This window comes from Chenopodium quinoa, unplaced genomic scaffold (genome assembly GCF_001683475.1).
Source record: "Chenopodium quinoa cultivar QQ74 unplaced genomic scaffold, ASM168347v1, whole genome shotgun sequence".
In the NCBI taxonomy this organism is placed as follows: domain Eukaryota; kingdom Viridiplantae; phylum Streptophyta; class Magnoliopsida; order Caryophyllales; family Amaranthaceae; genus Chenopodium; species Chenopodium quinoa.
The window spans coordinates 2,196,503-2,268,591 of NW_018743047.1; the positions used below are offsets into that span (position 1 = coordinate 2,196,503).

Below are 72,089 nucleotides of genomic sequence, written 5' to 3' on the forward strand. Positions count from 1 at the left end.
GCTGGTTGTTTGGATTTTTTTAATTTTTTTTTCTTTTTTTTAATTTTTTTATTTATAAACTAATCACATGTTGACACGTGTGGGTAACCTAGAATAATGGATTGTTGATTTTTGTTGACCGGTTTGGGATTGAAGAAAAGAAAATGCATATAAAAGTTGGGATCATTACAGAATAATCGAAAGTTGGAATTATTTAAAGTAAATTGGCCAAAGTTGGGATTATTAAAGTGTATTCTTCTTATAATATATATATATAAAGGGGAGTTTTTTCCCGAGTTTTTATAGAGAGTCACGTAAGATTTAATTTTTTTAGCGCGCCACGTAAGATAAACAATTTTAGTGGTAGCCAATTAAATACGAGATTATTAACTTCTTTTAAAATTAAATAATTTAAATGTCACGTAAACATAATTGGCTAATGAGGTTTCCCAGTTTAAATTAATTAAATATAAAATATTATCTTTTGATATCAGGAATTTTATTCAAATATATAAGAAATTTTAGCACATAAATATATTTATAAATTTTTTTAAAAAAAAATTAAACAAATCGTGCATCGCACGGGCTACATCTAGTTATCCCAAAATCCAAATACCCTCTAGGAAAAGTATTGTGTAGAACGGTCTCACGTGAGTCCAGTCACATACATTGAAAAAAAAATAAAATTATTAATTATCAGAAATAGATAATAATGGTCAGATATTAAGTTATAAGTATTATAAATTAGATTAAAAGTGTCGGGAATTAAATACTAATGGTCAAATATTAAATTAATATAGTCAGATATTATATTATGATTATTAGAAATTAGATTATAATTATCACATACTTGTTTTAGATTAAAAGTGTAAGAAATTAGATTACTATAGTCAAATGTTGGATTATAAGTTTATAACTATCAGATATTAGACAAAATTTCAATACAATTACGTCAGTACCTTCTGAGCCTTTACTAGGCAATAAAGGTACACCTTAAATGGAAATATTACCCTCGTAATCTCCTTCAATCTCTGGCTCTCCTTCCTCTTCTTTGCTCAATTGCTCGGCTGGGTAATTATCGACTTTCTTCTCTTCTATATTTAAATAAGGAATTTGCTGAAATGGCTTCTTCGAATCCCGATTTGAGGTCGGATAAGGCCTTTCTTTCGCTGTCTTCGCCACAATTCTCAACACTGGTAGAGACTTGAAGAGAAGTAGGATCGTCATTTGTAGCAAAAATTAATGGAGTATCTAGCGAAAGCTCGATGGGTCCTTCTTCCACGGCGGCGAAGAGCGACCATGATTGAGAATTAGGGCGAAGATTGGAGGAGAGAGAGTGGGCTAAAGAGGGTTTGTGGAGCTGATTTTTTCAGTATCAGTTGATGATATAAACAAATCTACTGCCAATAGTCCCTGTAGACACCTAAAAATGTCTCCCCAAAACCAAACCCGATGATAAATAACCTTTCACCGCCTCTATTGGTCGGGTTTAGTATTTAATCCCGAGAGTGCTTAAAAAATCGTATTTTATTAAATTCATACCTTTGAAAGGTCCATGGATTAGTCTTGATGTTTGGTAAAAGCATAGTTTTAATTTTAGCCCGAACTTATTAATTAATTTTAAGCCCAAATCTTTTTATTTTATTATTTATTTTTATTTTCTTATTTTAGCCCGAATAATAAAAGTCAGAAAAAATCCCGAAATTATCAATCGGCACTTAAAAAGCCGAAAGAAATTAGGGTTAAAAATGAATTTAGATGGAAAATTGGACTGGAAGTGACCGTGTCACGGGCACCCTTCCCGTTTGACGGTGGGACTTCCCGTGACACGGGAGGTCTGCCGTGACACGGGACGTTCCGTGTCCTTTCCGCGTAAACCCTTAACGCGTTTTTTATTTCGTTTTCTGAAAATTTCCCGCGTCACACCAAAAATGTACCGTGTCACGGGGAAGTGTACCGTCTGACGGTACAGTCTAACCGTGTCACGGTACAGTCTGACCGTGTCACGGTACAGTCTGACCGTGTCACGGAATACTTTTTTAGGGTTTTTATCATTTTAGGGTTCCGTGTGCTCCCTTAGCACATTTTCCCTATAAATACCCCCTCATTTCTGATGTACGGGGCAACCAGAATTTTATGATTCTTATTTTCTCTCTTCTATGCTATTAACCTAAACACTAGCCTACCCTTTTCACTTCAAAATTCCTTCTTCAAGCACTCAAAGGAGTCCATATTTTACTCGAGGTTTTGTCCTTAAGCCAAGGCGTGAAAGGTAGAATCGTTTGAGGGTTTGGCCCCAAAATCAACCTTATTTTATTTTAATTTAATTTAGTTATTGTTTTATTATTTCCTTGAAGTTACTAACTCGTTTATTATTTTGTAGTTGCAAGCAAACAGATTCAAAGTAAGGATCATGCTCTTGTTATTATTATTATTTTTTCTAACTATTTTTATGTTGTTGGAATTATGATTAAATTGGTTTTTATATTAATATTGATTCTATTATTATTTTTTTATTGATCACCATATTGCATGTTTAAAGGGAATATGTAATTGAAAATCACGCCTAATAAGATAATTTGGACAACCGGTTTAGGATCCTTTTAATCTTGTTATTAATTGAAGTGATCACCAAATTTTTAGAATTATGTATGCATTAATTTTAAACCAATTTAGTTAAATAATAGTTTGGAGTGAATTGAATTATTGTTTGTATGCCTTTGAGATCACAGGAATGTTTTTCAATATAAGAATCGAGTAGAGCCCAATACGGGCGAATGTGACTCCATGACTCACTTCGTACCATCATCCCCGATCCTCCTTTCGTGGTTCCAAACCATATGGAGTTAGTAATCTCATGGATTATGAATGGGGTGTAACCTTCACGGGTCAATCGTTGTTGCCTTCGTTGTCCCTTATCGTGGTTGCCTTTTTATGATCCGTGAACGGTTTACAAGTTCCTTAAAAACTTGTTGGCGGCTCCCTACTTTCCTTGTCCCTAATCGTATATGTCAATTTCCATTTCCTATGAGTGCCAAGCATATTCACACATGCTTTAACGTAGGCGCACTTCGAGCGACGCCTACAATTTGGCGACTCCACTGGGGAGGATTCTTAATTATTTATCGATTTATTTAATTAAGATGAGTGGATGAGACTTGAAAGATTCTTGAAAAAATATTCCTGTGATTAATTTGGCATTTTTGCATCTGCATAGACGTTTTAACGTCGCATTCAGGTCTGTCCCGTAGGAAAAATTGGATAACTTGGTTGCGCGCAAAAGTAAACAGGGACCCAGTCAGATTTGTGACTGTCGTGTCACGGTACAATGTACCGTCTGACGGTGCACTGTACCGTGACACGGGAATTTCTGCCGTGTCACGGCAGACCTAAAATCAGTCCGGTGGCTTATTTTCTTTTCTCACAGTCGACTTCCTTCGATTTTTCTGAAAAAAAACGTATGTGTTCTACATGCGTCTTAGCCCCGGGGGATTTAAGCTCTATCGACCCAAAAACGCTCATGGCAATAAGGGTTCATCCGAGTTATTAAATCCACCCAAATCATGGAGTCGAGTTCAATTTCATCACGAACTCGCGGAGCCGCCTGTTGGCATACACCCTCAAGGGAGGCTGCCTTGCTAACGCGTCCAAACTCTTAACCATGGTACCCTTTTGACACCCAAAGCTTGACCAATAGTTGAACATAGATCTCGACCCTAGGTTGCGAACTTTTTTTACATCATCGTGCCTAAATGCTATGTGATTTTTTGGTGCTAACCCTCATGTGTTTGCTCTTTTTGTTTAACCCATGACCGAGGGTTTTTATTCCCACATAGTAATTAGTACGGACTTAAAATCGATTAAAATCTAAAAAAATCACAAAACTGACCTGGAACTGCGCACCGTGTCATGGCATGTTCTGCCGTGTCACGGTGAACAGTGCCGTGACACGGGAAATTCTACCGTTTGACGGTAGACTGCACCGTGTCACGACAGTCTGCACCGTGACACGGTGCCCAAGAAAGTGTCCTGTCAGTCTTTTTCTCGATTTTTGTGCGAATGTTGTGTCCAGTTTTGAGTCGTGTCTAGCTATACGGTCAAAACACGCGTCTATAACCTCACTTAGTCACTCACATATCGTGTTCACACATTTTTTTTTAGTCGTGCACCATTTTTTGACCGTATTTTAGGGAAGTCTAGTTTTTGTGTCGTTTTTTTTTTCGGAGTAAGTCGGATGGTATCCTCCCATGATCTTTTTTTTTTAAAAAAATAAGTAGAGTTTCAAAATTATTTTTTTTAAAAAAAAAAAAAAAAAAAAATTTATCCGGATAGGTTAAGGTTAAGTTTGGTCATTGAAGGTGTGTTTGTTTCGGTGTCACAGCGCTTGGACAAGGAGCAGGGGTAGATTGTTACGGTTCGAGTCCATACCTCAACAACCTCTTATACCAAAGAGGCGTACGAGGAAACCACCTCAATCATCTCCACAAGATCCATCTCCAGTCTACTTTCAACCAATGGCCACTAAGGAAGACATCGAGAACCTTAATAGGACAATTGAAAGATTGTCTGACATGATGCAGACACTCACCACTAGAGTCAGTACTATAGAACAGGACAATCAAAACAATGTCACTACTGCTGCAATGGACAAGATTAAGGAACAGATGAGCAAGATCTCTGAAGAGTTTACTTATGTGGAACAACCTGTCACCTCTTCGTCCATAAGAGAGAAGCTTCCTGAGAAGTTTTCCACTGCTGACATTCCCAAATTCAAGCCTACTGATAATCCGCTTTTCCATTTAAAGGCTTTTTCTGCAACTATGGCTCTTAAGGGAGTAGATGTGACACTCTTCCCTACGGTGTTCCCTCTTTCCTTAGAGCATGCCTGTCAACAGTGGTTCTATTCTTTGGAATCCAAGCATGTCGCGACTTGGGAAGATGTTGCTGAAAGCTTCATGAATCGTTACAAGTGTAACATCTAGGCCAAGACTTCTGAACGTTAACTCTCCATTCTCAAACAAAAAGAGAATGAAGGCTTCACCACTTATTTAAGCAGGTGGAGGGAAACAGCTGCGCTCCTGGTGGATCCCCCCAAAGAGAAAGAAATGGTTCGCTTGTTCATTGCCAATTTGACTCATAAGTACAAGCAACACTTGAAGTTTCTCCCTCTGAGTACCTTTGACGCTGTATACGATATTGGAATCAATATCGAAGATGAACTGATGAAGTCTGTTGGTAGCAACAATAACAACAACACTTGGAAAAACAAGAAGAACGACACTCCTTCTTCTTCGTCTTCTAAGCCCAATAATGCTACCAACAATATCAATATCAATGATGTGCTGGCCCTTAATGCTCCTCCTCAAAGATTCCAAAGGCAAAGGAGGGTTTATACGCCTTTAGGAATGAATTACGATGCTGCTTATGACCGTTTGCATGGTCAGGGACTGATTATTCCAATCGGACCATTTCCAGAACCTCGACCTAAGAATAGGACCGCTAGCTATGACCCCAATGCTTATTGCAAGTATCATCAAGGCAAGGGTCATAACACTGAGAAGTGTTGGAGGCTGAAAGATGCAATCCAAGATCTGATTGATGCTAACCAACTTCCTATCCCTCCAGGGGGCAAGAAGCCTAATATCCAAACAGGTCCTCTTTCTGATGCTTTGGCTATCATGGGAGATGAAGTCTCCTTTGATCCGTCAATACTCATTCAACCTATGAATGAACCTCTGCCGGAAGTTGTATTTATCTCAAGCACTGAAGAAGTGAACGGGATCTAGGATAGTGATGATGAAGACGTCTATCTCAAAGACATAGCCTGTTCATCTCTCGGCACCAGTGAAGATGTTTGGGGGGACCTTGAGGTCAAGGTTCTCACCAGTAGTGGACGGGTGCAACAACCTAACCCACCTCCACCTCCACCACAATCACATCCGATAGTTGATCCCATCGACCCTGTGAATAGCGATGTGGTCATTCAACTGCAAAAGACTAAGGTGGAAATGAACGTATGGAAGCTTTTGGCCACTTCCCACGAGCATCGAAAGGCTGTGATGAATGCTCTGGTAAAAATAGGAGTTGATGATGATATGACTCCTCAAGGATTGGTCAACTTTCTCACTACTGAGCTGTCGAGTACCAGCAATCTGATTTCTTTTTCTGATAAGGACCTACCCCCGGAAGGGGACCAACATAATAAGGCCTTACACCTCACTGTAGTGTGTAGGCAGATGAATGTTCCTATGAGCCTGGTTGATAATGGCTCTGCAATCAATGTGTGCCCACTCCGTACTGCAAAGAAGTTGGGCATAAAGAATGAAGAATTGACTTCCTCAACTCAAGGGATTCGAGCTTACGATAATACTCGCCGTCAAGCCGTGGGTACTATCATATTGAATATAACTACTGGGGCCATTGAACGTCGCACCAAGTTTCAGATGGTGGACATTAAGGCCTCTTTCAATCTGTTGTTAGGACGCCCTTGGCTTCATGAGTTAAAGGAGATTCCGTCATCGCTCTACCAAAAAGTGAAAGCCATAGTTGGAGGGGTTCCGATTACTATCGATGCTTCTCCTATGCGCATTCAAGTTATTGATACCCCTATCGTCCATGTTGAGCACGACGAAGAAGATGAAGATCTTTGGGGATTTTCACTAGATGATGTTCTTGTGATCGAAGAAGAGGAAAAGTGCCATCTCGACTTCGATCCCTATTCAAACACCAGTATCAACGCCATTCTGAAGAAGCAAGGTCACTTCCCTGGAATGACCCTTGGGCTCAAGAAGAAAATGGCTAAATCTTGGGGCCATCCTGGTGCGCTCAAGAAGGATACTTTCGGCTTGGGATTCGAGCCAACAAAAGAAGATCTCAAACAAGCTGCATTGAAAATGAAAGCTCGCAACAACGCTCGAATCACGAAGACGGAAATGGCCATGGATCCATATCCGTTCACCCTCAATGCCCAGTACATCAAAGAAGGGGAAGACTTCCCATGCTATGAATTCCCCGAACCATTTGTCCATAATGGGATCCGTGAACCGGGATTCGAGGTGTTCCTCGATTGTGGCTTCATCGATGAAGAGCTCTCCACAGCCGAGAAGTCAGCTAGCCTGAACTCTGATGATCTGGGAATCAACCTTCTTTTTGGAATGGAGAAAAATGAATCCAAGCCGGTCTGCAATAATAACTCCGAGCTCGTTCTAGCTGTCATAGTAAACAAGGATTTTGACCCCTCCGAATTAATCGTCCAAGCTGACAACATTTCAAGGGCATGGCGCAAGACATTGAGAATCACTACGCCGAGTGGAGAGAAGTTGGAAATAACCGCTGGCGAGGGTCCTATGTTTGATGAATCTGAATCGTCTGGGTCCGAGTCCGAGTCTGAGTCTGAGTCTAAGTCTGTAGATGAGTCCTTAGAGTTTGAGGCCGACCCTCTTTCTGCTATAGAGTTCAACCCTGAGTCTCTTGTTGAGTCGTCTCCTCCTAGTCCTAATAATTCTGGTGAGGTCGCAGCCGACCTTGCCTCTCTTGATGTATTAGCCAATGAATTCAATGAAATGGGTACCTTTGCTTACGATGCGTGCCATTCCCCTAGACCTGATCAATATTGCTTTGCTAATGATAAAAATGACAAAGAAATAATAAAAGCAATGGAAGAATACGAAAATAAAACAACAGTTATTGAAGATACAGAAACAGTTAACATTTCCAATGATACGACTGTTAAAGAAGTAAAAATTGGATTAACACTAAGTCAAGATGAACGCAAAGAGCTAATTAACTTGCTTAGTGAATTCGTTGATGTATTTGCTTGGTCATACCAAGATATGCCAGGAATTGACAGGGATATAGCTCAGCATACGATACCACTCATTCCAGGTATGAAGCCTGTCAAACAAAAGTTGCGCCGAATGAAACCAGATGTGGCTCTCAAAATCAAGGAAGAAATCAGGAAGCAATTGGCCGCAGGTTTCATCAGAGTATCCAAGTATCCGGAATGGATAGCAAATGTGGTTCCAGTTCCAAAGAAGGATGGAAGGGTCAGAATGTGTGTTGATTACAGGGATCTCAATAAAGCAAGCCCAAAAGATGGGTTCCCTCTACCTCACATTGACATTCTGGTCGATAATACAGCAAACCATGCACTCCTGTCATTCATGGATGGTTACGCCGGATATAATCAGGTATTGATGGCCGAAGAAGACATGGAGAAAACCACATTCATCACACAATGGGGAATATATTGCTATACGGTAATGCCATTCGGTTTGAAAAACGCGGGTGCCACCTACCAAAGAGCAGCTACAACATTGTTACATGACATGATGCACAAAGAGGTGGAGGTCTATGACGATGATATGATTGTCAAGTCTAAGGATCGCCCAGGCCATATCGTCACACTTCGCAAATTTTTTGAAAGACTCCGTAAGTACAACATGAGATTAAATCCAGCAAAATGTGCATTCGGAGTCACGTCAGGCAAATTACTTGGATATGTGATCAGTTCTCGAGGGATTGAAATAGATCCTTCAAAAGTAAAAGCAATCACGGCCATGCCACCACCTTAAAATGAGAAGGAGATTTGAGGCTTCATTGGAAGATTGCAGTATATAAGTAGGTTCATATCAAAGCTCACAGCGATATGTGAACCTATATTCAAGAAGCTTAAGAAGAATGTCCCAGTCACATGGGATGATGATTGCCAAAAGGCTTTCGACAAAATCAAAGAGTATTTGGCAAACCCACCCGTGCTAGCGCCAACAATACCTGACTTTCCTCTTCGACTCTACCTTACGGTCACAAGAGAAACGATGGGGGCAATGCTAGCACAAGAGATCGAAAGCAAGGAGAATGCAATCTATTACCTGAGCAAGAAACTCCAAGGATATGAGACGCGATACACGCCACTCGAGAAGTTGTGTCTCGCACTTGTATGGGCCGCACAAAAACTAAGACATTACATGTTCACTCATACAGTGCATGTCGTGTCCAAGATGGATCCTCTCAAATACTTGTTCGAGAAAGCAACACTCAACGGCAGATTATCAAGGTGGATAGTCAATCTGGCTCAGTTTGACTTGAGATTTGTGCCACAAAAAGCCATCAAAGGTTCTGAGATTTCTGACTTCTTAGCAGACTTTCCGCTAGAAGAAGCTGAAAAAGTAGAAGATGAGTACGATTTCCCTGGTGAAGATTTACTCATGACCGAAGACGATAGTTGGACGCTTTATTTCGATGGAGCTTCAAACAAAAAAGGATGTGGTGTAGGAGTCTTACTCGTATCACCCAATGAAGAACACATCCCAATTTCCATGAAGCTCGACTTTGATGTCACCAACAATGCCGCAGAATATGAAGCATGCATTTTGGGGTTAGAAATAGCTGTCGCCTTGGGAATTAAGAAACTCAGAATCTATGGTGATTCTTCACTAATCATTAACCAAATCTCTAAGAGATGGAAAGTAAGAAGTGAAAGTCTCGCTACGTATCAAGCTCATCTAGAAACTCTCACGGAGCAACTAGATGAAGTGGAATATACTTACTTGCCAAGAGAAGAAAACCAGTTCGCTGACGCGCTAGCTAAGTTAGCATCAATGGTGCGAATTCCAGCTGACACAATCATAATGCCACTGGCCATAGAGAGAAGATATGAACCAGCTTATGTTCACACACTTGACGATGAACAAGAACCACAGGAAGAAGATGAAGAGCCATGGTATACAAACATCCTTAATTATGTGACAAGAGCAGAATATCCTCCTGTTAATTGAGATGAACACTACAAGAGGGGGGTGAATTGTAATTGAGTTCCTAAATAATAATTTTGCAAATATAAAACAGAACAAAATAGGAACTTGCGATGCACACAGATTTTACGAGGAAACCTTCTAGTGCCCATCTAGAAGTAAAACCTCGACCCTACCTTAGGGATTTCAAACACAAATAATTCCACTATAATAGGGCAAACACCAAGTTACAACCTATTATAATTCAGCCACTACTCTCAAGTTCCAGAATGAACTTGCTACAGAACAACACCTTGTTCTACCCAGTTTGAGTCCCACACTCAAACTCACTCGTACTCCCTAAGTACAGATCTTCCCCCTTCTCACCAGAAGCTCTCTCTGTATGCAATGATAAAAATACTCTCACCCTAATAAACCCGAAACCAAATACAAGAATTAACACCTAGTATATGATCGGCAAGCTATGCATGAAACTCGAAACTAATATGACAGTATGATAAGCTTGGCAAACTTACGCAACTATAGCTCTGTAAATTCTTCACGCATTAAACTCACAAAAACCTAGGCTCATGTTATTCTCTATTATTTATACGAGTATTACCTGTATAAACAGTAGGTTTACATAAAGATAAATAAGTAAAACTTAACTTATCTTAAAACACGGTTTTTTTAATTAAATCCTTTGAAGAAAATCTTTTCAGAAAATAAGATAGAAATATTGATTTAAAAAGCATAATATCTTTTTAACAAACTGATTTTAAAAGATTAATACTTAAAGAAAATCTTTTTTCAATTTCTATCTTTTATCTTTTCCGATTTTAATTTATTTGCCAAGCTAACTGTCACGCTTCTAATAAGTTTCATGTATATCCTACTTAACATATTTAACAACGAATCTAGAAGATAAAATCTTAACTAAAACATTGTTGCGCTGTACTCTTGTTCTGGTAGGTTTACTTGGACTCCAAGCTTACTAAGTTCCTCCAAAGATCTTAGTCAGCAATCTTCAAGTTCCTGTGAAGGAACGTTCCTGTGAGGGAACTCAGTTCCTATTAGGGAACTCTTCTTTTATATTGAACAACTTTCTCGATAAAGAACTCGTTCAAGTCTTCTCAGCTTTAGTTACTTCTTCCATCTCCAAGATCAATTTCACCTAGGCTGCACAAACACTTGAAAAGTCTTTATGAGATGAGTTTGCTGTAACTTAAGTTCCCCATCATCAAAACCTTTAAACATCAACACCTCCTAATACTAATAAAAGGGCACGTCGTGCTTTGAGGCTCCTGGCCTCACAGTATGTGCTCATCAGGGGAGAACTCCACAAGAGAACTGCAATAGGAAGGAATCTCTTATGTATACCCAAGAAAGAAGCACATAAAACCATGGAAAACCTTCATGCTGGTATATGTGGAACTCACATGAATGCAAAGATGTTAGTCCAAAAGATTCAACGTCAGGGTTACTATTGGACTACTATGGAGAGAGATTGTCACGAGTACGTCAAGAAATGTATGAAGTGTCAAATCTACGCAAACTCACAACATGTTCCACCTTCGCTCCTCTACACGTATACTTTTCCATGGCCTTTCTCCACTTGGGGCATTGACATCATTGGAAAAATAACACCACCAGGACAAGGGGGGCATGAATTCATCCTCGTAGCAATCGACTACTTCACCAAATGGGTCGAAGCTGCCTCATATGCCAAGCTGACGGCAAAACACGTAGCTCAATTCATTGAGAAAAATATCATATGCCGCTATGGGGTACCACATGAGATGATCAGTGATAATGGAACACATTTCCAAGCCGAATGCGCGGAATTATTACAGAAATATCACATCAAACATCACCGATCATCACCCTACAGACCACAAACAAACGGAGCAGTCGAATCGGCCAACAAAAATGTGAAAACCATCATCGAAAAGATGACGGAAAATTATAAGGATTGGCCAAGTAAGCTACATTTCGCCCTTTGGGGTTATCGAACCTCTGTTCGTACATCGACAGGGGCTACCCCTTTCTCTTTGGTCTATGGCGTTGAAGTTGTACAACCAATCGAGCTCGAGATACCTTCTCTTCGAATCGCATTGGAAAGCCAACTAGATGAAGTCGACTGGATTAGAGCAAGATACGACGAACTGGTCTTGCTTGATGAAAAACGCTTGGCAGCTTTGCATCATGTCCAAACCTACCAACAGCGTATGGCACGACATTTTAATAAAAAAGTCAAGACCAAGAATATCAAAGAGGGTGACCTAGTGCTTAAGGCACTTCGTAAAAATGTGTTAGATCCAAGGGGAAAATTTAGACCGAACTGGTCAGGCCCGTACATTGTTAAAGCCATCCTGTCTGGCGAAGCGGCACAATTGGTAGACATGGACGGTAACGGCTTCCATAATTTGACCAACTTGGATCAACTCAAGAAATTCTATGCCTAATCGCATGGGTTCATGACCCAATAGAGCTACGTCTGGCCTGATTCCTTTTTAGGATACGTAGGCAACCCCTCAAGGGGGCCCGACCACTTTAAAATAAAAAAATCCTCCCTCTGTTGATCAAATATCCGCGTCAGTTCAGCATTGTGTCACGGTAAAAAAAAAAAAAAAGAAAAAAAAAGAGAAAATGCCGTGACACGGGAATTTATCCCGCCTGACGGGAACAGTGTCCCGTGCCACGTCAGCCCCTGAAAGGAAAAAAGGGAAAGGGAACTTCCCGTGACAAGGGAATTTATCCCGTCTGACGGGAACATTGTCCCGTGCCACGTCACCCCACGTCACCCCCCTTTTTATTTTTATCTTTATTTTATTTCTTTATATTTGTTTTGTTTTTGTTTTGGGGAAGATAATTTTTATCTCTTTATCATTTTGTTTTTATTTTTATTTTTTATTTCTTTTCTTTTTGGGGAAAGTAATTTTTATTTTTTTTATTTTGGGGAAGGTCGGTACCCTCCATTACTCCACTTATGTCTTTTCGTCGTGTCGTTAATACACCATCACACACAAGGAGTCTCAAATACACACTAACACACACAATAATAAATATATAAGCTGTAAATAATGTACAAAGAGTCATAATACATAAATATGTCAAGTGTCATCATAGTATGTACAAATAAAAACCCTCGGTCAAAAGTCCCTAAAGCCAGAATCAGTCTCATCTCCACCCTGTGCATGTGGTCCATCCTGTGCGTATGGGAACGGCGAACCGAAGAGTCCCTCGACCATCCGAGTACGGGGAGTAGTGTCCCTACTAGTCCCCGCAGTAGCCAAGCTCAAGGCAGGACCCGTCCAACCGGAAAACGGAGTAGACTGGCCCAGAGACACTGGAATCGTCGGTGAAGGCATCGTCCCATATAGCGGAACTGAGAATAAGCCCGACACCGTTGGAGGAATCCCGGACAATGGAGCTGCAAACGAACCAGGATCCAAGGGAGTCAAAACAGACCCAAACTCAGGCTGCGGAGGCTGCGAAAATGACTGTCGCACCCCCTGACTCTGGTCCGGAAAGCGCTGGGAAGACTGAGGCTGCTGCCACTGAGCCTCCTGGTAGTCTGAGGCTCTCGCTGAGAATGAGAACGCCGGCGAATCTCAGGCGATCGTCTACCACGACCAAGCTCCTCCTCGTCCGAGCCTCTAGGCCTCGAGCGCGAGCGGGACCTCCGTCGTTCCTAAAAGATACAAAATCAAAAGGTGTCAACAATGCAAAATAAGACAAATGGTAGAAATGAAAAAAAAATAAGTGATACCTCAAGAACGTCACTAGAGCTCCGACAACTTGCACTACGCCGAAGCTTGATGATGCAATACTTCAGCGCGTCCACCAGCTTCATGATTCCCATCATCTCCGGGCGGTTAGGCTCAGGATAAAACAAAGAAAAATGAGTAATAAGCAGCAGTAAAAGGGCGGATAATGCGTCGAAGAAAACTCACCGGCTCAAAAACCTCGGGCAGAGACTCTTGCGCCTGTCTGTAACCCTTTGGCGCGTCAGCAATATGGTCCTCTGTGATACCAATCGGCCCTGGATAGCGAACAAACTGAGGAGGAATCTCGATCCTCCCCACAGGGCGAATAGTCGTATGAAAATATGATCGAATAATCAAGTTATTCGACTATTTAAAACAAAGACTAATAAAGAAGATCCTCAAAAGAAATCATACCTCAGGTTGACGGGGTGGAGGAGCCAGAGAGGGAAGCAAATCCCGCGCATAGTCACTCTCCATGTGTACAAGCTCCTGCCATGGAAAAGTATAGCGCTCTCCCCTGTTGATCAACTCTCTGATCAAGCGTGAGTCCAGCATCGACTCTGGTGGAGATGAGGGCACCACAAAACGATCGCCGCTATGCTGACGAACGACTCGCTCCCCCAAATACCGGACAAAGCGTCCGGTACCAACCAAAATGGTGCGGTGCGCAGAAAGACGCAAGGCCTCAGGTAGATCAGCCATCCCGACCCAAGGACGATATTGGACATCAATGGCAACCTGAAAACCATAAAAAGTTGGCGTGAAACAACAGAAACAACGTCAGAGGGAAAATAACAGCAACAAAACTGATTCTTATGCCGATAGAAGAGGTGCCTCGGCGTAGCAGCCCACGCAGTGCAGGGACAGACTCCACCCGCGACTCCCCTCGATCACGCCAGTTGGCCCCGACAGGGAAGTCATGGACCGCTCCCCGACGCCGACGTAGCGATAAGAGGAGATCAGCGTATGAAAAGTAATCTTTAGCACATGAGTCGAACAAGTTAAAGTGAAACAATAAGGGAAAAGATCATCACCTCTACGACTCTCCACAGACCATAGATGGTGATAGGAGACTCGTCATTCAGCTGCCGACAGCCATGACGTAGCGATAAGAGGAGATCGGCGTATCCAAGGCTGGCCCAGCTATAGGATCATATCTCATGGATCTTGACCAGAGCGGGGAGGTGGCAAAGGAGTACACGTGAACTCCTATCGGGAGAAAGGGTCATAGAAATCAGGATCAGGATGAAAATCCGCACTCGCTGCTCAGCCGTTGTATCCTCCATGTCGAAGCCACGAGCTAAAATTGAAGCCAGCTCCGATCGTCCGCTCCTAGGACCACCTCGAGACACTGGTCGGGACCTGATGTACTGAACAATCAGACCCAACAAATTAGCTATCTCAGCCGATCCCCAAGACAGATCAGACATCTGAGCTACAGCCCGGTCGGTGAAGCGCAACCCGCTGATCATACTAAAGTGTTGGTAGTATCCCAAAAATACTCCAACAATGCGCAAACGACCGTCGCACCACAACCCCGGGGGCTGCGAAACCCTACAACCGCCGTATAGAAAATCTACTAAACTAGCCGATTCCCATAGGGCGCTCGTAGCATGATCCCTCGTAATGATCTGGTGAAGTCGAGGGATCAAATCGCCGGCTCCAGAACCGTGGTGGCGAAGCGTGCCATCGACTATGCCAGAGAGTGAGCGATGAGAGACATGGTTTTCACGGCAGAAAACCAACTGGTCTGGAGTCCACGGAGGTGGAACCCACCTACCTCTACTCGCGGATGCCCGAGGCTCAGACTCTACAACATCATCTTCCATACCCTCAGGAATGGTGGGAGTGTCCTCCCGAAAAGCCCGACGCCGGCCGCGGGAAGAAAGGTCGCAATCTCGTCGTCTAGGCATGCTATTATAAAAATCTAAATGTTTAGCATCATTTCCTAAAAATTTTAAGTGCGTATTTATAAAAATAAAAATAAATATACTTAGCATCATTTCCTAAGTTATTTAATTTTTGAATTATATGCTAAATTTTTACCTCCAGGCTAAAAATTAGCAAAATTATGGTATTTAGTTTCTCCATGACAAACTAATACTACAGTTCTCCTAGCCGCATGATACTATGTTCTCCATGACAATATAGTACATATGCAAAGTATGAATTAACACATCATTTCACAAGATTCACCACCATTTTTTCACCATTTCAAGAGCAAGACATGAACATTATTTCACAAAGTAGCACCCAAAAATGGTGATTTGCTCAATTCTCCATCAAATCATGCAATTTTTGTTTCAAATCTCTCACAAACACACATGTATACATATACAAGTAAAATCATGGCAAGAATTTCAACATAAAGCTTCAAAATCAAAAACGCCCAAATTGATTTTTTAGGGTTTGTCATGAAATTGTTTATGTGAAGCAAATTCAAAGCAAAAATCAAAGGAAACTTACATGAATGTTTGTAGAGGGTCGAAAATGAGGAGAATATCGAGAAATTACAGCAAATTGGTGAGATCGAACTCCAAAATTCGAAAAAAAAAATTCCGGCCACCAGCACCACTGCCGCGACACGGTCAACAACAACCGTGACACGGCGAATCAGTCCCGTGTCACGGCGAGCTTCAAGGATGACGGAGCTCCGACGACTTAGGCGGCAGCTCCGGCGGACACAACAACAGCAGCAGCAAACAACAGCAGCAAGGCAGCAGCAACACGCGACAAAAAAAAAAAAGAAAACAAAAATCAGAACAACCATGTCACGATTGCCAATTACCGTGTCACGGTGAGCTTTGACGGCCGACGGTTCACCTTTAACGTGGCTCGACGATTTTGGTAAGCAAGGAGCAAAAATGGAGAAATGAAGAGGAGGTGTGAAATGGTGGAGTGTGAAAGCAAGCATGCGAATTTAAAGACAGAAAAGGACAAAAAGAAAAAAAGTGACCGTTGCTTTGACTGGTTCAAACAGCGAAAAGGAAAAAAAAGAAAAAAAAGAGAAAAAAGGGAGTCCCGTGACACGGGATATTGGTCCCGTCTGACGGGAAGTCTTTCCCGTGTCACGGCAAAAGGCTGACGTGGCATGGCGAATCTTCGCTTGGTCAGGGAATATTCTCGGCTTTTTGACTTTTTTGACTGGTTTTCCGAGCTTATTGGGCGATTATTTTTCGCTACAGTTACGCGGAAAATCCCAACTGATATTTAAGGGGGGGACTAAAATTACCATTTTACCCCTGACAAGCGTCAGAACCTATTTTTCGGCATTTTAAGCATTTAATATGGTCGGATAATCAGCTTAAAATTGTGAATCATATGTGGCCCACGTTCGGGGATAATCTAACCACTATGTACCTACTAATTTCAGCAATCATCGGCTTTCCTCAGGCTTGAAAAGCGTTATCGGTGGATTTTTCTTCAAGTATAGAAAACCGCCAAGTCGGCTTTCCTCAGGCTGGGAAAGCGTTATCGGTGGATTTTTCTTCAAGTATAGAAAACCGCCAAGTCGGCTTTCCTCAGGTTTGGAAAGCGTTATCGGTGGATTTTTCTTCAAGTATAGAAAACCGCCAAGTCGGCTTTCCTCAGGCATGGAAAGCATCATCAGTGGATTTTTTTTCTTCAAGTATAGAAAAACAAAAAATTCCTTTGTCGGCTTTCCTCAAGTATGGAAGGCATTATCGGTGGAATTCTTCAAGCATAGAATGACACCAAATTCGTTCGTCGACTTTCCTTGGGCATGGAAGGTATTATCCGGTAGCTTTCTTCAGGCTTAGAAAACTGCCAAACTCTTCAGTCGACTTTCCTCAAGCATGGAAAGCGTTTCAACTAATGTCACTCGGTAGATTCCTTCAAGCTTAGGAAGTTGCCAAATTCGTCTGTCACTGACACACTGGTGCCAGATACGTATTCTATCCCGTTACTCTTTTATCTGTGGAATTAACATTTTTCTGCAGGTATCAGCGTATACAGAATGATTTAGGATCGCAGAACGTCTTAAATCATTCTCCGTCCCTATCGACTACTATGACTATCATTTTCGAAACTAACATTTCTACAAACTCAGTCAAAGTGGGGGCTTCTGTAGACACCTAAAAATGTCTCCCCAAAACCAAACCCGATGATAAATAACCTTTCACCGCCTCTATTGGTCGGGTTTAGTATTTAATCCCGAGAGTGCTTAAAAAATCGTATTTTATTAAATTCATACCTTTGAAAGGTCCATGGATTAGTCTTGATGTTTGGTAAAAGCATAGTTTTAATTTTAGCCCGAGCTTATTAATTAATTTTAAGCCCAAACCTTTTTATTTTATTATTTTATTATTTATTTTTATTTTATTATTTTCTTATTTTAGCCCGAATAATAAAAGTCAGAAAAAAGACCGAAATTATCAATCGGCACTTAAAAAGCCGAAAGAAATTAGGGTTAAAAATGAATTTAGACGGAAAAATGGACTGGAAGTGACCGTGTCACGGTACAGTCTGACCGTGTCACGGGAACCCTTCCCGTCTGACGGTGGGACTTCCCGTGACACGGGAGGTTTGCCGTGACACGGGACGTTCCGTGTCCTTTCTGCGTAAACCCTTAACGCGTTTTTTGTTCCGTTTTCTGAAAATTTCCCGTGTCACACCAAAACTGTACTGTGTCACGGGGAAGTGTACCGTCTGACGGTACAGTCTGACCGTGTCACGGTACAGTCTGACCGTGTCACGGAATACGTTTTTAGGGTTTTTATCATTTTAGGGTTCCGTGTGCTCCCTGAGCACATTTTCCCTATAAATACCCCCTCATTTCTGATGTACGGGGCAACCAGAATTTTATGATTCTTATTTTCTCTCTTCTATGCTATTAACCTAAACACTAGCCTACCCTTTTCACTTCAAAATTCCAAGCACTCAAAGGAGTCCATATTTTACTCGAGGTTCTGTCCTTAAGCCTAGGCGTGAAAGGTAGAATCGTTTGAGGGTTTGGCCCCAAAATCAACCTTATTTTATTTTAATTTAATTTAGTTATTGTTTTATTATTTCCTTGAAGTTACTAATTCGTTTATTATTTTGTAGTTGCAAGCAAACAGATTCAAAGTAAGGATCATGCTCTTGTTATTATTATTATTTTTTCTAACGATTTTTATGTTGTTGGAATTATGATTAAATTGGTTTTTATATTAATATTGATTCTATTATTTTTTTTTATTGATCACCACATTTCATGTTTAAAGGGAATATGTAATTGAAAATCACGCCTAATAAGATAATTTGGACAACCGGTTTAGGATCCTTTTAATCTTGTTATTAATTGAAGTGATCACCAACTTTTTAGAATTATGTGTGCATTAATTTTAAACCAATTTAGTTAAATAATAGTTTGGAGCGAATTGAATTATTGTATGTATGCCTTTGAGATCACAAGAATGTTTTTCAATATAAGAATCGAGTAGAGGCCAATACGGGCGAATGTGACTCCATGACTCACTTCGTACCATCATCCCCGATCCTCCTTTCGTGGTTCCGAACCATATGGAGTTAGTAATCTCATGGATTATGAATGGGGTGTAACCTTCACGGGTCAATCGTTGTTGCCTTCGTTGTCCCTTATCGTGGTTGCCTTTTTATGATCCGTGAACGGTTTACAAGTTCCTTAAAAACTTGTTGGCGGCTCCCTAATTTCCTTGTCCCTAATCGTATATGTCAATTTCCACTTCCTATGAGTGCCAAGCATATTCACACATGCTTTAACGTAGGCGCACTTCGAGCGACGCCTATAGTCCCACATTTCTTATTGATAAAGCTAGCTAATACAATTCAACCCAAAAATTGCCAACAAAACACAAAATATAAACGTAATAAATTGAGAAAAATTAGTGTATAATAGTGGGTGGGGGATAAATGTGTGCATTATAAATCGAACCTATGTGAGTCAGTTCTACGCAAAACCTTCTCTTAATTAATGACATAATTAATTTAATTACACCAATTAAATTTATCATCAACAAATAAATTATCTTCAATTTCCGTTGACCCAAGTTTCGTTCCTAATGGACCTAAATTAATTACACCAATTACATTATAGCATACATACCATATTAATTGAACTAAAATGTAGACTATTTCACTGAGAAATGGTCATCAATTTGAGCAACAAACACCCACAAATACCAAAGAATTTTTTTTCCAGTAAATATGGTTTAAGATTAACTCAAAAAACACAGTTAAACATTAACTCAAAAACACGGAAACTCGTGTATTCAAATGATGGATGCGACCTTAAACACAAATACAATTGAAAAGAATAGTTTGAGTTCCTTGTAATGGATGGAGCCCCAGTTAATTTCAGAGATTAATAATTTCAATTTATTTCCTCTCACAACTTTATGCATTGATTTATGTGCCACTTTATTATTTCAGTTTTATCATTTTAAAAATAAAAGAAAATGATTAGGTTGCAAGAGGAGATATATTTACAAATTTATCTCATAGATAAACTAGAATTTACCCCTTCTAATGTTTCACTATCATCGCACTTAGGAATCGGGATGTTCAGATCTAACAAGGGTGCCATTAACAATTGCTTTCGATAGTATTTATTGAAATCAATTTGGTATGTATTATGTTGTGTTTTTTTTTTAAATACCCATGACACTTATGCATTTCCTCCATTGTTCATTCGCAATTTCAACTAAATTTAATTTGCAAAAATATGCAGCTAGGTTTCTGGTGAGAAAACAATGGAGGGAAAAGAGAGCAAAAGATAGAACAAGAGGAACAATTCTAATATGTAATCGCCATTTATTTTGACACCAACAATAGTCAACTGTTGAGGTTGAGGACTCCATTTGAGGAAATGATGAAGGGAAAAGAGAGCAAAAGATATAATAAAAAGAACAATTCTAGTGTGTTATCTCCATTTTATTGGCACCGATAATCGTCAAATGTTGAGGTTGAGGACTCCATTTGAGGAATTGCAAAACAAAAACCTCAAATGTTACATAGTGTAGGCGTCGTTCGAAGTGCGCCTACGTTAAAAGCATGTTGTGAATATTCTTGACACTCTTAGGAAGTGGGAATTGACATAATACGATTAGGGACAAGGAAATTAGGGATCCGCCAATAAGTTTTTAAAGAACATGTAAACCGTTCACGGATCATAAAAGGCAACCACAAATAAGAGACAACGAAGGCAACAACGATTGACATGTGAAGGTTACACCCCATTCATAATCCATGAGATTACTAACTCCATATGGTTCAGAACCACGAAAGGAGGATCGGGGATGATGGTACGATGTGAGTCATGGAGTCACATTCGTCCGTATTGGCCTCTACTCGATTCTTAGAGTGAAAAGTGATTCCTGTGATCTCAAAGGCATACAAACAAAATATTTAATTCTCTCTAAACTATTATTATGCTAAATTGGTTGAATATTAATGCAACATATAATTCTAAAATATTTGTGATCACTTGAATTGAATAACAAGATTAAAAAGGAACCTAAACCGGTTGTCCAAATTATCTTATTAGGCGTGATTTTCAATTACATATTCCCTTTAACATGCAATATGGTGATAAAAAAATATAATAGAATTAACATTAATATTGGAAGCAATTCAACAATAATAGCGTTAGTCAAATCAAATAATAAACCTAATCATGATACTAGCAACAAGAATAAAAATAAAAGTAATTAAATGATTAATTACTCACTTTCCGCGTTTCCTTGAATTGCTACATCATGAATAAACTGTTAGTAACTTCAATAAAAATATAAATCAAATTGAAATAATTAAATTAATAGTAGAGTTAATTTGTCCAAACCCTCAGTTAATTCTACCTTTTCACCCTTGGTTTTAAGTATAGAACTTCAGGTAAAGTATGAACTCCTTGGAGTGCTTAGAGGAAGTATTTTGAGAGAATAGGGTGGCTAGTGTTTAGGCTAAAGAGAGAGAAGAGATTGAAATTGATGATCAAGATTGTTCATGATTGGAAAAGGGGTGATATGACCTCTATTTATAGAGAAAAAAAGAAGGGTCGAAGAATTAAGATAAGATCCGAATTAAATCGGAATAAAACTCGATAGACTGCAGTTTTTGCGGTTTTTGTTTTTATCATATCTTTTGATTCAGAAATCGAAATAAGATGAATAAGATATAGTTGGAAAGATATTGAAGTCTACTTTCTAACCCAATTAGAATCATATTAAAATATTTTATAGAATGAAAGATATGGTCGAAATAGTGAGACGGTGTCAGTTTTGGATAGAGTTTGATATTTTAGTCATATCTTTTCCGTTATAGCTCAGAATTGATATTATAATATACCATTGGAAAGATAATTTCAAGGTCTATCCGACCATATAAAATTTGGATAAAATTTATGAAGTAAGAAAATCATATCTGACTATCTTTGAATGTCTTTCAATTCGAATAGAAATAGGATTTTTAAAAAGAAAAGTTTTATTCAATTTCAAACTCTTTAATCTTATCTTTTCAAAAAGGATAATTAAGATCTTTTAGAAACTTATAGAAGTTTCTAATTAATCTTAATTGGTTTAGGAATGGGATTAAATAATTTGGACCCTCCACATGATCATTGGGTCGTAGGTAAGGTGGACTTAGGTTCAGTTTGGGCTCAATTTAATATTTTGACCATAACTTATTCGTTATAACTCGGATTTGGCTTATAATATATCATTGGAAAGCTCTTTTAAAGCCCCATCCAACTATTCAATCATTGGACCCTGATTATGGACCAAAATAAACTGAATTAAATGTTTTTATAAAAAGGACACGAAATGAATGGTTTCGAAGGACACAAAATGAATTATTTTGGGTTTAAAGGCACGAAAAGAGGAAAATAAGTTATGGTTTGGGGAAATGGGCTAGAAGTTTGGTTGGTTTATGATATTGAAATATGGATTTAAGCACTCCAAGATTATATACTCAACCCGACCAATAATGATGGTGAAAGGTTGTTCATCATCGAGTTTGGTTTTGTGGAGACATTTTAAGGTGTCTACACATAGATTTTTTTTTTTAGAAAATCGTTTTTTGTTTTTACCTCACCGATAAATGAGATGTCCTTTTCCCCTTTCTTTTGCTTTTATTTCCTTTGCGTCGTCTTTTCGTGGATTGACTATTTTACCCTTATTAAGAGCACTATCAACTAGGGGTGGGCAAAAAACTATAACAGTTAGGCGGTATAACCGACTTGTTTAACGGTTAATTTACCGAATCGCTAAATATAGCGGTTAACGGTTACGGTTACAATTTTAAGCAAACGATTAACCATCTATTAACCATTAAAATAAATATACTTGTTTATGTTTTTATTTAATTTATTTAGGGAAAATATATAATGAATGAATGATGCAATAAGATCTTCTAGATTTCTAGTTTGCCAATATGTCAAGGTCTCAATTTGAAGATGCTAATTTAATATGTATAATATCATTAGATTGTATGTCTTGTTGTTTCAAAAAAGATTGTTTGTCTTGTTGTGCTTTAAAATAACTTACTCGTAGTAACTAAAATTTTATGATGTATTTGGTTTATCGAAGTGTACTCTTAATTGGAATATGAATTTTATTATTTATTTTAAAGTTTAAATTAAATTACAATGTCGATTTTAAATTAATGAACGGATAGCGGTTAACCTGTAACCGTAACGTTAAGGAACGGTTAACAGATAACGGTTAATCGTTCCTTAACGGTACAGTTACAATTCGCATTTTTTAGTATCCGACATAACTGGTAACCGTACCATTAAAGCTAAACGGTACAGTTAACCTATTGTGCCCAGCCCTACTATCAACATTGAGGAAAAATTGGTTTCCTCATTCTCTCTCTATCCACTTCCTCTCTCTTCCAACTCATGGGCATTTTAGTGATCATATTTTATCCCACCGATGATAAAAAAAAATATATTCACTATTCACTCTTTATCATATCTTCTCTCTTACTTTTACTAACTAGAGTAGCCCACACAAGCGATGCGCGCGAATGGTTAGTTGTTATATTAGGCTCTTTTGGCTTGCGTTTACGCTCCACATATAAGTAATGGATTGGTAATGAAACCGTTCGCTATATGTCTTCGGTTATAATGTGAATATATAAAGTGAGACATATCGTCTTATTAATGTTTACATATATTACAAAACGAATGGAGGAATCCTTTTGGTAAATTAGAACAGAAGCATCACAAAAAAAGCTTAAACTTAGTAGACTTTTTTTGAAAACAAACCTAGGCCTCGTTCTTTAGAGCTGCTCTGCTCTGCTCAAATTGAATCTGCTCTGCTGTGCTCAAAAGAAATCTGCTCTGCTCTGCTCTGCTCTATTTTCAAATAATAATTACTAATAATAATTAATATTTAATAATAATAATTATTTCAATATTCTACTTTTAATTTCAATCAATATTAATGTTTATTATTATTATTTTTATGATTAATATTATTGTTGGCATTATTATTATTATTATTATTATTAATTTTTGTTATTATTATTAATTATTTTGATTATAAATTATAAATTATTATTATTTATTATTATTATTATTATTATTATTATTGTTGTTGTTGTTGTTGTTGTTGTTATTGTTGTTGTTGTTGTTAGGAAAATTATTATTATTCCCTACAAATATTTTAAAAGAAACCTAGAAGTATTAAAATTATCATATAGTAGAAGGTAATGAACTTGTAATATTTTATAATTTTATTATTTATAATATCCCACATCATAAATGAATTTGTTTATAAGAAAGTATTAAAATAGAGATCCTAAGAAAACTAATTTACAGATTACAGTTATCATAGTTTTTTGTTATATAGAAAAAAGAGATTTGACTTGTCTTTGTTATAGGGAAGTTTACAAATTTTTTGGTAACGTAAATTGGTTGACTAAATTGAAATGAAAATTATCATTTCATATTTTATATTTCAATATTCCAAACTACTATGGGTAACACCTCTATGTTCCTATATAAAACATCTTATCGTCATAATTTTCACACTCTAAATCAAGTTCCTACAATATTTTTCTCCTCATCTTTTCAATAGGTTGTTTGTCTATAATCTCCATCATAGGTAAACACTCTATAATCTCCATCATAGGTAAATACTTCAACACTCCATCATAGGTAATTTTACCAAACAAGTAACAAATCATTGGAATGATTTGAGGAATAAATTCAAAGTTTGGACTGAGATGGAACTCATTTGGACTGACCTTAAATTTGATTCTATTACCGGGTGTCCTCTGATTGAACAAGATGATAAGTGGATGCTATTTGTGAAGGTATGACATGTTTTAAACAAGTTTTTATTATTATTGGTACATTGTTGGTTACTTTATAAATTCATTTTATCTAAATTAAATCTTGTTTTTGCAGAAACATAAAAATATACTTGGAATATTCATTTTATCTAAACAAGTTTTTATTATTATTGGTACATTGCCACATGCACACTACATAGTTTTATTCGGATGCATAAGCTTGGCATACCAATCATTCAACATGATGCGATTATAGGAGCTGCAGATTTAACTATGTATGCACAATGGCGCAAAGATAGTATGGACATATTGAGACATGATATAACACTTCGAATTTGGAGGGCTAACCGATCGGAAAGCGACAATGAAGGTGATAACAACCAAGATCAAAGCAACAATGAAGATGATGAGAATGCCAATCATATGGAAGTGGATGGTTAATTATGCACGATGTTAGACGCTAATATAATTATATTCCTATTTTGATATGCGGTTGTAGTCATTTGAAAATGTTAAGTTGTACTGTTTTATCTTTCTACTATTAACATATGTTAAATATGATACACATTTATTTATAATAATAATAATAACAACTACAACAACATTGATAATAATAATAATAATAATAATAATAATAATAATAATAATAATAATAACATTATCAATAGTAGTAGTAGTAGTAGTAGTAGTAGTAGTAGTAGTAGTAGTAGTAGTAGTAGTAGTAGTAATAATAATAATAATAATAATAATAATAATAATAATAATAATAATAATAAAAACATTAATAATAGTATTAATAATAACACCATTAATAATAATATTAATAATAATGTTGAAATCTGCTCGGCTCGGCTCGGCTCTGCTCTGCTCTGCTCAAAAGAAATATGCTCTGCTTTGCTCTGTTCGGCTAAAATTTAATCTGCTCTGCTCTACTGACCCCTGCTCTGCTCTGCCCAGAAGCTTAAAAGAACAGGGCCTTAGCAGACTTTAGATAAACAATTTATAAATATGAACTTCTTCAATTGAGGAGCATATAATTTGTTTTTTGTGCTCTTGTGTATTAATTGCTTTTGTATCTCATGAGCAATACTATGTTTCTAATCAATGTGTTTCTGATTGTAGCATTGTGAAACACGCCATAGTTATTATGTGTAATGCAACTACAAAAACGCTTGAAAAGATGTGAACCGTAAGATAGCTAATATCATAACTATAATATATATGATATTTAATTGTATAACAAAACAGTAAAAAGGTGATATGTGTATTTTCAAAAGCAACTATTACAACCGATGACTCATAAGCAAAGTTTAATGTTGCTAGTACCCAATACATGTATAGTCTTTGCCAATGTTCTTGTAAGAAGCCACATCGTGTAAGTATTCATGTTAGTGCAATAGCATAGCTTGCTCAAAGGAAATGGCTTTCAAAGCTCATTTTAGAGCCCTGATTCTATTTAGATTAGTTGTTGGTGCAATATAGGAAAACATGGGCTTAGTCGCTAACCTGGTAGCTATTGCTTCAAAATCTAGTCAGTCACCCTGTCTAGTAATACCTTAAATGTGTTAAGGGAAGAGACAATGGAGTTAATCAAAGAAGCTACTACTGTTAGACATTTTAGTTCAGGCAACTTTAGCAAGCTTTAGAGTAGATAATTAAGCAAGCGCATATAGTTTATAATATGGCATATATAGAAAATAGATAGTATATCAAAACTACCTACAACTCTCAAGTATATATTCATATAGAGATTGTAGTAGGTAACTCTATATGGATGTAGAAAATGCTAAATGTGACCACTATTATTTTCAGATTATCTTTTCCTAAGATTAATTATCTGGTTACTGATTTGCATAAGTTTGGATAAGGTAATTTTATGATAAGAAAAGTTTTCTTATGAAAAGTTATCTAAGTGGTTTAGTCAATTTATTGTGTAAGCAATAATTATTTTTGTATTATTTCCGCAAAGCAAGAACGGAATTTAGAACACAAATGATGCTAATTCAATCTTCATAGGATAATAAACCAAAAATAAAAATGGTACTAATGCATATTGCTTACCCGACTCTTCTTCGTGGGACTACTTGTATTTCAGCATTTGGGTACAAAAAAAAAAAAAAAAAACAACCATTTTATAAAAGTCTCAAAATTTATTATTGAAATTAATTGAATAGATGTTTCACATTCATCCATCTAATAGTCTAAGTGTAATACTCGTATTTTTATACGTATTTGAATTAAAATAAGTATTTTGAAAAGTATTTAATTTCAAATACCCATTAATTGGGATTAAAGTATGTTATTTTAAATATAATTTCAGCTTATTTTAATTAAATAATGAGGGGTTTTATAATATTATAAATTGCTGGAAATTTGTGTAGACGGGATTTTAATACTATGATTTTAAATTGTAGAAGACTTCGAAGTGAGTGATTTCTATTAGTTGTGGCGATTTTAAGATCGTATACAAGGTATGTTCGCGTACTTAGCATAATTTTATTGATGTAGTAGCATGCTAAATGTGTTTAATTGATTACAAGTAGTATCATGCTAGATTTGGAATGGAAATTATGATTTGGTTGTTATTGGTGATTGAATTATGAAGCATGATTTATTTGTGATGGATTAATAGATGGAAAAATTATAGTTTGGAATATTGTTTATGAACTACACTTTTATTTATGGCATGTTAGAGAGCATGTTTAATTAAACTAAATGTTTAAATTGGTTTGGAGTATTAAAAGAGAATTTTATTATGGTTCATATAATTTTTATTGAGGCTTTAAGCATGGGAAAGGAGCTATATAAGTGTCTATGTACACGAGTAATAAATTATAAGTTGGTATCTTAGTGCACTTAAGGTGTTTTTAACACCGAGGGATAGGATTTGTGGCGTTTAATGCGTTTAAGGTGTCATTGGCACCGAGGTAGAAATAAAAATAGGGTTCAACATTAAACTTTATGTGGTCACTAATAATTATTCAATAATTAAATTGGTATATTTTAGTGTTTGAATAATTATTGTTGATTGAATGATTATGGTTTGAGAGTCATCACCAAGTTTAATAATCTGTAAATAACGTAAAGTGAAAGAGGTTATGCACCAAAACTCTTGGAACGTATACACCTTGAGTATGAAAATATGGGGGGAGTTATGTGACTTTATATTTGATCATAACTTCTATTGGAGTACAGGACGCTGTACATTCTTTTTATTATTATTATGCGCAGGAATTCCGCCACTTACAAGTGGTTATTGATGCTGGCACGGTTGGCTCCCGTGTCAGTACCCTCAATTTATTGGAGGAGGTTAGTGGAGAAACCCGTTCGATGCATAGTCAACACTAAATAAATTATGTAGTTGTCTAGTGAGAAGTTTTGTTGAATGTTGTATGCTTGAAAAATAGGTGCAACAAGGTAAGTTGTGTGTTGATAGGAAATTGCATGTTAGTGTGTTAATTACGCCTATGTACTCAATTTTTCTGATTGTGTGTTTGTTGGTCTTATCTTTATTTTGGCCCTATGATGACCCATTTTTAATGGAGAGTAGTGGAAACAAGTAGAGAGAAGCTTTTCAGATGATGAAACATATTAATGCATGGGCATGAGTAAAGAGAGAATCATGCTAGTTTCTATAAGTATATGATGTGTTATTGCTTTAATTATTTATGATATTATTCTTATGCTTGACTAACGCAAAAGTTTTGAAATTTGGGTTGGTTTTTAATAAGGGCCTATAATGGTTCCAAGTTGTAAGTTGATTTTATTTTACTTCGTTTGACTTTACTTTTGTTGATTGACTTTTCAAGTTGACTTGTTTGAAATGGTTTTGAAATTAGTCTTCTGCTGTGTATCTTTGATAATTGCCTTAGCCGTTTTCACGGTGGCGGTAATGTCTTAGATTTTCCTATTTAAAGTTTTAAACAGGGCAAAACAGGTATTTTAAAAGGAAGAAATTTCTAGGGTGTTACACTAAGGGTGTTTTGTGAAAAAAAAAAAAACAAAAATGATAATCCTTAATAAAATTACAAAATAAGGGTAAAAAGGTAAACAGACATTTTGAAGGTCATAAACGTCAGTGTACTACTATTCATAAGTGTAATCTTCCACTTTTTATAAGGTAATTTTACAAGGTAGGATACCCTGTTTCATTTTTCTCTACTATATAATTTTATTCTTTTTTTTACTTGCCTTGTGGATCCCACATAATTACTATTCATCTTTAAAAATGCTCATATTATGAGCAATTTTCATTTTGATGATGAACACTTTTGCCTTTTCCCACTAATGTAAATCACTTTTGTTTCAACTTTACCCAAAGTTATGCTCATGAACAATTTTTTTGCTCATTGTTGAGAATGCTCTAATAGTTAGAGTCTTAGAATTTCTCATATAATCACATTGAGAGTCTTGAGACCAGTACGGAGTAATTACTTTTCGTCGTATGTTATCCCCAACCCACGACCCACTTAGGCCCCGTTCTTTAGAGCTGTTCTGCTCTGCTGTAATCTGCTCTGCTCTCTACTATACTATGCCCTACTCTGCTTAAAAATAATACTTAATATTGAATTATTATATAATAATAAATATTTAATAATAAAAAAATTATTAATATTTAATAATAATAATAATAATAAATAATTATTATTTTATAATAATAATAAGTAATTAATATTTAATAATAATAATGTTATTATAATTTAAAATTTCATAATAATAATATTATTAAAAATTAATATTTAATAATAATAAAAAATAATTAATATTTCATAATTATAATAAAAATTTATATTGAATAATAATAATAATAATAATAATAATAATAATAAATAATTAATAGTAGTGGTAGTGGTAGTGGTAGTAGTAGTAGTAGTAGTAGGGCGTGTTCGACGCTAGCTTTTGAGTAGCTTTTAGTGGTTTGACCAAGTCAAACCACTACTCAACAAAAAATGTGAGTGTTTGGCAATGTAATGGTTCAAATAGCTTTTAGTGGTGGAGGTAGCTTTTATTAAAAGCTAGGATTATTAGCTTTTGAAGTTAGAGGTAGCTTTTGAAGTAGCTTTTGAAAATTTAATGTATAGTTTTAAAAATAAAATATTGATTCTTAAATGTAACAGCTAGCCAACCACTACTTTACCGAACAATCATAACTAAATTATCTTTTTTCACAGCTAACAGCTTGTTGACAGCTAACAGCTATCTCTACAGCTCACAGCTATCTTCACAGCTACAGCTACCTTCACAGTTACATTTTGCTGAACATGCCCGTAGTGGTAGTAGTAGTGGTAGTGGTAGTGGTGGTAGTGGTAGTGGTAGTGGTAGTGGTAGTGGTAGTAGTAGTAGTAGTAGTCGTAGTAGTAGTAGTGGTAGTAGTTGTGGTAGTAGTCGTAGTAGTAGTAGTAGTAGTAGTAGTGGTAGTAGTGGTAGTAGTAGTGGTAGTAGTAGTCGTGGTAGTGGTGGTGGTAGTGGTGGTGGTAGTGGTAGTGGTAGTAGTAGTAGTAGTAGTAGTAGTAGTAGTAGTAGTATTAGTAGTACTTCGGGGCTTGGTTTTGGTGATTGATAATGGCGGATTGCCACCTTACCTTTTGCTTATGGTGGCTTGGGTGTCTATTCGGCGGGTGATATTCGACATTATGCTTTCCTTGCGTCGCGTCTCCAGTCTTCTGGTCTTCAGGCTATGCTTCTTCGCAATTGGTATTGTTGGTTCGGGACTAGCCTTTGATGATGCTCTTAGTATTTTTAACAGGACTGTGGAGACTGACCTTATGAGTAACCCTAGTGAGATCGCTTCCCCTAGACTCATGAAAAAAGTGGCAGATATATATTTCACGAAGGTCACTGCATCTACGGAATCCACTTTCTCCTTATCTCCACGTCAGGTTGCCTTATGGAAGTCCCAACAAGGGGATCACTCTTCGGCCTGGTTGCGGACAATCCCGATATCGGGTTTGGGACAGATTATGAATGGTAAGACTTACCGTAGTGTTCTTTGCTACCGGCTGGGTGTTCCTTTGTTTTCCGTTTCAACACCATGTTCTGCTTGCTTAAGGGTTTTTGATGGGGATATTTATGGGGATCATGCAGTGTCTTGTGCTGGGATGGTGGGTATTAATATCGGCACAACGTTGTTCGTGACACCCTTGTTGATACTTGTTTTCGGTGTGGGATTTCTGCTTGAAAGGAGGTTAACATTGGGTTGTTATGAGGGAACGACGAGGCTCTGCGACCAGCATATGTGCTACTTTATTCCTGGGATAGAGGCCTTGATGTATGTGTTGACTTGACGGGGTCTTCACTTTTGACGCAATCGGGGTTGTCTGATTTCGTTCCTGGTCGTGTTGTGTCGACGGCGACTCAGCGGAAGCGGGACAAGTATGGGGCGCGTTGCAGGGCTATTAGCTATGGTTTTCTTCCTTTCTCCTTTTCTTTGTTGGGGGAATTAGAGAAGGATGCTATTGCGTTGCTGAAGCGGGTACAGGTGTTCGTTAAGACTCAGGATATTGGTGCTCGTGCAGCTGCTCACATTTTCAATAGGATCGGATTTTCTATAGCTAAAGGGGTGGGGGCCCAGATTGTATCTCGTCTTTCCACCAATTTCTTGTAAATTAATTGACTTTGTAGGTTTTCTGACATTTATATCAACAACAACAACAACAACAACAACAACAACAACAATAATAATAATAAGGAAAAATACATTTTAATAATCCCAACTATAGGCGATTTACCTAGGATAATCCCAAATAAGGATTATTTTCTAACAGTACCAACTTTGCCTCTTATTTTCTTCCAGCGATCCCAATGACTGTTAACCTATTGAAAAGGTAATTTTTTTTATTTTTTTTTTATAAATGACACGTGTCAACACGTGATTAGTTTAGAATTTAAAAAATTAGAAAATAAAATCAGAAAATTTTAAAAAAATCAGAAAATTAAAAAAAAATAGAAAATTAAAAAAAAAATCAGAAAATTGAAAGAAATCAAATTAATAAAATATCAAATATTAAAAAACAAAAATAAGAAAATGAAAAAAAAAAAGAAAATTAGAGAAAAAAAATTTAAAAAACAAAAATAAAAAATCAGAAAATAAAAATACAATTAGAAAATTCATTAAAAAAAAAAAATCAGAAAATGATAATAAAAAACAGAAAGTTAAAAAATCAGAAAATTAGAAAAAAAAAATCCCAAAACCCTCCCACCATCTCGTAACCCTAGCCAGCCACCCTCCATCCTCTTTCCCCGCCGGCGGCTGTAGAAACCTAAAAATGTCTCCCCAAAACCAAACCCGATGATGAACAACCTTTCATCGCCATTATTGATTGGGTTGAGTATTTAATCTTGGAGTAATTAAATCCATATTTCCATTTCATAAACCAACCCAACTTCTATCCCATTTTCCCAAACCATACCTTACTTTCCTCTTTTCGTGCCTTTAAACCCAAAATAATTCATTTCGTGTCCTTTAAAATCATTCATTTCGTGTCCTTTTTATAAAAAGTTTAATCTGGGTCCAATGATTGTATAGTTGGATGGGGCTTTAAAAGAGCTTTCCAACGATATATTATAAGCCCAAATCCGAGTTATAACGAATAAGTTATGGCCAAAATATTAAACTGTGCCCAAACCGAACCTAAGCCAACCTTACCTACGACCCAATGATCATGTGGAGGGTCCAAATGATTTAATCCACTTCCTAAACCAATTAGGATTAATTAGAAACTTCTATAAGTTTCTAAAAGATCCTAATTATCCTTTTTGAAAAGATAAGATTAAAGAGTTTGAAATTGAATGTAACTTTTCTTTTTGAAAAACCTATTTCTATCCGAATTGAAAGACGTTCAAAGATAGACAGATATTATTTTCGTGCCTCATATTTTTTATCTAAATTTTATATGGTTGGATAGCCCTTGAAATTATCTTTCCAATGATATATTATAATATCAATTCCGAGCTATAACGGAAAAGATATGAATAAAATGTCAAACTCTATCCAAAACTGATACCATCTCACTATTTCGATCATGTCTTTTATTATATAAAATATTTTAATCTGATTCTAATTGGGTTAAAAAGTAGACTTCAATATCTTTCCAACGATATCTTATTCATCTTATTACAATTTCTGGATCAAAAGATATGATAAAAACAAAAACCGCAAAAACTGTTGTCTATCGCCAGAGTTTTATCCGATTCGAATTCTTATCTTTTCTTGATTCTTCGACCCTCTTTTTTCTCTATAAATAGAGGTCATATTTCCCCTTTTCCAATCATCAACAAGCTTGATCATAAAATAATTTTCTTCTCCCTCTTTAGCCTAAACACTAGCCTCCCCATTCTTTTACTATTTCTTCCTTTAAGCACTCCAAGGAGTCCATACTTTACCTGAAGTTCTATACTTAAACCAAGGCGTGAAAGGTAGAATTAACTGAGGGTTTGGACCAAATCAACTCTACTTTTTATTTAATTTAATTGTTTCAATTTGATTTTTTTTTTATTGAAGTTACTAACAGTTTATTCATGATGTAGCAATTTAAAGGAACACGCAGAATGTGAGTAATTAATTAATTTAATTACTCTTATTTTATTTTTAATATCGCTAGTATCATGATTAAGTTTATTATTTGATTTGACTAACAATTTATTGTTGAATTGCTTCCAATATTAATGTTTATTCTATTATATTTTTTATGATCACCATATTTCATGTTTAAAGGGAATATGTAATTGAAAATCACGCCTAATAAGATAATTTGGACAACCGGTTTAGGTTCCTTTTTAATCTTGTTGTTTAATTCAAGTGATCACAAATATTTTAGAATTATATGTTGCATTTAATATTCAACTAATTTAGCTTAATAATAGATTGGAGCAAATTGAATATTTTATTTGTATGCCTTTGAGATCGCAGGAATCACTTTTCACTATAAGAATCGAGTAGAGGCCAATACGGGCGAATGTGACTCCATGACTCACTTCGTACCATCATCCCCGATCCTCCTTTCGTGGTTCCGAACCATATGGAGTTAGTAATCTCATGGATTATGAATGGGGTGTAACCTTCACGGGTCAATCGTTGTTGCCTATCGTTGTCCCTTTATCGTGGTTGCCTTTTATGATCCGTGAACGGTTTACAAGTTCCTTAAAAACTTGTTGGCGGCTCCCTACTTTATTTGTCTCTAATCGCATACGTCAATTCCATTTCCTATGAGTGCCAAGCATATTCACCACATGCTTTTAACGTAGGCGCACTTCGAGCGACGCCTACAGCGGCCAACCCCCAAAACATCCCAAAATGGCCGGCCGACACCCACCCATCTCGGAAAACACTCGCCCGACCCAAAACCACCCTCCGAAACTACCCCTCGCAATTCCTCGACCCCCAAAACCACCCCCTCCCACTTCTCCGGCCATCAAAACAACCCCTCCTCCTTTCCCCTACCGTCGAAATGGCCGATTTTGACGGTGGGGGAAAGGAGGTGGGGTTGTTTCCAGGGTCGGGGGAGAGGAAATGATGGTTATGGGGGTCGGGGAATAGTAAGGGAGGTGATTTCAGGGGTGATTTTGGGCCGACCGGATAGCTTCCGAGCTGGGTGGGTGTTGTCCGGCCATTTTAGGATGTTTAGGGGGTTGGCTGCTGGTGGGGAAAGGGGAGAGAGGGTGGCTGGCTAGGGTTACGGGGTGGTGGGAGGGTGGCCGGTGGGTTTTGGGTTTTTTTTTTTGTTTCTTAAATTTTTTGATTTTTTTTATTAATTTTTTGAAAATTTTCTAAGTGTCTGATTTTTTTTTTGTATTTCAGATTTTTTTTAATTTTCAGTTTTTTTTATAATTATTTTATGTTTTTCTTAATGTTCTATTTTTTTTTGTTTTTTTTTTTAAATTTTGGACCAATCGTGTGTTGACACGTGGCATATGACTTGTTACAACAGGTTATTCACCTGTAGTTGACCGGTTGGGTCTACTATAAGAAAATAAGAGGCAAAGTTGGTTCTGTTAGAAAATAATCCTTAGTTAGGATTATTCTAGATAAATCGCCAATAATTGGGATCATTAAAGTGTATTTTTCGTAATAATAATAATAATAATAATAATAATAATAATAATAATAATAATAATAATGATGATGATGATGATGATAATTTCTTGTAAATTGATTGACTTTGTAGGTTTTGTTAATATTTTATAATAGGAAATTTTGTGTAGAACTACCCTAAAGATAGGGTCATTTGTGAACAACTACCCATTTTTTTTATTTGTTTAGAACTACCCGCAAGTTTGGAAAAGTTTGGGTAACACTACCCACTGACGTTTTTGGTCCAATTAAAACGTTATTTTGGCCCAAATTTTCACTTTTTTCAATTGCAATGGCCAATTAATGAAATAATAAGAAAAAACCCCAATTCAATTAAACCCCCAAACCTTATAAATCAAAATCCCCAAGTAATACTAAACTCATGAACCCTAAAATGAATTCTAATTAAAACCTAATTAGGTCAATTAAGGTAAATTAAAACCTTTATATAAATTGGGAGAGTTAATTAGGTGGCAAAAGTGAAAAAAGTGGGTTCCGATAACGTCTTAATTGGACCGAAAATATTAATGGGTAGTGCTAACCCAAATGTTTTCAAACTTATGGGTAGTTCTAAACAAATAAAAAAAATGGATAGTTGTTCACAAATGACCCTATGTTTAGGATAGTTCTACACAAAATTTCCTTTATAATAGTAATAATAATAATGAAATTTGATTCAATTTGCTTTGCTCTGTTCTAAAATCTGTTCTGCTCTGTCTAGAAACTCAAAAGAACATGAACTTAATCTAACCCAAACCTAACCATCCTGTACTTCTAGCCTAAGGGAAAAGTTCTAGATATACGCACAACAGAAAAGCACGTGTATAAGGACTATAAAAAATGATAAATAGCGATGAAGTGAAGGCGAAACGCTAGGCAGCAAAAGAAGAACGAAATGTCGACCGTTAAATTAACACCAGTCGCGTATTCTCTCTCATCATCAACCTTCATACGTCAGATAATCTCAAACCCCCATTTTCATCACAACAATCGCACCATTTTTACTCATAATTTCAAGCATTCTACCAGAAGATCTCTCACTTTATCAATGGCTTCTTCGGATCCTCTTCAAATTTGTGTCAAGGAATCTATCACCACTCCCAACAAGCTTGGCGATTGTACTTCTCTTTCTTTCTTCCTAATTTTATTGGTTTACTATATAATTTGATTTTCATAATGCTGAATTTCTGTTTTCATGTTTATAATTTTGTTTTTTATAGCATAATTGTGTACTCGTATTTTTAAATGTTTTTTTTTTTTGGTTATAATAATCCGGGTAATTGAGAAAATGTGATTGTTTGTGGTTTTTCGGTTGAATTTATTGGTTATTAGATTAGATTATAATGGGTATACTGTCTTGTACTAGGAATTTGGGCTCAATTGTCAGCAGACTAATTCATAACAGTTACTCCTTAAAACAGTTATGCATAATTTGAATTACTAACGTGACAACTAAATTTTGTTCTGGAGGATAGTACTCCACTAATAATAGATGGCTAATTCTGACGGTAATATGCATAATTTTTGGATTTCTAATTTCTAACAATTCAGTGTGCAATAATGGATTTTTTTTTTATTTTCCTAGTGTTTATTCTGTTTATACCTTTTTTTTTTGGCATGACAACATATATTAATTTAGTCTCGACATTGGTTATATGGCTGGTTTGATTATCCGCTATTTGTTTGGATTCAGGTCTTTAGTCTACTTGATTGAACTACAAAGTACATTATTAAGCTACGTTTGGTTATGAGGTTATTGAGACATAAAAGTGAGAATGCACTGTGAAATATCCAGTCATTATGTTTGGCGTACAATAACGGAATAGAAGAGAATTAGACGACTTAGAAGAACAAATGTATATTCCAATTTACTTGTCCCATATCTATTTGCACAAAATATCATGCAAGTGAGAGTAGCGAGTGTAGAACCTAATTCTAGAGATAATGTAGAGAGTAAAATTCCTAATTGAGAAACAGGGTGAGTATAATGGGGCTGAGGTAATACTATTTGGGGGCCCTTTGGTTTAACAAAGGGAAAGGGCATGAGTATAAGAAAGGGAAACAAGAAGAATGGAAACAAAAACCCTTAAGAGCCTTTTGGTTCATCTAAGGGAAAGGGAATGACTAAAACAAAGGGAGGAGAAGAATAAAATGTTACTCCCTTTAATTTACTATGTTGTTTGTTTTAGTTAAATAACAAAGGGATTAATACAGCATTGTTGTGCAACACATTTTTTGTTTTCACTAATGGCTATTATAGCTGAGAAATTAATACAGCACTGGATTTTTCGGAGTATATGCTAAATAACTTTCACAAAATTTATGCTACAATCTTTCAACCAGTTTATATTCCATTGTAATGCCAGGTCCATTTTGCCAAAGAGTGTTGTTAACTTTGGAAGAAAAGCATCTCCCATATGATATGAAGCTGGTTGACTTAACTAACAAGCCAGAGTGGTGAATTATCTGCAGCTCCTAGTCATTTTTTTTTAAACCTGAAATTTGCAATTTAATAGTTAGTTTGAATCATTTTGCTGTTAGGTTTACAAAAATCAATCCAGAGGGTAAAGTACCTGTGGTGAAATTTGATGAAAAATGGGTTGCTGATTCAGATGTCATTGCAAATTCCCTAGAAGAGAAATATCCTAATCCACCTTTGGCAACACCTCCCGAGAAGAGTACAGTGTATGTTCCCCACTTCATTGTTTATGGGTTTTGATTTTGGACATATGCAGTTAATCTTGGTTCAGAAGATATCCATACAATATTCAATATATAACTTTGATTTGATCCACAAAAAGAGAAAGGAAAAACTGAAAAGAATAATCCAACCTTTCGCTCAGTTGCTCATAATAATCCCACCTTTTCGAATTTAAGAAATAATCCCACCTTGTAACCCCATCTTCCCAAAATGAACCTTTTTCATTTAATGACCGGTTGCTTGAATTAGTAACCTATTTTAAAAGGTAATTTGACACGTGTCACCTTTTAATTGGTTTTTAAAAAATTAAAGAATTATTTCAAAAATTAAAGAACTAAAAAAAACCCCTCTTCTTCTTCCTTCCCCTGCCACTTTGCCGAGCCCACTCTTCCTTACCTCCATCACAACAAATCATAAACCCCATCACCACCATTTACCACCATCACAACAAAGTCTCTCCTTTGTTGCCACCACAACCCACCACCACCGAACCCACATACACCAAATCACCACCAATCACAACCCCTCTTAACTCCCGGGCTTCGCCCAGCCACATCAACAACCCCACTGCACCACCTCCAAATCAGTTGCTGCCACATAAATCAACCTCCGCACCACCTCCAAATTCGCCCAACATACCCAACAACCACCACCATTGCACTAACTCCACAATTACCCCAATCTCCCGGCCGTGATGTCGCAGCCCCACAAATCGCAATCACAAGCTCCAATTCAACCCCAAAATGTAGCCACAAGCTTTAATTCAATCGCAGCCAATTTAAGTGGGGTTTAAGGTGGTATTCGCGGTGGTTCGAAGAGGCTGGGGTTCGAAATTGGTTGTCTAGGGTGAAGAAGTGGTTGCGATGTTGTTGGAGTTGTGAGGCTAGGTTGTGATTGAGGTAGTTAGGCGGGATGGTTTTTGGGGAGAGAGAATGGGGGAAGGAGGGTTTCGCGGGTATTGGTGGGGCAGGGGTGCGGTTAAGCTGTCGCTGATGGGGTTGGGTGGGGCTGGGTTACGGTGATGGTGGTGCCAATGGTGGGGTGGGGCTGGTTACGGTGTTAGGGGATTTTTCCTTTTTCTTTTTCTTTTTTTTTTTCTTTTTTCTTTTTTTTCTTTTGCCTTTGTTTTATTATTCGAACAAAAAAAAATTTACCTTGAAATGGTTGTAGGTAAAAAGGTTCATTTTGGGAAGATGGGGTTACAAGGTGGGATTATTTCTGGAATTCGAAAAGGTGGGATTATTTTGAGCAGATGGGCGAGACGAGGCAGGGTAATGATAGAGACGAGGTTCAGTGCAGAGGCTGTTTTACTTTATAAGTTCTGATGTATGATCTAATTAACATATTTGATTTTGTAGCTAGATTCTTCATAGTATGTCAGTGTCTCAAACTCTGGCTGTTTTTTGTGCAGTGGTTCAAAGATTTTTCCTGCGTTTGTTGGCTTTCTTAAAAGCAAGGACCCCAGCGATGGAAAAGAGCAGGAATTACTTAATGAGCTCAGTTCCTTCAATGATTACCTGAAAGAAAATGTAAGGTCCTTCTTCATGGCATACCCCCCACCCCCCCTCTTCTTCCTCACAAACCCATTATATCCAAGTATCCAACTATGTAGTATTAAATTGTAATAAGACAAAATCTATGCATGGTATTAAATCAGTACCTCATCTCCTTTCCATGTTTACCTCTCTCATTTGCTGTTAAAGTTGCTTGAGATTTCTAAGTATAGGTAGGCATGAATGTGCTGGAGATAGGCAATCACAACAATTTCAAGGAAAAAAAAAAATCTAACTTGGTCCTTTTAGCTATGTAGTATGATGGGCAAAGGTTAATCAACTGGAAACCTATTGCAAGCACTTTAGTCACAATGGTAAGCTGAGTCTAGGTTTAGAGAATAATGCTCTCTAGAGTCTTCACTAACATGTAAGCACCAAAAACTATGCTAATTTAAATTATTAAAAGTCTTGAAATGAACTAGTAAAAAAATTAAACTAAGATGATTATCAATTAGAGAAAACCTAATGCTAGGAGTACTGCCACAATAAGCAAAAACAACAAGATAGATCAATAAAGAGAGAATATATGGGATTGATAATGGTTGAGGGAGATACTTTCTTGGCTACCTTAAGTTCTCTTTTAAGCCAAATATAGTATGCTTGACTTCTTAGTTAATTACCTATTTGCGTGGTGTCAAGAAACTACTTAGGGAAAAAAATTAACATTGGTATTTTAATAACGAGTTTCCCCCTACCTACAAGGTTCTATTTCCATTTTTTTTTTTTAAAAAACTTGTAGTTTCATCTTTTGATATTTCATGTGATGATCTCAAAACAATCAATTATGGGAGTCCAACACGATTAAAACTCAGCATGTCTTTAGCAAGAAATTGATTTACGAGGTACCCCAAATTTATCAACTAACCTATATTTACATGATTGGTTTTTACCATAACCCTAGAAGCTTAGATTATTCACCACTCATGATTAAGAGCAAAACTAAAGCAAAATTTAAGCACTATATATAGATTAAATTAAGTAGGATTAAGCAAGAAATCAGCAAAAGCATGAAGCTAAATGATGAGGAAGAGTAGTAAAATTCTCAAGAAGCTTTAAATGAAGTAGTTGAAATCTTCCTAAATAAGTTTGAAATCTAAGCTATACTCCCTCCGTGTTTTAATAAGTGTTACACTTTGACTTTTTTTACTATTCACATAAAGGTTTTGACTTGATTAATTTACCAATATATAAAAAACCGATGTTATTATATAATATATTGTTGGATTCGTTATAATGTATACTTTCATATTATAAAATTTCCTATGATTTTACTAAAATATAATTAGATAAATTAATGGTTAAAGTAGTGTCTCGACATGCGTGTTTGGTCAAACTGTAACACTTATTAAAACACGGAGGGAGTACTGTTTTTCTTTTCTTTTTACTTTCTCACACTTGTTAAGTAGTTAACTAAAGGAATTTTCAACTTTAGGTCAAGTTCTCTAAATTTACAGATTAGCCTCCTCTATTATGGGGAACAAATAGAACATCCCCTGTATAAGGAGAGTGAAATGGAAAAAATTAGACAATCCCATAGAAGTTCTTGTTGGTTACTCTTTGAAGAGGGGTCTGGTTTCAGATTTAAGAGTACAATCATCTTTTTGCTTCCACTGCTTATTTAAGGTGTGTTCTCCCTTTTAAAAAATTAGTTTCAAGTCTAATAAGTTTCAATTAAGTCCAATAAATTCCAATAAGTTTCATAAGTTCAAATCAGGTCAAGTTCATCCCACCCACCCCACTGCTGATTAGCTACCCACCTCTTAAAATCCACCCTACCTCGTTAAATCCACCCCCAACCACTTGAAAATTGAACCCCCACCCTTGCCTAGAAAAACCAAATATAAGAGATGGAAATAGAGATAGAGGCGGTCCTCCTTTAAGATTCGATGGTGTTGGTGGAGATGAATTGAGGACTGAACGAAGGAGGTAGTGCTGGTCGTTTAATTTGTTTATATATTTTGCTCTAATATTCTCTTTCAATTGGAAGAACAACACAATCGACGATCCAAACCTCGACCTAAACACGAATTCAAATTTATCGTAACGGATGACTTCACAACCGAGGTAAGACTTTTCGGTGATGGCGTTGGAGTATGCGTCAGGGACAATTTGGTAAGTGGTTCAAAAGGTGGTGTTGTGCATCAAAGCAGGGAAGAAGTCGATGGAGAGAGAAGTTGGTTTTGGGAGGTTGTTGTTTGCGGTAGTGGTGGTTGTTGTGGTGGTGGAGATTGGGAGTTATGGTTGTTTAAGGTGGTGATTTTGTCGAGTTTATCGCCAATGCCGAGGAGAGGGATTTTTTTTTGGAGGAAATGACTGAAAATGATAAGAGAGGAATAAGAGAGAGGGAGTGTAAATAACAAGTTAATTGGGTGCATATAAGAAAAAGAAGTCAATGCTTGAAAATTATATAGTCAATGCCGGAAAAGTACACAAAGGTTTCTTTTGACACAAAATATGCAAGTTGGTGGTTTTCGTTTGCCAAAAAAATTTTAAAAGGTCCCCCCCCCCTCCCGCCAAATGGTGTTTTTAAAAGGTTTTTCAGACAAATTTTCCTAATTATTATGTAATATTAATGGATGAATCGTATAATAAATGTATTACTACTAGCTAATATGTTTTTAGTTATTGATTTGTACTTTGTAGTTTTTAGTAATGACTTTACAAGTTCAAGTCCAGATTTGTGAAGAGAACTCACCCTTAAAAAAGTTCTTTCATTCCAAAAGTGAATGTCATGTCTGGTAAAGCAAGGTCCTACTTCTCTGCAGATTACTAGCACCCATGGGTTTGAAACATAGTCTCTTCTCAACATTTTAGCTTCATGCTTCCCCCTTGCGAGCTTGTGAGCCTGATACTCAGCAATTTCAGGCTCATGATTGAAGGGAGTTGCCTCAGGAGGTGTACTTTGAATGCCTACATAGTAGAGAACAATACAAAAGAGTTGAAAAACGTTAAGGTTGCCAAAATAAATCTAAACTGAATTCTCAAGGGGAATAGGAAATAAATCAAAACTGAACTTTTAAGGGGAAAAGGAAATGAAACTACTAAAATTGCAAGGACTAAAGTGAGTTAAATCTCTTATCGTGATTGATGACCTCTGTTGGGGTTAAAATCTAAATTTCCTAGCTAGACTGAACCATACAGTGGATTCTGGCAGCACATGAGATAATTGTAATTAATACAACTGCTAGGTAGTGTTGCTTTAATTCTCCTTTTGAGGGAGTAATTTTGTGCAATGCTATCTAATGTAGTCTAGTTTGGTGACTTAATGAGCTTGTCCATTTATGGCACTCATTAAGGCAGTTATCGTATGCAATTGTATAGCAAATTATTAATTCAATAATATATGCTGATGTCTTTGGCTTCATAAATTTGGACAGCAATATGCTTGCCTTCTCTCTTTGCTGACTCCCTGATTCCACCTTTATTTGCTTGATATGAGCCTTGTAATTAGAAGCAGCTTAACTTTTAGAATTATGTGGATTTTGTGGCGGGTGTAGAATTTGTAGTTAACCAATTACAAACAACCTAACCTTTACATATATTGATAAATTTCTACCTGTAGGGGCCTTTTATTAATGGGGAGAAGATCTCTGCAGCGGACCTATCTCTCGGACCAAAGCTTTACCATATGGAGATTGCATTGGGAAATTACAAGAATTGGTCTGTTCCAGAGTCACTTCCCTATGTGAAGTCTTACATGAAGGTATCTCTTATTTGTTTACTCTTTGACCACCTCATGGCATAGAAAATAATTGTAAAAGAATTATGCTCTTTTATGAGGGGAATGGATACTGCACATAAGTCAAAATTATTTATACGTAGTATCTATTTTGTTTTCTTTATTCTTTTGGTATATGGGATTGAATATAGAACATCAGTCAAATTAAAGTGAAGGGTCTTCCTCAACTAGACTAAAGCTGGTTCAACCACATTCGATCTTCTTAGTCTTGCAATTGCTTTGCTTGAAGAAACAAGTTGAAGCCTCCTTGTGCTTTGAACCAAGTTTCCGGTTAACAAACTAGTAATTACTGTTCTCGTGTATACTTTATTATTCTTGAACATAGTTTAGGCTGCAATGAGAATAACTAAAACCCTTTTCTATGATGTGACAAGTGCTGAGACTACTGACTATCAAATTGTAGATTCAAGCTGTTGCAGTGATCCATTTCCTACTATGTAATCCTTCCCTAAATGCCCTTGAATTTTTTATTAGAGACCACATAGTCTGTTAAACTTGGACCAGAGGGAACTACACCTTATGCAATTCTACGGGCCCCTTCATTAGTTGTTTGTTCCAAGAAGTAATCAGTAGCCAGATCCTGATTATTCATGCTATATCCCAGCTTTGACTAATATCATAAATTTAAAGTTCATTTTATAATTTTAAAAAAATTGTTGAATTCTAGAGCTTGATGCAATTGACTCTGATTTAAAGTATTATCCTCACTCTTGTCTTTTACCCATTTCTTATTCATCTCAAGTTCATAATTAATATCTAATACTTGGTATCAAATCATTTACTTGTTTTAACTACTCATGCTATGGATCTGGGAGCATTAACGCCGTTCCTGTGGGCTTTTAAGGAACGAGAGAAATTGTTGGAATCTTTGAAAGAGTCCCAGGAGCCTTATTAACATCATCAATGATTGAAGTGGAGGAACTAGAAATTGAAGCTATTGCCACTCTCTTTGTAACATATAGATCATTCTCTTCTGTGTCTAATTTTTCTATCTATTCTTTCAACTTTAGCTCCAACAATTTGACAAGGTTCTAAAAGTAAGCTATAAAAGCTTAGACTGAGCTAAAGATCTGTGAAAAGTTTTGCCAGTTATCATCCATCCTTAAAAATTGTGGTTGCTAAGAGTTATCCCTTTTTTTTTTTTTTAAACCTTTGACATTTGGCCACTTATTGAACACTAGAGATTATAGAATTAAGGGACTTCATCTCATCCTCTTCATCTTGTGGCATTGGTAGGTCAAGAACAATCCTCTTCATCTCATCCTCTTCATCTTGTGAAAAGTTTTGCCATTTATCATCCATCCTTAAAAATTGTGGTTGCTAAGAGTTATTTTTTTTTTTTTAAAGCTTTGACATTTGGCCACTTATTGAACACTAGAGATTATAGAATTAAGGGACTTCATCTCGTCCTCTTCATCTTGTGGCATTGGCAGGTCAAGAACAATTGTCTCCAAAACTTTCTTGCTGACCATAGTTGCAGTATTGATTACCTTTCTTTTTTATCTCCTATTCTCGGTTTTTCTTGCCCCCCTAAATTTGAGGCCTTCCTTGTCCTCCCACTTTAACATACTGATCAATCCCTAAAAAGATTCTGTTTGGTTATCCAAAGGATTTTGCCGCAGCAATAGTTGTGTAAAATAACCCAAACATGTATGCACACACAAAAGAACCAACACAGTGATAATTAAGAGGCTTGAATTTTGAGGCTGGCCTTGTCCTCCCACTTTAACATACTGATCACCCTTAAAAGATAATCTGTTTGCTTATCCATAGGATTCTACTGCAGCAAGCCAGCAATAGATGTGCTAAATAACCAGAACGTACAAGCACACACAAAAAGGAAACAACACAGTGATAATTAAAGAGTACATCTATTGCGAATAATTCTCGAATTTTTCTAATGCTAAGCACAGCAATTTCAAAAATGCAGAAAGTCGAAATGATTTTAAGATATAAAAAAGTTACAGAATAATACTTTATTGAACGAACCTACCACCTTAGAATTATCAATCATAGGTAAATGGTGTAATCGAAGTGAATTCTGATAGTCTACTACGTGTGTGCAGAATATATTTTCCAGGGATTCATTTGTGAAAACAATTGCATCACCAGCGGATGTCATTGCTGGCTGGGCAAAGCACATAAGCTGAACTGCTGAAGCTGTCCAAGATTTACGGTCACTGGTTTCTTGTGCAGAAGATTAGCCTTGCTGTAGTGTCTCAGTAAGTGATTTTGGCAGCTTGTAATCGCTTGAATGTAAATTATCTGAAGTATAGTGAAGATTATTTTAAATAAATTCTATGAAAAATGCTCACAGATATGAATCCTCAATGATTTTTTCCATGTTAAAAATCAGAGTACAATTTTTCCAGGCGGTGCAGGTGAGCTTTGGCAAATGCAAATATCCTGCCCGCAGATTCAGTGTACCCTTGGGCTCAATGGGTACAAATTTGTAGGTACACTTGTAAGGTGATCATCTAAATAATGTTCACCATAACATTACAATGGTCACATCACTCACATGGTGGCATGGCGCTATCACAACCATTTGACCATTTTAATTGGTTATAAACTTTTGGTTTGACCTTATATTATACATGCATGGTTTGTTAGTATTTTTTTACAAAATATTTTTCATATTTATGTGATTAAAATTGTTATTATATTAGTTTTAAAATATTAAATAGAATTCATAATCTCAAAAGATAATATTTGTATTTAATTAATTTAAACTTTAAAATTTCATTCGTCAATTTTGCTTGCGTGGCATTTGAATAATTTAATTGTAAAAGAAATTAATAATGTCTTATTTAATTGGTTACAACTATATATATATATATATATATATATATATATATATATATTAATTAGATTATTTATAAGAATAATATCTAACTTTTCTAATAAATTAGATTGAATTTTTTATTGACCATTATTATCTTTTGTGTTATGCATGTATATTTCAAATGATAAGTATAAACTATTAATTGACAAAAATAAAAATAAAAATAAAATTACTATATGAATAGTAAAGAAAAAATCATTAACAACTAAAAAGCAACAGACTTAATAAACATATACTCTTAAATCTTACTTTAAGCAAATAACAATGTCTATCCTTCCAATCTCTCTCTCTCTTCTTTTTTTTTTTTTTTTTTTTTTTTTTTTTTTTTTTTTTTTTTTTTTTTTTGGCAACGATTTAAATAAAAATAAAAATATTACAAACTAAGAGCATTATTAGCTCCTCTATTACAACGAGAATACATTAAATTAAAGTACTTCCACATTAGATCTTGCTGGTTTGAATAATCTGCCATTATCCTTTGAGCATGCGATGAGGAACACACCATTCTGATTATGTATTCCGCATTCTCTTGAGCTTGGAGAATTCATTGGAGGACGAAGAACAAACAAATTCTGGCATACATATTAACGAGTTGAAAAGGACACCGAGTGCCTATAACAATAAATAAATGGGGTAGGAAAACATAGCGGTTAGGGCGTAACAACACACATTGAATCTCCCATGCAAGTGATTCGATACCCTTAACTGTGGGTACTATTGATCCTTTCTCAAGAAAAAAGACCATTGACATACTATAAACCTCCATAATATCATTTTGGAGGCCCCCAAACATTTCATTTTGGGGAGCAGTGTTAAGATAGATATTTTTCTAAGTAATAGATTGAAAATCCACTACTAAGCTGAAACAAAGGACATCAAGGGATAACCTGAGAAAATCGAAAGAGGAAACAACAAACAAATAACATACCCTAACCAACCATAACAACCGAACCATACCATAACAATGGCGAATTCCCCACAAAACCAAAACTCGCATATCCAAAATTCTAAACAGGAGCACGACACACCCCTTTAAACCCACAATTAAACTTGACAAACCCCAACTAGAACAAAGAGAACCGCATCTCATAGCATCAAACTCATAGCAAAGACCCATAGAAGCAAGGAAAACTAAAATTAAACCGAAAAAAGCCCTTAAACAACAAGAAACCAACCAACTATCACCAGCCTTCGATTACATCCTTCACCGTGAAGGTCAAACTGGACTAACATCACCGGCGGCAAGATAACCAAGAGACAAACCCGATATTGTGTCATAAACAGAAATGGGCAGAGGAAGTTAAAGGAACGAGAATAAAGCCCAACACAAGAAAACAAACGAACCCTAACTCTAACTTTACCTTTACCAACTCGATCTTTTCGATCACACGTAGTCGGCGGCGTTAGAGCTAGCCGTCGAATCTTGTTTCATCAACGAAACTTTAAACCCAATTGAAAACAACCTTCTTACCCTCGAGTACCCAAATCACAAAGCTACTAGAACTTTAAAACTGAAAAACTGAGAAAACCACCTTGAGAACTTCCGGCAAGAAGAGTTAACACTAAGCGGAGTTTGAAGCCCGCTGGGAGCTTGGTTCCACTTCACCTTCAACGCTAGAACACGAGCAAAGAAAATCTTAATACATAGAAGAGGAACCCGCCAGAGAACCAGCCACGGCGCTGGAACTCCCGTGAGTTCTAGGTTTGAGGAGGGTTTTCTTTTTAGAGGAGAGAGAATAGAGCATTTAGAGGAGAGAGAAAGTCTATTGATTTTTTATTCTAGGAGAAAAGCTTTTCTACAATTTTATTTAAAAATTCTTTAATCGCCATTGTTAATTTAAAAAAAAGACTTTCAACCAAAGACACCCGATCTTCAATCTTTTGTAGCTTTACCTTCATATCGCCGCATTCCCTCTTACTAAGAGACTGTTGTTCCTCCAACTCTACTACCCTTTCCATGTTTTTCGAGGTTTTTAATAACTCGAAAAAAATGGAAGAAAGTTGACGTTGAACCATTTTTAGTTCCATCTCCAAATACTTATTATCTTTCTGGGTTATCAATCAGTCGATAATAGTTTTTCATCTTGTGTATAAGGATATAGCATGCTCCATTACAGTTAACACAAAGAGTTCCTTCACTTGCCCTCAAAATAAGAGAGTTATGCAGCTTTTCTCGATTCGATTCGTTTATTTCAGTTCCATATATGAACAACTTATCTTTCCTAAGGTCTATGTCGCCGAGGTAATCTGTCATTAGACTCTCCATCGATGCGAGTCCTTCTAAAAATATAGGACCCTTCATAAAGTACGCCTGATAGAAAGGTATCAGGAGTTTCATCGAGTCTGTACGTGCTCATTCTGCGTTTAATAGCTAATTCTAATAGAGTTAAACGAGAATGTTGAAAAGCTAATAAACTCATTCCGCGTCTAATAGCTAATTCTAATAGAGTTATGAAAAAAAAATGTTGAAAAGCTAATAAAATTAATGAAAGGACAACTATTTATAGTGTTAAAAAGGAATATTAATAAAATTAGTAAGATAAACATGAAATCATAAAGATATTAAAAGATTACAAATGATAAAATGAAATCAAACAAATTGATAATAAGATATGATCATATTAATAATAATACATACCAAAAAATATCCTATGTCTATTGATATTTGGCTCTAAATCTCAAATATATTTATCTTAAATGATGGCTTCAAGCCTTCAACTAATTATGATGGAAACAAGCTTCATTTATATCCCTACCTTATAAAAAGTGGGCGATTGTTCTTATGAATAGACAATAGTGCACGGACTATTATACCCCTCAAAATGTTTTTTTAGTTTCTTACTCCCAGTGTAATTTTGTAATATTTCTTAAGACCCATCAATTAACTAGAAATTAAATGAAGAATGGAATAATAAAGTTTAAAAATTTCTATATTTAATTTAACGGGTATTATGATTTTATATTTTTATTACATGACAACATTAGTCACCAGGCAATGAAAAGTTATTGCTTTGTGTGGGAGTTCTTTTTTCTATCTATTGTGAAGGTCGAAATTAATGACTTACACATAATTGTGTTTAAAGGACATTAAAACTAATGAAATTAATCTATGATTGTGCCGAAGTAGATGTACTAGAAAGAAAGAAAACCAAACTGACTACGGTGAAAAGGGGAAGAAAGCAATAAGGGATTCAAGGGAATATTTAAGGGAATTATGGGTTGCATAGGGTTAATTTACTGCAAAACCAAATTGTTAGAAGCATTTTGTCCGAATTCATTTTCTGATTCCGTTGACTTTTAAGCATTGTGAAATCATGTGAATTTGAATTCTATTATGTATTAATGCCACTACTATATATGTATTGTGAAATACCATGTACTGCTATATGATGTACCTTTTTGTTTCCAATTAAGTCAATGAGCGCAAAAGATATATTAATATCATAAATTCCTATATAAAGTGTTAGCACGTTGTGTTTTTTCACTACTTAAATAAGGGTGCAGCATGTTGTATCACATTTCCAAGAATATTCTACAACATCAAAGACAAGAAAAATTAACTCCATGTAAAGTGCAAACACAAGCCAAGAAAAATTAAGGCAAAAGGGTTGGCCACCCCGCGCGAAACGTGCGCTTTGGCTGCCCTAGTACATATATATGATGTATTCATGTATCCATATTTACACATGTTCGTAATGATTTACTGTACTTCCTCTTTTTCATATTGTTAATCTCATTTACATTTATCAACGCAATCAAATTTTGGATCGCAAATATCTTTAATCTCACACTAGCAAAAATTATAAAAATTGGATATTAATAATGTATTCACTGAGACGAAAAAACTAGATCTCGTATGACAATGTTTGTTGTTATATGTAGTGAAATTTCGAAGATTCACTCTGATTAATAGAACTAACATTATGAAACGGTGAGAGTATTCTTTACTGATATTACTGTTGAAAATTATAAAATTTGAGATTATTCGATTCTCCATTTATCATGCTTGCAAAATAGAAGATACATGTTGGAAATCAAACTAGTATCTATATTTATACTCTATACTTAGTATTTAAAAGGAAAATTTGAATTTTGGTACCTAAAAAATGGTGGTAATTGAATTTCGTACCCATTTAAAATTTATTTTTAAATTGACACCTCCAATAACTCATAATTGTAGCTTTCACTACCTCCGTCTACATTCTGTCAACTTTTCCATTAGTGGGTCTCACTTTAACGGCTAGTTAGTTAAATTCCCCTCTTTTAAATAACGACTTTGTTCCCTTTTTCCCCCATTTGACTGTGTTTAAAATTTGGAATGAAAACAGTAAAATTCTTGGAAAGGAATTGATTTAAACTTAGGGTTGTAGTTCATTGTTGAATTGCGAAGGTTGTGTGAATATTTTAGACGCATTTCTGAAGCACTGTTGGAGGCGAAAAAAAGAGGCCAACTTTCACTAATTTTGTATACAATTGCTAAATTTGAAGTTGAATTGAGTTAAATTGTTTTGTACTTTTGGTTCATATGTTATTAAATTGTGATTTGCACTACAAATTGTGGGTTTAATTGAATTATGTTGTTATAATTTATGATTTGGAAAAATTAGGGTTCTTGATTTGATTTAATTTAGGGAAATGTTGTTTTTTGAAATTAATGTTGCATGTTAGTAATTTATCTAAAATTGGGGTTTTTGTTGCATGTTTGTTTCAATTTTATTTGCAAGATGGCTGAGAATAGGGTGGTATTCAGATTTAAATACTTGAGGGTAGTTATTGACATTGAAGTAGAAATAGGTAAAGACAACTTGATGGATAAATGCCTAGAGTTTAAAGACCGACTGCGTGAAATGGATGATCCAGTAGAAGGATCTGTAGATATCTTGTTTCCCAAATTTCAGTATATTTATAAAGGGAAATATAGGGATTTTGAAGATGATGGTGATGTGTTAAAATGATTAGGAGGCTACCTAATAAGGACATCTACATTATTCATGTTGGCACCACTGATGATCCTAGGTTCTTGGTAGACTGTATGCGGGAGTATAGGCATAAACAAAATGGGAATTGGCCACCCCTTGGTTATCCGTATAATGGTGCTCATCCACCAACGTGACAAGGTGTGTGTGAGACTGATGTGTGTAACTGGTGATTCTGTTGTAGTTGTTGTGTTTTAATCCCACTATTTTTAATGCCTCTTTTTTTGCTATTTGCAGGTGTTAAAATGTCTTGCAATACTTTATCTCCCTTAAAAATGAAGAAGTGTAACTGTCGACTGCCACTTGCAAGGGTGACATCTTGGATAAGGGAGAATACATGGCGCAAGTTCAAGGTTTGCAAATTTTGGGATCCAAACACTGAGACAAAGGGATGCAAATGTTTTGAATGGGTTGACTCAAAGGATGGCACTGATTGGAAAAGGGATGTGATCAACCAGCTGCTGCTTGACAAGAAGTTAATGAAAGCTGAGATGAATTCTTTGCAAAGGGAGGTTGATGATCTGGTTGGGTAAAGGAGGTGTTTGCTTAATGAAGTTGACACATTGAAGACTAAATGCAAGGCCTTGTCTGGTGACAGGAAGAAGATGATAAGCAGCAATGGCACTTCTGTCAGGGTTCACTTGGTTATATTAGTTGCAATTAGTGTATTGGTTATGGTTTTAGGAATTAGTGTAGTAATTAGACTGGTTTAGGGGAGTTTGAGGGAATCCAGGACATTCTTTTCAAGTATGGTGATGTTTTTAATTTTAGTTGCTATTTCTTTCAAGTGAACTTGCTCACAATCATTTCTGTATGAATTTTAAACATTCCGGCAATTGAAATATATGATTGATTTGGCACTACAGCTGATTTGTGTACATAATTAGATTCATATGATATATATAAACATTAGTAACTAATAAATATATGTTCAACAATAGGTGACTTAGTAAAATTAGTAACTACTAAATATATATGTTCAACACACTAAATACATATTGTTAACTGTCAAATGAACAGACCCAACAAAGTTCAAACTGAACAATAACTTTTTTTCTTGCTTATCCTGGTTCCTAGGGTGTTCTTAGCTGTATTAGTTATTGATGCCTGGCTGCATAGGTGTTGTTCTGCTCCTGCAGACTTCCTTGACCTTGTATTTGGTTCTTGTGATGATGTTGATGCTCCTTGAGATGGACATTCTTCTCCCTGAGCTGGTCCTACTGCCCATGAGGTGCTGCTGCTCCTCCTTGTGATGCTGCTGCTTTTAATGCTGCTTTGGCTGTAGCAGCTGCAACCTTCTTCTTAGCCTCCTCTTGTGGGAATATTTTTATTTCCAATGTTATTAGGACCTGCTGATGCCCCAAGAGTAGTCTGCACACATAAAAAAAGTGACAAAATTAAAAACAGAACCAAATAATTCAAAACAGAACAAAAAATTTCAGAACTCACCTTATTTAAAGCTCTTGCTGTTTTTATCCTCCGTTATTCTACCACCCTTGGTGTGTTAACAATAGATTTGCCCTTTGTGGTAGGATGGGAAGAAGACTGTGTCACTTCTACAGGCACATTGGAGCATGTTTTGGCATAGTGACCAAACTGAGCACTTTTTTTGGCATCTCTTTTGCCTTTTTTTGTGTACAATACTCTCTTTTGCCTTTTTTGTGTACAATACTCTACTGCCTTAAGTACACCCTCACTCATTTCCTTCTTTCTTTTTTTGGACTTAGGTCTGCCATACATCATTCTTACTGGTGGAGGTAGTGGCTCCCTCAGTTGAACCTTTTCCCAGTGCTTGGGACCTGACATAGGTTGTATAGGCAGATCATATGCTTCTATATATCTCTCCCTTGTGTAATAGTTGTCCACATACTGTTCTGGGCCACTTCTCTTATTTAGTATGCAAGCAAATCCAAACACACAAGGAAGGTCAGTTAATTGCCAGTGGTAGCATGTACAACTTCTGCTTTGTAGGTCAACTGTCACTTGGTCTGCATTTAGGTTGACCTCTGATATGTCCATTTTATATAGTATTTACCCCCGTCCCTTGGTCATAATTGGTAGTGTTTTTGGATCTTTAGAGCCAATTTTATTACTAATTGGTGTTTCTAGTGTTTTCGTAATTTTGGATGACTTTTGTAGGGATTTGCACCTTTAGAGCATTTTCCCGTAATTTTATGGAGCAACTACGAGCATTTGAAGGGCACGACCGTCTTTCATAGCCCAGGGCCGGTTAGATTCATCGAACCGGTGATTAAGGGCTTGGTGCATGTGATACTGAGGCATTTGGACTGAGTATTCAAGACCCGAAGAGGAAATTCGGATTGGGCCGAAGAATCGGAGCCTAATTGAGAAGTCCAAGTTGCAAAAGATTGTGGACTGGAAAAATAGGCTCCGCCCGAAGGGGCGCCTGACCGGGAGGGGCAGAACATCCTTCGCCCTATCTCGCGCCCGGCCGGGCGCGAGAGACGTCCATGATTGAAAAAAGGCGGGCCCGATCGGGCGGTGTGGCACCCGACCGGGCGTGTGTCCCTGATGAAGTTTTAAGCGTCGTTTAGTTTGTTTTAATTTAGGATTTTTCTTGCTTAATATAAATACGTTTTTGTTAAGCACTCTCTCTTTTACTTCTATTATCTCTTCCTTTAGACTTTCTCTCTCTACTTAGTTTTTATATTTTTTTTTCTCTCTCTACAACTTTGTTCTTATCTTTGTTCTTAATTCAACTCTTTAATTCTGATTACTTTGGTAACTATTTCTTCCCCTTTAATATCAGATTTTTATTTTATTTCTTTCATCATGACTTGTTTGATTGCTTTGTTTAGTTAAGATTTAATTATGTTTGAGTAGTTTTCTTTCTAGGGTTTATGGGGATCCATAAATAATATGAAGGGGTAATTTATTGTTGTTGATTGTCAATGCTAGATTAATTTCCTATTGATTGATTTAATGCTCTACAACTAGATTAGCGCTGGTCTTTTATGTATTAGTTTAGAAATATTAATTCGAGAGATGAGAATTGATATTTAGGCTTAGTTTCAATTGATAGGTTAATTTATAAATGGTTAAGTCGAGATTCGAGAGATGAGATTTAATACCGGTAGATTAATTATGTGATTGTAATACGTAGAGAAGGCCCTTTATGATCTGATTAATTGATGCATTGATGATTGATTGTTATGTTTTACCCTGGAATATTGTTTATTGGTGAACCTATGCCCTAGGCCTTTTATTCCTTGATTTCCCTCCTACTTTTATTCCTTCCCACTTTTACTTTAGTTCTCCTTTATAATAACAAATTGGTTACTTGATAATCTAGATTATATTGATTAATTAGGAATAAATTGACTTGTTTACCTGTGGTTCGACCCTTCTTCCCTATAGACATAGTTTGTGGATTTAGGTATTATTTTTATTAGGTGATTACGACTTTAGCTTGTCAAAATTTGGCGCCGTTGTTGGGGAAACGATTATATTTTTATTTCTGATTGTTTTCTATAGTCGAGGTTATTTCTTCTTGTCTTAGAGAACGTTAGTTCTTTGAGGCAAGTCTCATATTTTCCTTTTAGTTCTTTGTTTATGCCCAGGTGTTCCAGATCAGGTTATATCCCATTCGATCCTGAGATCGAACACTCTTTTCATAGACAAAAGAATCTTTACAGGCAAATCTTGGCGGATTCTGGGGATAACAATAATTGCCGAGACCCTCCAACTGATTCTAGTGATTAAGAAGTTCCTTCAGATTCAGAATTAGAGATGACGACACCTAAGAAGCTCAGTGATTATTCACAGCCGATGCTGACAAACTTTCCACACCTTACTGATGTGTCCAATTTATATAGTGTTTTACCCCCGTTTCTTGGTCATAATTAGTAGTGTTTTTGGCTCTTTAGATCCACTTTTATTACTAATTGGTGTTTTCTAGTGTTTTTGTAGTTTTGCTTGAGTTTTGTAGGAAATTGCACATTTGGAGCGTGTTCCGGGTTTTTCATGGAGCAACTACAAACATTAGGAGGACACGACCTTCTTTGAAGCCCAGGACCGGTTCGAGCCGGTGATTAAGGGCTCGGTGTGTGATACCGGGAAATTTGGACCATGTATTCAAGACCCGAAGAGGAAATCTGGATTGGTCCGAAGAATCAAGCCCAATCAAAGTCCAAGCCTCGAGGAAGAGACCGGGCCCGATCGGGAAAGCTTCGCCCGATCGGGCGGGCGCACAGAAGAAGACACCAGCAAAAGGCGCGCCCGATCGGGTGAGCATTATCTCGATCGGGCGCGGCTGCCCAGAAGAAGTTTGAAGAAAAAGGCGGGCCCGATCGGGCGGCCCTTCGCCCGATCGGGCGCGTGTTTTTGGAGGCACCTGATTGTCGAGATCTTAGTTTTCAATTAGTATTTGTTTTAGGGATGTTTAAGTACGATTTTTGTACGTAATTTTTATTTACCTTCTCTTTTAGACTTTCTCTCTCTACTTGGAATATTTTCTATCTCTAAAATTCTCTCAACTTTGTTCTTAATTCCATTCCTCAATTCAGATTACTTTTGGTAACAATTTCTTTTCTTTTAATTTCAGTTATTTTCTTTAATTCTTTCATCGTGTCTTATTCTATTGCTTTGATTAATTTAGATTTAGTTATGCGTGAGTAGTTTAATTTCTAGGGTTTATGGGGATCCAATAAATAATATGAAGGGGTAATTTGTGATTGTTGATTGTCAATGCTTAATTATTTTCCTATTGATTGATTTAATGCTTTGCAATTAGGTTTGGCCAGATTTAATTGTATGAGTGTAGCAATATTGATTCGAGATTCGAGAGATGAGAATTGATGTTTAGGCTTAGTTTCAATAGGCGGACTAATTTATAAATGGTTAAGTCGAGATTCGAGAGATGAGATTAATACCGGTAAATTAACTCTGTGATTGTAATACGTAGCGAAAACCCTTTATAATCTGATTAATTGATGCATTGATGATTGCTTATTATGATTTACCCTAGAATATTGTTTATTGGTGAACCTATGCCCCAGGTTTTTCCTTCATTGATTTTCCTCTTATTTTATTTCCTTTCTACTCTTACCTTTAGTAGTTTAATGACCCTTTTTATAATAACTTGGTTACTTGATAATTTAGATTGCTTTTAATTAATTAGGAATAAATTGACTTGTTTCCTTGTGGTTCGACCCTTATTCCCTATCTACATAGTTAGTGGATTAAGGTTTTATTTTTGATTAGGTGAATACGACTTGAGCCTGTCACTTACTCCCACTTCAGCTCTTGATGAGGTGCAATTCGAGATTAAACCTCAATTTATCACGATGATAGAAAGGAAGCAATTCAGTGGAGCTAAGGGTGAAGACCCAAATCTTCATATTGAAGACTATTGTTAATATTGTACTATCAGGCAAGCTGGGGTCACATAGGATCAAATCAGGGAGATTCTCTTTCCTTATTCTTTGTGTGGAAAAGCTAAATTATGGTATACTGGATTAAATAGAACTGCACTTGGTATAACTAACTAGGAGACTCTTGTTTTAAATTTCTATAACAAATATTACCCTGCAAAGAGGACAACTTTGCTAAGAAGCGCAATTCAAAACTTTGCCCAAGAGCTAGATGAAACTTCGTATGAGGCTTGGGAAAGATTCAAGGATCTGTAGAGGGAGTGTCCCCACCATAATTTAGCACAGTGGCAGTTGATCCAAGCTTTTTATAATGGGATTGGAAATTCATCTAGAACAAGATTAGATTCTACAGCTAGTGGGAGGTTTATGAACCTTAATGTTGATGACGCAGGTCAAGTTATCGAAGATATGACAATCCACAATTTCCAATATGGGAATCCTAGAGGCTTTGCTAACAAAGGGAAACATAGTGTCGACTTTGTATCCTTTTTACAAGCTCAATTAACCTCTATTTGTAAAAAATTAGATAATCTTAGTACTGCAAATATAGCTAATGTTTCTGCAATTAATAATAACTCTAATGAGGATTTCTGTGAAAATTGTGGAATTGTAGGTCATTGGGAGCAAGATTGCAGAAGTTTCGTGGAGCAAGTCAATGCCTTTCAAGCTTATAGGCAAAATTCCAACACCTATAATCCTGGGTTCAGGAATCATCCATATCTTTCCTACCGGAGCACCAAAGTTAAAAATCCGCCACCTCCACAACAATCACAGGCGCCACAACAATCACAGGTGCCACAACAACCACAGCAGAAATAATATCATCCCAATGTCGGCCAGAAGAATCAACCTCAACAACCCTCTTCATCTTTCGACCCTGCTTTGGCAGAAATTAGAGCGATGCTGGCTAGTATGCAAAAGCACATGGAGAGTAGAGATGCTCAAATTGATTCAATCATAGCACATAATAAAATTGTAGGTAATCAAATTGCGCAGATCTCCTCTACTTTACAAGCCCGCCAACAGGGAGCCCTGCCAGCACAGCCAACCAAGCCTGCGGATCAAGCTTTTGTAATTACTCTAAGTTGTGGTTCACACTATGATGGCCCCCCTATGCCTAGAGATGGTGAACCAATTTTAATGAATAATGCTAATCTTTATTCCATTAAACCTAACAATGATGCTAATAGCCCTACAGGGCTAAAGAGTAGTACTAATATTTGTGATAATACATTGTAGGGTACAACTCCAGGGAAGGTAGCAGCTCCAGATAAGAGCAGTAATGCTCCAAATCTTGTTATCAAACTTCCATTCCCTAATCGTCATTTAAAAACAAATTTGGATAAGCAGTTTGGTAAGTTTATGGAGATGGTTAAATATTTGCAGGTAACGGTTCTTTTTACAGAACTAATCACACAAATTCATGCATATGCTATATTCATGAAGGAAATATTGACTAGAAAAAGATATATTAGTGAGTTAGAGACAGTCGCTTTTACTGCAGAATGTAGTGTCGTACTACAAAATAAATCTCCACCTAAACTGAAAGATCCGGGTAGTTTTTCTATCCCTTGTCATATTGGAAATCTAATGATTGATAATGCATTATGTGATTTGGGCGCTAGCATTAGTGTCATGCCATTGTCTGTGTGTTCCAAGCTAAATATGGGTAAATTAAAAGCTACTAATATTACTCTACAAATGGCCGACCGTTCTTTTAAATACCCCTTAGATGTTTTAGAGGATGTTCTTGTTAGAGTAGGTAAATTTTATATACCTGTTGACTTTGTTGTTCTTGATATGGCTGAGGATTTGCAAACTCCAATTATTTTAGTTAGACCATTCCTTAACACTGCAGGAGCAATTATAGATGTGAAATGTGGCAAACTAACACTGTTAGTGGGGGATGATAAAATACTTTCAATTTAAATAATACCCCTAAAAGCCCCATGACAGAGGAGAAGTGTTTTAGTGTTAATGTGGTTGATAATTGTTTTAATACGCCCCAAGCTCTTGTAAAAGATCCCTTGGAGGCGGTATCTTGTGTTGCATCTTCTACAGATGAAATAGACAAATGACAAAAGGAAGTTGATGCAATAGAAAGAGCCCTTTACTGTGTCGGTCTTCGCTTTGAAGACGAGAAGGTGGAAACAAACAAGAAAGTTGCGGAAACTGAACCTATAGTGAGTGTTCCACCAGATCGAGTTGCAATTGCTCAATCCAGTGACAACTTGAAGCAACCATCGGTAAAAAAGGGGTCTCTTGTGAGTAGTAGTAAAGAACCTCTAGTTAACGACAAGGAGGATCCACCAGATAAGGTGAATTGGCGTCCCACAGGGCATGTCAGGAAGCCGCGTCGTGGTCTAAACACCGCTCAACCGGGTGATAAACCACCCGATCAAGCGGTAGGCAAAGGGTATTAACTTCTAATCTTGTGGTAAGAGGGTCGTGCGGGACCTAGATAAACCAGCGCTTTGCGGGAGGCAACCCGTATTTTCTTGATTTTGTCTAAATTTCTTTCTTTTTCTTGTGAGGGGAGAGAGGAGGGAGTTTAATGAGTTTATTGATGTTTTGTACAGGTTTGAACGAAAAAGAGTTAGTCAAATTTGGAGAAAAGAGAAGGACTCTCTCGCACCAAGTATTGTTTCTGGCCCGACCGGGCGCGAGATTAAAGGTTTAAAATCAGCAATTTTTGCCCGACCGGGCGAAGGGCGCTTGACCAAGCGCGAGATTTGACAAACTACAATACTTTTGATTGCCCGATCGGGCGAGAGGGGGCCTAGAGTTGAAGAAAATCGAGGGTATTTATCGCCCAACAGGGCGAAGCACCGCCCGACCGGGCGCGAGAGCTAATCAGTTTTGAAGGTTTAGATCGCCCGATCGAGTGAGTGGGTGCCCGACCGGGCGCGAGCTTCTCCGCCTCATCTTTTCTTCTTCCTTCTTCTTTCTTTTCCCATTTTCTTATCTTTCCACCATTCTTCCTCTCTCTAAAAACCTTAAACTCTCTAACTTCTCTCTAAGATCTCTTCTATAATTCTCACCCAAATCCAATAATTCTTACATATTTCTAACCCTCTCTTCATCCTCTACATTTTTATACCAAAATTCCCCAAATTCCAATAAAAAAAATCATATCCATTTTTCAAATATGGCATCAAAGAGGTCAAGGAAGATTCTTGGGAGGAGTTCTAATTCAAGTCAACAATATATGATTCGGAATTGCAACTTCCGCAATGGCCATCCATACGAATTGCAACTCTGGAGCAAAAAGAACGGCTTGAGCAACTCTACGGGCGAGAGATTCACGGTGGTTACACCGCCCTACTCTTGAATCTTATGGTTTATATGATTATGTTAAACGTTTCTTGAACGATATAGGAATGAGAAAATTTTTCGATATGCATTATCCTACTTATCGTGAATTAACGTGTGAATTTCTTTCCTCTTTGTCTGTTGTGAACAGTAAAAATGGGCCGAAATTAATGTTTAGGTTAAATAATAGGAATATTATTTTAACCTTTGTTGATTTGAATTATGAATTACCTATCCAATGGCATGAACAATACAAAATGGAAGATATCTATCATGTTTAGACTGGTTTACCGGCGCCTAACGCCCAACATGCTAGTGCCAAACCTATCCATCACCCTCTACCTAAAATCTGGCTAAGATTTGCAGGTGTTTGTTTTCTAGGTAGGAACGAGCAGCATAACGCCCAAACTAATGAACTAGCTATAATTGGACATTATTTGTTTGGGTACGGTAAACTGAACATTGCTAGATACATCCTCTTTCATATTAGTAGACATGCCTCGGCTAGTAACCATGCTACTACCCCTATTCGTCTAGGAGGCCTAGTTACTAGGATAACAATTAAGAAGGTCGGGTTTGTTGAGAGTGGACCTCACGGTCTAATTAATTGTGTACCGGACACCTACATGACTGCTAGGTACCTTGAGGATTTGGTTTGGGTATGTTTGGATAGCCAGCGAGTCCCCCACTGGTGCATTAGGACAGGAATAGAGCAACCATTGCCTATCTTTCCCCTGCCTAGTCCCGAGTTGACTGCTTTTCCCCTTGGGAAAGAGTCCTACACATATGACCTTTTAGTTGCCCACGCCCGGGGGCAAGCACCACCAGTTTCACCACCCCACCCTGAGCCCGAGGTAGTTCTTTCACCACCTCGCATGTCTCATACAGCCCCACCTCCTCCTCATAGCGACTATGAGACAGTTTGGGACTTTTAAAGTATAAGTCAGGCCTTAGGAGGTATAGAGCATTCACAGGGTGACCTTAGGAGGATGGTAGGCTCCCTCGACCAACGATTAGGGTACCTTGAGAGGAACCAGGGTAGACCTCTGTATCCTATGTATGATAATTATGCTCGTCGAGGTAATATCCCCGAAGATGCTATTTACCCTGATTGGTTTCAGCCCCCACCCCAGGGATACGATAGAGATCCCACCGCCCGTGGTATTTATACTGAATATTTATCTTTTCACGGGTACAGTCAGGACATACCTTTTGGGGGAATGACTTAGGGGGGGGGGTTTCAGCCAAACTATTTTGGTGCTAGCTCTTCTGGTGCAGGTGGTAGCGATGGAGGATTCGGCTCCATAGATGAGGATTAGCTATTCTAGGCTAGTTCTCAAGCCAATGAGGACATTGTCTGATTTTGGCTCGGGGGATATTTTTGGATTTGGTATCCTTTTTTTCCCTTTTCTTTTATTTTTGGTGTGTTTTCTTAGATTAGATTTATTTCTTTCTAGATTAGTTTTATTGATTTCCTATATGAAAAATACAAAAAAATTAAAAAATCCAAAAATACGTTCCAATGAATTGTAAATCATGCTTCCCTATGCCCCATACTTGAAAAAAATTATTTTGATTCTTGGTACATGATGATGAGCATTGTGGATTTGTTGATCATGATTTGAAGTTTGACTGCTTGGATGTCCTAACATGCGTCAATTTTGCCCAACTACTTGTGAATATAGTGCTTGACTAGTTAATTTGGTTAGGAATGTGTGTTAGTCCCTGGTATGTCGATGAATTTGAGTATTGGTTTGCAACTATGAGTAATGTTTCATGTCTCATTATTATGCACATTGTGGAGGACGAAGACATTTGTTCTTTTAGGTGGCCTTAAGATGATTTTAGATACATTTGTTCCCTTCTTGCTACCCATGTTGATGCCTTGACTTTTGTTGTTGTTTATAAACCACATTACAAGCCTATTTTGCCCCATTGGTTACTAGTCCCAAGCTTGGCTTGGGGGAGCTATTAGTGAGTGAGGTGAGGGAGTTTGTAATGTGCTTACCGTTTGCACAATTTGGGTGGGTTTTGAGGATTTATTTTGTTCTTTATCGTAGTTTATTTTTGATGAGTTTTAAAGTTTAATTTTCTTGAAAAAATAAAGTATGATGATGTGAAGAAGAAAAAAAAAAGGAGGTTCAAGAAAAAGTGTAAAAAAAAAAAAAAGTGAACTTCAAAAGAAAAGAAAAAAAAAGACCAAAAGAAAAAAAAATGTTTAATGTTCAAGTGTTCTAATTGAAGGTTGATCAAAAGAAAGAAAGAAAAAAAAATTGAGTTTTATTGAAAAATCAAATTTGGAGAGCAAAATTTGTTATTCACTCAAGTTCTATATTATTATATTTTTGTGAGTGATATTGTAAGTGTTGGGATTGTCTGATATGTTTGGAGTTATATTTGGTGAACTTTTGTTGGAGTTGAGTATGTTGGTGATGTTTGGTCATTATTCATTTTTTACCTTCGTTTTATTAGGATTTGGCTCCCTTTAAGCATGAATTTTCTCTCACTTTTTCACAAATATTTCCTACCTTTACCGTAGTGTAGGAAATATTTCAAGCATTATCCCAAACTTGAGCCACACTGTGATCATACACTTAAGTATGGTGGCGTCCAAAGGAAAGAAAGCTAGAGCAAAAGAGTCACCAACAAGTTTTAGGAACTTGTAAATCGTTCACAGGGTGAAGGTTACACCCCTTAACGATCCATGAGATCGTCAACTCCAATAGGTCTGGAACCATGACTGGTGTTTGAGGATAAGGGTATGAAATCAATCTAAAAGAGAAAGAACTCGCCCTATAAAATAGGCCTCTACTTTATTCTACTCGTATTCATGTGCGCTTTCTGACTAACATGCAATCGTTAGGTTAACCATAAACCTATTAAATCTATGTTGGTTGAATATTTAATGCACAAATAAAACTATTATTGGCGATCACTTGAATTATAATCATATTAACCCTAAACAAGATTATTAATTATCTTATTAAGCGTGATTACAAGTACAAATTCCCTTTAAACATGCATAAAAGACGTGATCAAGCAATAACAATAAACATCAAGCAACATAATAATCATAATAATAATAACAATCATAATAATAATAACAATCATAATAATAATTATAACAATTATAAAAATAATCATGTTAAAGCATAATATTAATAGCAAGATCCTAAGCATGATACTAACAAGATTAATAACAAACCCTAGCATGTCACTAAACATTAAAGATCAAAGCTTTAGCCCTAACATGATACTAACATGATATTAGGAAAGAAATAGGAAGCATTCTTTTAATCATACTTGATATTAGAAATTACCCTAAACATGATACTAGGAAGCAATAAAACATCCTAACATGATACTAGGAATCAACAAAACAATCTAGACATGATTTCTATATCATAATATCAATTAAACAATTAAAGAACTTACTTGGATGCCTCGTATCTCTTTCTAATAAAAAAATACACACGTTAGCAACTTCAAGGAAAATAATAAAACTAAATAAATAACTAAAGAATTGAAAGAAAGAGTTAAAAAGTTTTAACTGGATTTGGGACCAAACCCTCAGAAATTATCAACCTTTCACATCTAGGGTGAAGGAAACTTCGAACTTGGCTAGGTGTGTCTAGATCTTGTGAATGTGGAATTGTGTTTGTAAAAGGGTTGGTTTAAAAAGAGAGAGAGAGAAAGAGAATAAGCTTTAGCTTAGAGAGAGAGAGAAGAATTAGAGAATTCTGGTTATCGAAAAAGGAGGTCTAGGGAACCTATTTATAAGAAAATAGTTCGGAATCTTCGAAAAGGAATAAAACACCTCCTTGTCGCCAGCGACAGGGCTCGTCGCCAGGCGCTGCACTGCAGCGCCAGGCAACGAACCTGTCGTTTGGCGATGCAGAATGTTTTCAACGCGGAATCTATTTCTAGATAAAATTGAGTCTTAAAATCCGTGTTAGGGGTAAAGTCGTATTTTCATATAAAACCCTTCTTTTATTCCAAATAAAACTCATATACATAATAATCAATCCTAATCCCATTACGATTTAAGAAAACCTTCTAGAAGACTATAATCAATCCTAATAGATTTAGGAATGATAATTAATAATAGGCCCTCCTCTAGATCATTGGGCCGCATATAAGAACCAAATCGGGCCCAGTTTAGTATTTTGGCCATAACGTCCTCATTATTCATCGAAATTGGGCTTATAATATATCGTTGGAAGGTCTTTTCGAGACCCATACAACTACACCCTTATTGGACCCTTGTCATGGACCAAACTGAACTGGACTGTCTATTTTCATAAAATAGAGCAGGTTTGCGAAAACAGAAAGAAAGATTTTTATAAAAAACTAACTGCAACATTAGACTTTCCACACTTTCACTTTGTTTGATTATGATTCGATGCGAAAGGTATTCATCACTGGGATTTATTTTGGGGAGACACAAATGGGTGTCTACACCTAGCCTTACATTACAAGCTTTAAAGACCTTCTGACCTTGTGCATAGAGTCGTGCGAATGTGAAAGTGTTGCCTATCAATACAAGGAATGACTTGACATATTTCGAGTCGACTAGTAGGTTGAGTGTATGTTTTCTTAAACACACGAGAGTGTGAATTGGGAGGGCATTGTTCACATAAAGGGGTTGGGACGGAGAGCGATCGAGTACATCTTTTACTCGCTACATCAATGAGAGTTGAGTATGTGAGCAATAGTCTTGAATTCTATATTCTCTTGTGATTTGCTCTATTTGACAATTGTTAGGGAGGATGGGTGATTGGATGAATGAGATTGATTGACGTTGAAGCATGTTTATTAGATTTGCCTTGAATTGTTTGTTCTTGATTATAACTACTTGGGGTGAGGCATGTATTTATTTATTCATTGATGAGCTCTTTGCTTAGGGACATGCAAAGGTTTGGCTTGGGGGATCTTGATATGTCCATTTTATATAGTATTTTACCCCCGTCCCTTGGTCATAATTGTTAGTATTTTTTGTTCTTTAGAGCCACTTTTATTACTAATTGGTGTTTTCTAGTGTTTTCGTAGTTTTGGATGACTTTTGTAGGGATTTGCACCTTTGGAGCATTTTCCCGGGATTTTTATGGAGCAACCACGAGCATTGGAGGAGCACAACTGTCTTTCAAAGCCCAGGGTCGGTTAGAGTCATCGAACTAGTGATTAAGGGCTTGGTGCATGTGATACGGAGGCATTGATATGCCCATTTTATATAGTATTTTACCCCCATCCCTTGGTCATAATTAGTAGTGTTTTTGGCTCTTTAGAGCCACTTTTATTACTAATTGGTGTTTTCTAGTGTTTTCGTAGATTTGGTTGACTTTTGTAGGGATTTGCACTTTTGGAGCATTTTCCCGGGATTTTAAGGAGCAGCTATGAGCATTGGAGATGCACGACCATATTTTATAGCCTAGGGCCGTTTAGAGCCATCGAACCGGTGATTAAGGTATCGGTAAATGTGATACCGGGGCATTTGGACCAAGTATTCAAGACCCGAAGAGGAAATCCGGATTGGCCCGAAGAATTGGAGCCCAATCGAAGTCCAAGGAGTAGCCCAAGAGTGCCACCCGGCCATTAGAGCTCCCACCTGAAGGCGCGCTCGGCCGGGCGGGGAAGAGTAGTTGACGCCCGAACTCGCGCCCGGACGGGCGCGAGAAACATTCACTTGGTGAAAAAGGCGCGCCCGATCGGGCGCGTTTCAATATTAGGAGGTTTTAATCGTCGTTTAGGTTTGTTTTAGTTGAGGATTCTTGCTTAATATAAATACTTTTCCGTTAAGCAAGTTTAGTATCTTTTTTTACTCTTACTCCTTCTCTTAGACTTTCTCTCTCTACTTAGCTTTTAGATTAATTTCTCACTCTACAACTTTGTTCTTAATTCAACTCCTTAATTCAGATTATTTTGGTAACAATTTCTTCTACTTTAATCTCAGTTATTTACTTTAATTCTTTCATCATGTCTTATTTTATTGCTTTGTTTAGTTTATATTTAATTATGCGTGAGTAGTTTTCTTTCTAGGGTTTGTGGGGATCCATAAATAATATGAAAGGGTAATTTATTGTTGTTGATTGTCAATGCTAGATTAATTTCCTATTGATTGATTTAATGCTCTGTGACTAGATTAGGCCTGATCTTTTATGCATGAGTTTGACAATATTGATTCGAGATTCGAGAGATGAAAATTGATGTTTAGGTCTAGTTTCAATAGGCAGGTTAATTTATAAATGGTTATGTCGAGTTTCGAGAGATGAGATTTAATACCTGTAGATTAATTCTGTAATTGTAATACGTAGCGAAAACCCTTTATGATCTGATTAATTGATACATTGATGTTTGATTATTATGCTTTACCCTGGAATGCTATTTATTGGTGAACCTATGCCCTAGGTCTTTTATTCATTGATTTTCTTCTATTCTTATTCTTCTCTATTTTTACTCTCCGTAGGTTAGTTTCCTTTTTACCATAATATATTGGTTACTTTATAATTTAGATTGCTTTAATTAATTATAAATAGAAAGACTAGTATCCCTGTAGATTCGACCCTACTTCCCCATCTATTTTAGTTAGTGGTTTTAGGAATTACTTTTGATTAGGTGATACGACTTTAGCCTGTCAAATTTTGGCGTTGTTGCCGGGGAAACGGTTTTTTTTATTTCTGATTGTTTTCTGTAGTCTAGGTTATTTCTTCTTGTCTCAGAGAATGTTAGTTCTTTGAGGCAAGTCTCATATTTGCTTTTACTTCTTTGTTTATGCCAAGGTGTTATAGATCAGGTTATATCCCATTCGATCCTGAGATCAAACGATTCTTCCATAGACAAAAGAATTTTTACAGGCAAATCCTGGCAGGTTCTGGTGATAATAATAATCGCCGAGACCCTCCAACTGATTCTAGCGATTCAGAGATACTTTCAGATCCAGAATCAGAGATGGCGGTACTTAAGAAGCTCAGTGATTATTCACATCCAAAGTTTACAGATTTTCCACACCTTACTCCCACTCCGGCTCTTGATGGGGTACAATTCGAGATTAAACCCCAATTTATCACGATGATAGAAAGGAAGCAATTTAGTGGAGCTAAGGGTGAAGACCGAAATCTTCATATTGCAGACTACTGTCAGTATTGTAATACCATCATGCATGCTGGGGTCACACAAGACCAAATCAGGGAGATTCTCTTCCCTTTCTCTTTATGTGGAAAAGCCAAATTATGGTTTAATGGATTAAATAGAACTGCACTTGGTATAACTGACTGGGAGACTCTTGTTTTAAATTTTTATAATAAATATTATCCTGTAGAGAGAACAACTGTACTACGGAATGCTATTCAGAACTTTGCCCAAGAGGCCGATGAAACTTCATATGAGGCTTGGGAGAGGTTCAAAGATCTATAGAGAGAATGCCCCCACCATAATCTGGCACAATGGCAATTGACCCAAGCCTTTTACAATGGGATTGGAAATTCATCTAGAATAATATTGGATTCTGCAGCTAGTGGGAGGTTTATGAACCTTAATGTTGATGATGCAGGTCAAGTTATTGAAGATATGACAATACATAATTCCCAATATGGGAATCCTAGAGGCTTTGCTAATAAAGGGAAACATAGCGTCGACTCTGTATCCTTTTTACAAGCTCAATTAACTTCTATTTGCCAGAAATTAGATAATCTTAGTACTGCAAATGTAGCTCATGTTTTTGCAATTAATAATTACGCTAATGAGGCTTTCTGTGAAAATTGTGGAATTGTAGGTCATTGGGAGCAAGATTGCAGGAGTTCCGTGGAGCAAGTCAACGCCTTTCAAGCTTATAGGCAGAATAACCCATACTCCAACACCTACAATCCTGGGTACCGAAATCATCCGTATCTTTCCTACCGGAGCACCAATGTTCAAAATCCACCACCTCCACAAGAATCACAGGCGCCACAATAACAACAGCAGAAATATTACCACCCCAATGCTGGCCAGAAGAACCAACCACAACAACCCTCCTCATCTTCCGACCCTGCTATGGTAGAAAACAGAGCGATGCTGCCTAGTATGCAGAAGCACATGGAGAGTAGAGATGCCCAAATTGATTCAATCCTAGCACATAATAAAATTGTAGATAATCAAATTGCACAGATTTCTGCTACTCTACAAGCCCGTCAACAGGGAGCCTTGCCTGCACAGCCAACCAGGCCTACAGATCAAGCCTATGAAATTAGTGGTTTACACTATGAAGGGCCCCCTATGCCTAGAGATGATGAACCTATTTTAATAAATAATGCTAATCTTGATTCCATTAAACCTGACAATTTAGCTAATAGCCCTACAAGGCTAAAGAGTAGTATTAATATTTCTTAAAATACATTGCAGGGTATGACTTTAGGGAAGGTAGCCGCTCCAGATAAGAGCAGCAATGCTCCAAAGCCAGTTATCAAACTTCCATTCCCAATCGTCACTTAAAAACAAATTTGGATAAGCAGTTTGGTAAGTTTCTAGAGATGGTTAAAGATTTGCAGGTAACAGTTCCATTCACTGAACTAATTACACAAATTCCTGCATACGCAAAATTCATGAAGGAAATATTGACAAGAAAAAGGTCTATTAGTAAGGTAGAGACAGTAGCTTTCATTGCAGAATGTAGTGCCGTACTTCAAAATAAATCTCCACCTAAACTAAAAGATCTGGGTAGTTTTTCTATCCCTTGTCATATCGGCAATCTAATGATTGATAATGCATTATGTGACTTGGGTTCTAGCGTTAGTCTTATGCCATTGTATGTGTGTTCCAAGCTAAATATGGGTAAATTAAAAGCTACTAATATTACTCTACAAATGGCCGACCGTTCTTTTAAATACCCCTTAGGTGTTTTAGAAGATGTTCCTGTTAGAGTAGGTAAATTTTATATACCTGTTGATTTTGTTGTTTTTGATATGGCTGAGGATATGCAAACCCCAATTATTTTGGGTAGACCATTCCTTAACACCGCAGGAGCAATTATAGATGTGAGATGTGGAAAATTGACACTATCAGTAGGGGATGATAAAATTACTTTTAATTTGAATAATACCCCTAAAAGCCCCATGACATAGGAGAAGTGTTTTAGTGTTAATGTGGTTCATAGTTATTCTAACAAGCCCCAAGCTCTTGTAAAAGATCCTTTGGAGGCGGATCTTGTGTTACATCTTCTACAGATGAGATACACAAATGGCAAAAGGAATTTGATGCAATAGAAAGAGCCCTCTACACTTTCGGTCTTGGCTTTGAAGAGGAGAAGGTGGAATTAAACAAGCAAGTTGTGGAAATTGAGCTTACAGTACGTGTTCCGCCAGATCGAGTTGCAAGTGCTAAACCTAGTGACAATCTAAAGCAACCATTGATCGAAGAGGGGTCTCTAGTGTGTAGTATTATAGAACCCCCACTCCAAGTCAAGGAGGATCCACCAGATAAGGTGAATCGGCGTCCCACAGGGTATGTCAGGAAGCCAAGTCGTGGCTTAAACACCGCTCGATCGGGTGAGAAACCACCCGACCAAGCGTTAGGCCAAGGGTCCTAGTTATTTAACTTGGTAAGAAGGTCGTGCGGGACCTTAAACCAGCGCTTTGCGGGAGGCAACCCATATTTTCTTACTTTTTAGGCTAATTTTTCTTTCTTTTTCTTATGAGAGGAGAGAGGAGGGAATTTAATGAGTTTATTGAGTTGTACAGGTTTGGAAAGAGTTAGTCAAATTTGGAGAAAAGAAAAAAAATCAAGCGTCAAAAGTTTCCTCGGGCCTGACCGGGCGAAGCTCACCCGATCGGGCGCGAGAGTAAGGTTAGAAAAATCGGCAATTTTCGCCCGATCGGGCGTGAGATTTGGCATATACGGTGATTTAGATCGCCTGACCGGGCAAAGATCGCCCGACCGGGTGCGAGAGTAGAAGGAAATCTGGGCAACAGTTTGCCCGATCGGGCCAAGCTCGCCAGACCGGGCGTGAGAACAAGAAAAAATAAAGAAGAAGATCACCCGATCGGGCGATAGCTCGCCTGACCGGGCGCGACACCAGCCCCGCCCATTTTCTTCTTCTTCCTTCTTTCTTTTCTCATTTCTTCCTCCTTCCTCCATAACTTTCTCTCTCTAAAACCTTAAAACCTCTACCTTCTCTCTAAGATCTTCTCTTCATTTCTCACCCAAATTCAAATATTTTTACACATTTCTTATCCTTTCTTCATCCTCTACAATCCTACATAAAAAATTTCAAGTTTCAATCAAATAATTTCATACCCATTTCTCTATTATGGCTTCAAAGAGGTCCCGATCGATTTTTGGGAGGAGTTATAGTTCAAGGGAGGAGAATGATCCGGATTTGCAGCTTCCGTATTGGCCAACAATCCGAATAGCTAACCAGGAGCAAAAAGAACGGCTAGAACACCTTGCCGGGTGGGAGGTAATTCCTTCACGGTGGTTACAACGCTCTACCCTTGAATCTTATGGTTTGTACGATTTTGTTAAACGTTTTTTGAAAGATATAGGAATGAGAAAATTTGTAGACATGCATTATCCTACATATCGTGAATTAACGTGCGAATTTTTTTCCCCTTTGAAAGTTGTAAATAGTAGAAATGGACCGAACTTATTTTTTAGGTTGAACAATAGGAATATTAGTTTGACTTATGTTGAATTTTGTAAATTATTTGAATTGAATTCTGAATTACCTCATCAATGGCATGCTGATTATAAAATGGGTGATATTTATCATGCTTTAACTGGTTTACCGACCCCCGACCCCTAACATGCTAGTACGAAACCTATCCATCACCCCATCCCTAAAATCTGACAAAGATTTGTAGGATTGTGTTTTCTTGGTAGGTACGAGCCTCATAACGCCCAAACCAACGAACTAGCTGTTATTGGACACTATGTGTATGGGTTTGGTAAACTGAACATAGGTAGATACATCATCCACCATTTGAGTAGACGTGCCACGGCCAGTACCCAGTCTAGTACCCCTATTCGCATAGGAGGCCTGATCACTAGGATAGTAGTGAAAAAGGTCGGTTTTGTTGAGAGTGGACCCCACCAGATGACCAACTGAAGACCGAATACCTATATGACTTCTAGGTACTTTAAGGAGTTGGGTTGGGTACAATTGGATAGGGAGCAAACCCCTCACTATTGTATTAGGACTGGGAATGAGCAACCATTGCCTATCTTTCCTTTACCTAGTCCTGACTTGACCGCTTTTCCCCCCGGGCAAGCGTTCTACACCTACGACCTATTAGTTTCCCATGCTAGGGGGCAAGCACCACCAGTACCACCTCCAGTTCCACCACCCCAGCCTGAGCCCGAGGTAGCGCTTTCACCACCTCGCATGTCTCACTCTGTCCCCCATGGTGACTCTGACCCAGTTTGGGACCTCCAGAGTATAGTTCAGGCTTTAGGCTGTATTGAGCATTCCCATACTGACCTTAGGAGGATGGTAGGCTCCATTGACCATAGATTAGGGTACCTTGAGAGGAACCAGGGTAAAGCCCTCTACCCTATGTATGATGATTATGCTCGCCGGGGAAACATTCTCGACGATGCCATCTACCCTGACTGGTTTCAGCCTCCACCCCAGGGATACAATAGGGACCCCACTGCCCATGGTATTTATACTGAATATTTTGCCTTCCATGGGTACGGCCAGGACATTCCTTTCGGGGGATCGCCAAGGGGGAGTTTTCACGCTGACTATTTTGGTGGTATCTCTTCTGGTGCAGGTGGTGCAGGTGGCAGCGGAGTGGAGGATTCGGCTCCATGGATGAGGATGATGAAGATTAGCTATGTTGGGCCAGTTCCCGAGCTAATGAGGACATTGTCTGATTCTGTCTTGGGGGAGATTTTGGATTTAGTATCTTTCTTTTTCTCTTTTCTTTTGTTTTTGGTGTGTTTTCTTAGATTAGATTTATTTCTTTCTAGGTTAGCTTTATTGCTTTCTTCTATGAAAAATACAAAAAAATTTGAAAAATAAAAAAATCCAAAAATACGTTCCAATGAATTATAAATCATGCTTCCCTGTGCCCCATACTTGGGAAATATTGTTTTGATTCTTGGTATATGATGATAAGCATTGTGGATTTGTTGATCCCGATTTTGAAGTTTGATTGCTTAGATGTCCTAACATGCGTCAATTTTGTCCAACTGCTTGTGAATATAGCGCTTGACTAGTTGATTTGGTTAGGAATTGTGTGATAGTTCCTGGTATGTCAATGAACTTGAGTATTGATTTGCAACTATAATTAATGTTTATATGACTCATTATTATGCACATTGTGGCGGACGAAGGCATTTGTTCTTTTAGGTAGCCTTCAGATGATTTTAAATACATTTGTTCCCTTCTTGCTACCTGTAGGCGTCGCTCGAAGTGCGCCTACGTTAAAAGCATGTGTGAATATGCTTGGCCCTCATAGGAAGTGGGAATTGACATTACGATTAGGGACAACAATTAGGGACAAATAAAGTAGGGAGCCGTCAACAAGTTTTTAAGGAACTTGTAAACCATTCACGGATCAAAAAAGGTAACCACGAATAAGGGACAACGATAGGCAACAACGATTGACCCATGAAGGTTACACCCCATTCATAATCCATGAGATTACTAACTCCATATGGTTCAGAACCACGAAAGGAGGATCGGGGATGATGGTACGAAGTGATTCATGGAGTCACATTCGCCCGTATTGGCCTCTACTCGATTCTTATAGTGAAAAGTGATTCCTGCGATCC

The 72,089-nt window shown here is 37.0% G+C and overlaps 1 protein-coding gene across 2 annotated transcripts; it reads left to right on the forward strand.

Moving 5' to 3' along the window:
* Nucleotides 1-35,669: 35,669 nt before the first annotated feature.
* LOC110730692 (glutathione S-transferase DHAR3, chloroplastic-like) lies at nt 35,670-45,441 on the forward strand. 2 transcript variants are annotated; one of them, XR_002513134.1, is made up of 7 exons: nt 35,670-35,938; nt 37,187-37,277; nt 37,362-37,505; nt 38,933-39,050; nt 42,637-42,777; nt 44,880-45,035; nt 45,186-45,441. XR_002513134.1 is itself a non-coding variant. In XM_021910511.1 (6 exons), exons 1-6 carry the CDS (start codon nt 35,716-35,718, stop codon nt 44,961-44,963), a joined length of 801 nt encoding a protein of 266 aa, XP_021766203.1. In that variant the 5' UTR covers nt 35,670-35,715; the 3' UTR covers nt 44,964-45,144. The 2 variants fall into 2 exon arrangements, 1 of the variants encoding a protein (XP_021766203.1); XM_021910511.1 differs by lacking the exon at nt 45,186-45,441 and having other exon boundaries at nt 44,880-45,144.
* The last annotated feature ends 26,648 nt before the right edge of the window (nt 45,442-72,089 follow it).

What these genes read in the sequence shown, in the direction of transcription:
- LOC110730692 (XM_021910511.1), top strand. Translation starts at nt 35,716, where the DNA reads ATGTCGACCGTTAAATTAACACCAGTCGCGTATTCTCTCTCATCATCA. An exon ending in TTAACTAACAAGCCAGAGTG is followed by an intron (nt 37,278 to 37,361) that starts GTGAATTATCTG and finishes TTTTGCTGTTAG; the next exon opens with GTTTACAAAAATCAATCCAG. An exon ending in ATGATTACCTGAAAGAAAAT is followed by an intron (nt 39,051 to 42,636) that starts GTAAGGTCCTTC and finishes TTCTACCTGTAG; the next exon opens with GGGCCTTTTATTAATGGGGA.